Genomic DNA, 64,081 nt, shown 5'->3' on the forward strand with positions numbered 1-64,081 from the left:
TTACAGTGGGAGATACAGGTGGGGCAGTGTTAGTGTGTAAAATGGGCCAAGGCAGGGGTACGGTCTCAACCCTCTGCTACTCTCTCACTGGGACTGTCCTGCTGCAGGACTTCATGAACTACATTTCCCAGCAGGCCATGAGGACGATTGTGGCCAATAGGCTGCCTCCCCTGGGTTGATAAGGTGCAGGTGTTGTCAATTGAAGCCTGCAGCCAGTGTATATAATGAGGAGCTCAGGGCCTGGTTGAACTCCTGCAGAGGGCTGGAGCCTGGAGGTGCAAGTTCATACATTCGGTGGGTTTGTCACTGGGAAAGAAAAGGTTAAAAAGCAGGGAAACTGGCTGAAGGAATATATATTAATCAACAAACTAGGTTATTTTTGCTAAGATAGTTTTGTAACTCACTCTGCCCATTGTCAGTTTTGCTGCTTTCTGATACTCCAGCTCATAGTGTGACAAACTTCACTGTGACTCTACGATGGTCCTGGTCACAACTGCAGGACCCAGACTGCAGTCGAGCTCTGTCAGCTGACCAGCTGGAGAAACAGGATTGGTCAGGTGACAATTAAAAAGCAGGAAGTGGAGTCTCCCAGTGTTGCTGCAGCCAGAGCAGCGAGTGGAGGAAGGAGCTGCTGGAGAAGAAAGACCAGTTCACAGTTCTGTCTGTGTCCTTCCCAGCACAACCCCCTGCTCTCCTACAGTCAGGGCACGTGTTTCATCTCTCTCACTTCCACAGAGCTCAGCAGGACTGGTTTGCTTTAGACATCTTTCAAATAAGATCTTGGATATTGTGCATGTACTCTACTCTATAGTGCTCCTGTTTGTCATTGATGGACAGTGGAAGTTTGCTGGTGACCCTGTGGTAACTCACATATACTACCCTTAGGAGGATCAGTACTGGCCCAGGCTGACCAGAAGAAACAGTTGTTTTTCAGCTCAGAGGGGACAGGAGACCTGTCCTGTCCCAGTGTCGAGTTCACAGCTCCACTCCCCCTCCAGGTGAGAGACAGGTGGACAGCTCTCAGAACAAACACTTTCACAGCCACAAGGTAAGGAAACTGCTCTTTATTCACAGTCCAGAAACCACAGGACAAACCTCTAGTTCTTCTCTGAGCTCTAGGTAGACGTGCAGTCGGCTTCACAGCAGGTCTTTGTGAAGACAGGCAGACTCCCAGCTCCCAGGCTCAGCAGTCAGACCTCCTCCCCCAACTCAGCTCTGCAGCTCTTCCCTCCTGCTCTGCTCTGCTCAGCACAACTGCTCTCTGTCCCCAGCAGCACCAGACTGAAGGCCTCCCCTCCTGCCTTTTAACTGTCTCCCCACCAATCGTCTTCCACCAATTAGGCAGGTGATTATAGGCAGCAGGTTGTTCTCCTGGGCCTCGTTGGGGATGAAGGTCAGACCAGTGCCACTCTTGCCTGAACCTGCTGGGCTCTTAGTGTGGAAATCGAGTGGTTTGGGAAAGGCGTGTGACGGGAAGGTGAAGTGGTTTTTGTGGGTCTTTCTGATCCCATATTATAATCAGTGTTAAACCATTGCTGTAGTTTGTTTTGGGTCTCAGGATTAACCTTGCTGGATGTCCTACAGGCTCACCCTCCTCATCCTCTGTGTTGGGACTCAGTTGTTCCTGAAATCAATAAAAAATAAACCCAATTCAACTAGGAAAATTGTGTGATTAGTTTTCCAGGATGAGTAAAAGCATAAATGTTAAAATATGCAGAGAATTCAATGAAAATAAACAGCTTGTTTATCAGAGGCTTTGATCCCACAGCCCCAGAATTAGAAACCCAGAGCTCTTCCACTGAGCCACAGTGTCTCTGTGAGTCTGGGGCTCCTGTGTGCTCTTGGTTTTCCCGGCTCAGGGTTCAAGACTGAGGGATAAAAGACAGACCGAATAAACTCTCCATCAGGACAGGAGCCAGTGGAGGAGTGGAGATGGTGCAGAACTCCTGAGCCCAAGGTTGCAGGTTCAAGTCTTGGCTGAGAACTGAGGTGGGTTTGCAGTGTGGTTCTCCCCAGCAGTGAGTGGGGTGAGAAGTAAAAGCCCACAGCTCTCGTGTCTTTATTTATCACCGTGTTACTGTTCACAAGAATTAAATTAACAAAAGCTCCAGGTCCTTCCAGGATTTGAACCCACAACCTCCAGGCAGAAGTCCAGAGCTCTTCCCCTGAGCCACAGGGTGTCTTTGTAGGTCTGGGGCTCCTGTGGGCTCTTGGTCTTCTTCCCAGGTCAGGGCTGAAACGGAGGGATAAGAGCCGGACCGAATCCCTCTCCCCTTGGGCCTGGAGCAGGTGGAGGAGTGGAGACGGTGCTGCGCTCATGACCAGGAGGTTGTGGGTTCAAGTCCTGGCTGATCCCTGGTAAGTAAACCGAGGTGAGTATGTGGGCAGGATGATGGGGAGGGGCTATTACTGGGGGGTAGTGGGGGGGTGGAGGAGGCAGAGCAGGGCCAGGGGGAGGGGCAGCTAGTGGGGGGGTGGGCTAGGAAGGGTAGAGCAGGGTAGCTGCTAGGTTAGGCAGGGGGGTAGTGGGTGGGTAGAGTAGCAGTAGAGGGAGGGGTAGTGAGTGGGTAGAGTAGGGTAGGGCTAGGATAAGATAGACAGTTAGGTGGGTGGGGTAGCACTAGGGGGAGGGGTAGCTCCAGTGGGGTAGTGGGGGGTAGGATAGAGTAGGGCAGGGCTAGGGACAGAGGTGAGGTTAGACAGGGGGGTAGCAGGTAGAGTAGAGTAGGGCAGGACTAGGCTGGTGTAGGAAGAGGAGGAGGCAGGTTGTGGAGGGCCAGGCAGGCAAGGAGAGGTGAGGGAGGAGGAGTGGCAGGTGGCCTGGGCCTGAGGGGGCAGGAGGAGGAGGAGGAGGAGTTGGGAGGGGGGCCCAGGCCAGGGTAGGAGGGAGGGGTGACAGGAGGAGGCAGGTAGAGCAGGGAAGTGTAGGGGCAGGCAGGCAAGGAGAGGTGAGGGAGGAGGAGCTGGGAGGGTGAGGAGAGGAGAGGGAGGAGGCAGGCTGGGAGAGGTGGGGGGGGCAGGTGGAGGAGTGGGGGGGGGAGGTAGAGCAGGTGGGGGGTGGTGGAGATGGAAAAATCTGTGGAAAAAACTTTTCCCCCTGCCCCCTGCCCCTCCACTCCCAGCCTGCCCCCTCCCTCACCTCTCCTTGCCTGCCTGCCTGCCCCTACACTTCCCTGCTCTACCTGCCTCCACCTGTCACCCCTCCCTCCCACCCTGGCCTGGGCCCCCCTCCCAACTCCTCCTCCTGCCCCCTCAGGCCCAGGCCACCTGCCACTCCTCCTCCCTCACCTCTCCTTGCCTGCCTGGCCCTCCACAACCTGCCTCCTCCTCTTCCTACACCAGCCTAGTCCTGCCCTACTCTACTCTACCTGCTACCCCCCTGTCTAACCTCACCTCTGTCCCTAGCCCTGCCCTACTCTATCCTACCCCCCACTACCCCACTGGAGCTACCCCTCCCCCTAGTGCTACCCCACCCACCTAACTGTCTATCCTATCCTAGCCCTACCCTACCCTAACCACTCACTACCCCCCTGCCTAACCTAGCAGCTACCCTGCTCTACCCTTCCTAGCCCACCCCCCACTAGCTGCCCCTCCCCCCTGGCCCTGCTCTGCCTCCTCCAACCCCCCACTACCCCCCAGTAATAGCCCCTCCCCATCATCCTGCCCACATACTCACCTCTGATACTCACCTTGGTTTACTTACCAGGGATCAGCCAGGACTTGAACCCACAACCTCCTGGTCATGAGCGCAGCACTGTCTCCACTCCTCCACCTGCTCCAGGCCCAAGGGGAGAGGGATTCGGTCCGGCTCTTATCCCTCCGTTTCAGCCCTGAACTGGGAAGAAGACCAAGAGCCCACAGGAGCCCCACACCTACAAAGACACCCTGTGGCTCAGGGGAAGAGCTCTGGACTTCTGCCTGAAGGTTGTGGGTTCAAATCCTGGAAGGACCTGGAGCTTTTGTTAATTTAATTCTTGTGAACAGTAACACGGTGATAAATAAAGACACGAGAGCTGTGGGCTTTTACTTCTCACCCCAGTCACTGCTGGGGAGAACCACACTGCAAACCCACCTCAGTTCTCAGCCAGGACTTGAACCTGCAACCTTGGGCTCAGGAGCTCTGCACCATCTCCACTCCTCCACTGGCTCCTGTCCTGAAGGAGAGCTCATTTGGTCTGTCTTTTATCCCTTAGTCTCAAACCCTGAGCTGGGAAAACCAAGAGCACACAGGAGCCCCAGACTCACAGAGACACTGTGGCTCAGTGGAAGAGTTCTGGCTTTCTAACTCTGGGGCTGTGGGATCAAAGCCTCTGAAAAACAAGCTGTTTATTTTCATTGAATTCCCTGCATATTTTAACATTTATGCTTTTACTCATCATGGAAAACTAAGCACACAGTTTTCCTAGTTGAATTGGGTTTATTTTTTATTGATTTCAGGAACAACTGAGTCCCAACACAGAGGATGAGGAGGGTGAGCCTGTAGGACATCCAGCAAGGTTAATCCTGAGACCCAAAACAAACTACAGCAAAGGTTTAACACTGATTATAATATGGGATCAGAAAGACCCAAAAACCACTTCACCTTCCCATCACACGCCTCTCCCAAACCACTCGATTTCCACACTGTAAGAGCCCAGCAGGTTCAGGCAAGACAGTGGCACTGGTCTGACCTTCATCCCCAACGAGGCCCAGGAGAACAACCTGCTGCCTATAATCACCTGCCTAATTGGTGGAAGACAATTGGTGGGGAGACAGTTAAAAGGCAGGAGGGGAGGCCTTCAGTCTGGTGCTGCTGGGGAGAGAGAGCAGTTGTGCTGAGCAGAGCAGGAGGGAAGAGCTGCAGACCTGAGTCAGGGGGAGGTCTGACTGCTGAGCCTGGGAGCTGTGTCTGGATGCATGTCTAGCGACAGTTTGCAGAAGAACTAGAGGTTTGTCTTCTGGTTTCTGGACTGCTTTATCCCAAACTGTGAATAAAGAGCACCGTTTCCTTACCTTCCTTACCTGGCTGTGAAAGTGTTTGTTCTGAGAGCCGTCTGCCTGCGTCTCACTTGGACGGGGAGTGGGGCTGTCAACTGGACACTGGGTCAGGACAGGTCTCCTGTCCCCTCTGAGCTGGAAAAACAACTGGGTTTATCTTCTGGTCAGTCAGGGCCACTGCTGGGCTGGTGAGAAAGGTTGATCGGCATGAGGGGAGAATCTGTGAGTTGTCACAGGGTCACCAGCAAACTTCCACTCTAGATCAATGGAAAATAGGTAGTAGAGGACATGCACCATATCCCAGATCGTATGTGAACGATGCCTAAAGCAAACCCGTCCTGCTGAGCTCTGTGGAAGTGAAAGAGATGAAACACGTGCCCTGACTGTAGGAGAGCAGGGGGTTGTGCTGGGAAGGACACAGACAGAGCTGTGAACTGGTCTTTCTTCTCCAGCAGCTCCTTCCTCCACTCGCTGCTCTGGCTGCAGCAACACTGGGAGACTCCACTTCCTGCTTTTTAAGTGTCACCTGACCAATCCTGTTTCTCCAGCTGGTCAGCTGACAGAGCTCAACTGCAGTCTGGGTCCTGTAGTTGTGACAAGGACCATCGTGGAGTCACAGTGAAGTTTGTCACACTATGAGCTAGAGTGTTAGAAAGCAGCAAAATTGACAATGGGCAGAGTGAGTTACAAAACTATCTTATTAAAAATAACCCAGTTTGTTGATCAATATATATTCTTTCATCACAGCTTCAGCCAGTTTCCCTGCTCTTTAACCTCTTCCTTCCCAGTGAAACCCACAGAATGTATGACCTTGTACCTCCAGCCTCCAGCCCTCTGCAGGAGTTCAGCCGGTCTCTGAGCTCCTTATTATATACACTGGCTGCAGGCCTGAATTTACAACACCTGCACCTTATGAACCCAGGGGAGGAAGCCTATTGGCAATAATCCTTCTCATGGCCTGCTGGGAAATGTAGTTCATGAAGCAGGACAGTCCCAGTGAGAGAGTAACAGAGTTGAGACTGTACCCCCTACCCTGGCCCATTGTACACACACTCCAGCACTGTCCCACCTGTATCTCCCAGTATCCGATGAGTCCAGCCTGGAGCAGATGACTGCACCATGGAGCTGAGAGGAAGGAGGCGTATTAGATTGAAAGGAAACCTGACCATCTCTGTGCCCCCAGTGTCAGACACTAGCTGGTAGACAAAGGCTGTTACTGCACCTCAGTTCCCACACCTTGGGTAACACTTCTGCAGTATGAAGCAGAGCCAGGAGGAGATCACCCTGAGCACAGAGACAGCAGCCCTGCCCTCAGGACTGCCCCAGACTCTCACTCCTCTCCGCTCCTGGGGTTTGACTCCTGGGAGTGGGGTTCCTCGCCCTTGAGCAGTGAAGACGGCGTGGCCACAGGCAGTAGGTGCATCAGTCTTCGCTCACTCACCCTGCACGGTCACTATAGTGACCGGTCCATCAGCTCTCTTACGCATCCGACATGGGGGTACCCCCCCCAAGGCTACATTGACAAAACAAGACCTCCTTCTGCGAGGGGCACAGTAAAGGAATATAGGCTGAGAACAGACAATTCACACATCATGTCCACAATAACCTCAGCTCGGGGTGGTTACTGTAGAAGAGAAGGCAGATCTGATTAAGGGAGAGTAGAGTAGTGGAGCAGGACATAGCAAACTGTTGAGCAGCAAAATAACTCCAACTGTAAACACTGCTGCTCAACAGAGGGGAAACAGCAGTAGGCATGTTGTTCTACAACCATACCAGGGAAGAGATCAGGCCTGGAGATTTTACACTTCCTCTCCTAAGAGTTTAGGACAGAGGTCTGAGCTACAAGTCTTACAATAGACAGTACAGAGAGTGGAATACTACAACAGAGTACAGGTGACCGTGTACATGAGAGTACAATACAAAGATAAACACTACAACACAGTAGAAGAGACAGTGCATCTCCCTACCCTACAGGGAGTAAAATACTACCATGGAGTACAGGTGACAGTGTACATTAGAGTACAGGTGACAGTTCAAATCACCATACAATACAGAGACCTGAATATTACAATAGAGTACAGGTGACAATTGACATCAGACTACAGTCCAGACAGCTGAATACAGTAGTGAAGAAGTGACAGTCCAATACAGATCTGAATCTTAAAATAAAGTACAGGTGACAGTTCCATACAGAGTCCTGCATCTTACAATAGAGGAGAGGTGACTATGTTCATATGTACTAAGATCTGAATATGAAAATAGTATACAAGGGGACAATTCACTTCACATTAGAATAGAAATCAGAGTATGACAATAGAGTACAGGTGACAGTTCACTTCACAGTTCAATACAGAGAATTGAGTCTTACAGTAGAGTACAGGTGACAGTGTACATGACAATACAAAGATCTGAATAGGACAATAGAGTACAGAGGACAATTCACTTCACAGTACAATCCAGAGTCCTGCATATTACAATGGAATACAGGTAACAGAACAATACAGAGATGTGAGTCTTACAATATAGTAGAGAACAGTTCACATGACAATATAAAGATCTGAATATGACAGTACAGTACAGGGAACAATTCACTTCACAATACACTAGAGATCTGAATGATACAATAGAGTACAGGTGACCGTACACTACAGGGATCTGAGTCTTACAGTGCAGTACAGGTGACAGTTCACACGAGAGTACAACAAAGAGATCTGAACCTTACAATAAAGTACAGGTGGCATTTCACTTCACAGTACAATACAGAGTCCTGCATATGACAATAGAGTAGAGGTGACAATGCCCATAATACAAAGATCTGAATATGACAATAGAGGACAGAGGACAATTAACTTCACAGTACAATACAGATCTGAATCTTACAATGAAGTACAGGAGACAGTTCAGAATATGAGAGAGTACATGACAGTACAATAAAGACCTGGATATTACACTAAAGTACAGGTGACCATGCGCATAAGAGTACAATACAGAGATCTGAATCTTACAATAAAGTACAAGTGACACTTCACATCGCAGTACAATACAGAGACCTGAATACTACAGTAGAGTACAGAGAACCAGTTGGCACACTGGTCAACTGAATAGACTAAAGCACAGTCCACAAGGCAGGGTATTACAACACCATAGAGGTGACAGATCAGCACACAGAAGTACACTATTACAGCACAGGACCATGGACAGCTCCAAGTGCTACAATACAGCTCAACACCGCAGTCCAATTATTACACTGTCGTACAGCACACAGGTTTCAGTATTACAACAGGAGAGGGGACAGTTCACATCAGGGGACAGAGGGTCGAGCAATACAACAGGATCAAGGTGACATGTCAGCACATTATTACAGCAGAGTACAGTACACAGGCAGGAGTATGACAGGGGACAGTTTGGAACATGGGTCCAATTATTAGACTGCAACACTACATCGGTCTGGGTTTTACAACACACTATAGGCGATAGTTCAGATTACCACACACAGGGCTCAGTATTACAATCGATGACAGGGGACACTTTCAGCCTGAAGTCTGAGTATTAACACTGCAATACAGGACAGAGGCTGACTGTTACAACACTGTTCAAGTTCATTGTCATTACACTCACCTACAGGTATATAGGATAACGAAATGCTAGTTAGCTGGCTCTCAGATGCTAAGTAGTACAAAAAAAACAATACAATTGTATAATAAAAGAAAGACAACAGGCAGTGTGCAACAACATCAACACAATGAAATAAAGGATAGAAATGATGGGGAGTGAACTTTTTGACATGTGAGGTAGAGGTAGATTTCAATGCGTGTGTGAGTTTGTGGTTAGAGAAGGCGCTGTGAGGTTCAGATCGTAGGCGAGAGAGGCTGGGAGTTCAGTAGTTTGATAGTGCGGGGGTATAAACCATCTCCGAGTCTGGTACTCCGGGCCCGAAACCTCCGGTACTCTTGTTTTCCAGAGTTCAGGTGACGGTTCAGTACACCAGTCCATATATGACAACACAGAACAGTACACAGGTCTGTGGGTTACAAAACCCTACAGATGAGCGTTCAGCACACGACACAGGGCTGAGTATTATAATAGTCCAGATCAGCACACAGATTTGAGTATTAAAACACACCACAGGTGAAGGGTCAGCAGACTGGTCTAGTACTGAAGCTCAGTACAACTGAGAGCAGCACACTGGTTTAACTCGTATTGTACAGTACAGGTGAGAACCCAGTACACAGGGGTGCCGTTGTGGATTAAAGCTCAGTACTGGAGCCCGTTCAGGACACACGTCGGAGCACTGCACAAAAACAGTACAGGTTACAGTTCATCACGCAGGGCTGAGTATTATAAAACACTGCAGGTGAGGGTTCTACAAACGATTGTGTCACTGAGTATGACAGCTCAGTACAAGCAAGAGTTCAGCACACTGGGTGAAGTAGTTTAGTACAGTCAGGGTGAGAGAGAGATGTCCAAACCGATGAGAGGATTAAAGCACAGAAAAGACCAGAGTAAAGATGACCAGTCATTACAGACGACAAAGAAGCAAACAGGTTTTTGTATTAAAGCTCACTGCAGAGGAGAGTTCAGAACACAGGTTTCAGTATTAAGGCACAGAAAAAAGCACTAGGTTATGTGTTTTAGTACAGTCCGGGTGAGAGGTGACCACAACACTTTCAGGATTAAGGCACAGAAAGTTGAGAATCCAGCACACACACATCTGAGTATTACAATACACTGCAGGTGAAGGCTCAGCAAACTGATGTGTCACTGAGTACTAAAGGTCAGTACAAGCTAGAGTCCAGGTGAGAACTGACCACACAGGTGTGAGTATTAAACAGTCAAGGTGAGAGTAAAGCACACAGGTGTGTCATTGAGTATTACAACTCAGTAAAAGGTAAGAGTGTAGCACACTGATTCACGTATTAAAGAACACTGCAGGTGGAAGTTCAGCATACTGGTGTGTCACTGAGTATTGAAGCAAAGTACAATTGAGAGTTCAGCACGCTGGTTTAAGTTTTATAGTACAGTACAGGTGAAAATTCAACACAAACGTATCATTGTGCATGAAAGCTCAGTACTGGTGAGAGTCCAGAACACAGGTCTGAGTATTGTAAAATAGTACCAGTCAGAACCGTGAGTCCACTTATCTGAGGATTACAATACAGTACATATAGGGCTGAGTATCAGTATAGTACAGCTGAGAGCCCAGCACAGAGGTTTGAGAATTACAACAGTCAAGGCGAGAGTTTAGTTTCTAGTTTGGAGTATTACCACACCGCACAGACAGCAGTGCAGCCCTTTGGAGTTTGTATTAGACCACAGTGGAGATGAGAGTTCAGCACACAGGTTCGAGTGTGAAAGCACAGTATAGGTGACAGTTTAGCACACACGTGCATCACTGAATATTAAAGCTCAGTTCAAGCTTGAGTTCAGCAAACTGGTTTAAGTATTATAGTCCAGTCCACGTGAAGGTTCAGTATACATTTTTGAGTATGAAAGCACAGTAAAAGGTGAGAGTTCAGCACTCGTGTGTCAATGTGAGAATTAAATTAAGTACAAGTTCAGCACCCTGGTTTCAGTATTACAGCACAGTCCGCAGGATAGCTCAGCACACAGGTCTGTCATTGAGAATTAAAGCTCAGGACAGGAGAGAGTTTAGTATACACGATTTAGTATCACCAGTATTATTTTGTATTAACACTCAGTGGAGATGAGAATATAATACACAGGTGAGGGTATTAAATTATAATATAGGAAAGAATTCAGCACACTGGTGTATCATTCAGTACCAAAGTTCAGCTTAGGTGAAAGATCAACTCACAGATGTTGAAGTGTATCAAGATACAATACTCTTGAGAATGGAGTACACCATTGTCAGCACTCCACTCCCTACAGTACAGCCACTGATAATGATCAGAACAGTCCATCTGAGCAAAGTACCTCACTCTGGGGTACAAGACTGTGTCCCCCTCTGGAATCAAACCTGCAATCCACAGTCATAAAGCCCTGTTTAATACTGCAGCAGTGTAGTGTTTTACAGAGCACAAGCAGCTGGACTGAGAGAAAGACACCCAGCTCAAGAGACAGGCAGAGACACGTCACAGAGACCGACAAGGAGGAAGAGAAAGACAGGAAAGAGCTTCTCACCTCCATCCCAACTCTCAGCCATTCCCATCTTCCCACTGGCCGCCTCTGGACAACCTGGAAAAAGACAGGAGAGACCATCAACCCCCAGTCTATATTCCCATCCATACCCGTCTCTCCACCAGCAGCCTCTGGCCAGCCTGGAAAATTAGGGAAAAGAGAGACAGGAGAGGGTTCAATCTTCATACATACCTGTCTTCCCACTGTCAGCCTCTGGCCAGCCTGGAAAATTAAGGAAAATACAGTCCAATGTCAACTCCAACACCTCATCCATACCCATCTTCCCACTGGCAGCCTCCGGCCTCTGGAAAATAAGAGAAAAGAGACAGGAGTGAGCATCCTACCTCCATACCGTTCTTCCCACTGTCAATTTTGAGTACATCCTGGAAAACTGGGGAAAAGATCACAGAGAAAGAATCCAACTTCTATCCCAACTCCCAACCATACCTGTCTCTCCACTGTCTGCCTCTGGACATCCTGGGAAACTTGAGAAGATTACAGAGAAAACATCCAACTCCTATCCCAAACATACTCATCTCTCCATTGTCTGCCTCTGGACATACTGGAAAATTAGGAGAAAGTGGGGCAGGAAAGAGTATCCCACCTCCATTCCAACTCCCAACCATACCCGTCTTCCCACTGTCTGCCTCTGGACAACCTGGAAAAATACAGTCCAATGTCAATCCCAACACCTCATCCATACCCATCTTCCCACTGGAAGCCTCTGGACTCTGGGAAAATTAGGGAAAAGAAAGACAGGAGAGAGTATCTAACCTCCATTCCAACTCCTCATCCATACCTGTCTTCCCACTGTCTGTCTCTGGACAGCCCGTCACCTTCCCACCGTCTGTCTCGGGACATTCTGGAAAACTACAGAAATGAACACAGGACAGAGCATCAACCTCCATCCCAACACTTCATCCACACTGGTGTTCCCACTGACTTTTCTGGACACCCTGGAAAACTAGGGAAAAGCAAGGAGAGAGCACCCAACCCCCACCCCATCTTCACATCCATACCCGTCTCTCCACCGTCTTCCTCAGAACATCCTGGAAAATTAGGAAAGAATACAGGAACAGGTTCAATCTTCATACATACCCATCTTCCCACTGTCAATTTTGAGTATGTCCTGGAAAATTAGGGAAAAGACTACAGAGAAAGCATCCAACTTCTATCCCAACTATACCTGTCTCTCCATTGTCTGCCTCTGGACATCCAGGAAAATTAGGATTAAGATGGACAGGAGAGAGTATCCCACCTCCATCTTCTCACTGTCTGCCTCTGGACATCCTGGAGAATTAAGGAAATTCAGCAGAGAGAGTCCAGCCTATACCCAATCTCTCCACCCATACGTGTTGTGAACCGACGTGCCCACTGACCTCAGACCTGGACAGCTCCCGGGCTCGGTAACCCGCTCTGTAGAGTGTAGAGGAGAAGGGCAGCTCTCTGCAGACCACAGTGGCCCTGAAAGCAAGGAAACGGCACCTGTGTGCTCTGGATGTGGACAGAAGGGACACTGAAAGTCCCCCAGTGTGTCTCCCGTCCCCCCCAGTGAAAGGTACTCCGATACTGTACGTCCCACACCTGACTCACCCAGGTGACACCAGCGATCCTCTAACTCCAGGGAGGGTCTCCTCCCAGTGACGACTGTGGGAAGATCCGACAGCACACAGCCGCTGGGAAGACCTGCGCTGCGGTCATGGAGATCAGGAGGAAGACCCTGAAGCAGACGGGACCGTCAGAACCGAGGGACACAGCTCGAGGCTCGCCGTGGGTAGTACTGAGGAGTCACCGAACCCATCCTGGTGGACTCCTCACAAGATCCCGATACGAGCTCCCAGGAGTCGGGATGAGAGGAGTCCCAGCACAGTCCCATGAGGGTTCGAGATGAGGTCGACTGGAACGACAACGGCGGAGAACAGAGGAGACGCACACGAGGTGCACTTCCCACAGAGCCCTGAACTGGAACAGCTTTCCAGAGGTTTATATCGCCTGAGTCCAGCCATGTTCGTACCCTGAAGGGGGTCTGAAGAGTCTGCTTGGGGCCCGGGGGCTGTTCTTGATGTTGTCCAGGGCTCTCAGCTGTTTCTCTGGGGTCCAGTTCAGAACCCTCCCAGGCCAGGAGACCAGGTCAGTGACCCCCAGACCGGAGCCCGATATCCACACCGAGCGAGCGTTACCCCCAGGTCTCGTGCCCAGCTGGGGGTCCGGCGCAGTGAGAGAGTGGTCCGAGGCGAACTCCGTCCCTCTGCTGCGGGCGATCGAGACCCCGGAGACAGGACAAGGTGCAGAGAGAGGAGAGCGGAGCGACTGGGCCGGAGGAGACCAGTACCGTGCCCACGCCCAGGGGAGCAGAGCGACTGGGCCGGAGGAGACCAGTACCGTGCCCGCGCCCAGGGGAGCGGAGCGCCTCTCCCGCGGAGACATACTGGGAGCAGGGGCTGTGGAGGCCGAGGAAGACTCCGTGGTGAAGGGCGACTGGCTTCATCACACAGAAAACGAACACAACAGCTTGTTTCAAGATGAACTACAGTCCCAATTTCTCAACCCAGTTGTTAAATCTCCCCCCAAAAAATTTGACAGTTTTGCAAAAGCTGACACGTTCCAAATTTAGCACCGAATCGTGAATTTCCTGACAGTACTGAATTGTCGCCACTTCGTTGCAAACCCCTGCTCTGGCCGCGGGCGAGAGTGAGAGTTCCCAGGCATCGCAATGTGGAGCTGCCCTTCCTGCTCACTAGTCACAGTGATGAGCGAATGAGCACCGATCGTGCAGCAGATACTTCACCGCAGAGACGTGATCTACGTGCAGAGTTCACAAGGAGTATTTGTGGGCAAAACCCATCTTGAAACGGAGAGTCATCTTTCTATTGAATTAAAGCAGGCCTGCTTGTTCACAGTGTCATAGGGTCACTTCTCCTCTGCCTCGTCCTGAACTACAGAACACAGCGCCGCACGTACCTGGAAATTCGGTCTATTCTGCGACGTCAACAGGAGGTTTCCCAAGTCCAAGTGCACATTTGACTCGTGTCGTGGTTTGAAACGCCCTGATCAATGCTGATTCTCTCTCACCCTGAAATTAAAACAGCGCTGTAGCTCCCCTCTAACCCAGGTGTGTGTGTGAAGACAGGACACGCACTGGACCAGCCAGAACCAGGGCCAGACACGAACCCAGGGCCCGAACCGATGGACGCCGTCACTGGCCTGGCCGCTCCAGGGGTACCAGTCAGAGCCGCAGGTCCTGTCCAGTGTGCCAGCTCACCGGTGGCACCGAGCAGCAGGGGGACAGGGGGGACAGGGAGAGGAGCAGGACAGGGATCCGTCCGCGAACACGCCACTCAGGGTCCTGAAGTCTTCCCCTGGAAGAAACACAAAGACCCGTCTGACCATGAACACACTGTCCACCTGACACTGGAACAGACCAGGGAACTGGTCCCACTCCCAGATCACCGGGGCCAGTACAGACCCCGCTGGGAATCCGTCTCCTTCCCACCCGGAGACCGGCGGCCTGGTCGGACGGGTCAGTCGGACCCTGAAAAGCCGGCTTCGGAAGCGCGTGTCCGAGAAGGGGATCCGATCGGGACCCCCGGCTGCCGGGGTCGACGTTCGCCCCTGGAGGAGTCCTTCGGGGATCCCCAGGCTTCACCCCCGTCTGCAGGAAGAGAGGCAGGAGAGGAGGAACAGCTGAGCGTCCCCCAGTGACATCTTGAAGACGAGGGACGAGCCGTGCCCGAGCAGCGCACCCTCACTCCCGGACAGGGGGTCCCTCTGAGGCACAGAGCCACTGCACTGCCCCATCTCTGAACTGGGTTCATCCCTCTGCTCTCCTCCCCACTGGGAGCTGCTGTGTGGGGAGAGTACTGGTGGGGGTGGAGGGGATCCCCATGACCTGGGAAGAGCTCCGAGTGGAGGGTCCAGCAAGGCGCTATATAAAAGAGTTACATGCCGACAGACCACCTTCCTAAGGACGTAGCCAAGGACCGACCAACGACCGGACCTGACCAGCGTCTCCTCTCCCGCTCCGTTCTGGGACCGGTCAGGAGGGAGGGCGGCGAGACCACAGCGTTATCGAGCCGACGGAGACGGGGCCGGCCCGAAACCCGACTCAAGGGGCGCCGGCCCGTCCAGACCAGGCAGCTGAAAGAAGAACGAGACGCCCTGGTGAAACTGGACCGAACCGAGCCCCACCGGTGAGCCAGCGGGGCAGAACCCGGAGCTCTGGACCCGACGAAGGCGAGACTGAGGTTCGAGACTCTGTGGGGACTTGACCTCCGACACCTGCAGGCGCCCCGGGCGGATGACATACTGGGGAGGCGAGGAACAGTCACACAGATCAGCCCACCAGACCTCTGGCAAGAACACTGTGACACGAACTGACCTTCTGAACACTCAGCTGCTCTCCAAACGCCCGGACGTCTGCTTCCAGTTAACTCTCTGCCTTCTGGACCCCAGGGGGCCGCGGAGACTTCCTCCCAGGGGCGCATGGTGATGATGTCATCATCTACCGCCCCCTCCTGGACCGAGCGCCTGCAACGACCGAGACGTCCCTCAAGGGGGGGACCCACCGAGCGGGACCGGGCGGGAAGGGAGCGGTTCGGTCCACCTGGAGCACGGCGCCGGCCACTGGGCTGTCCAAGCACCGGGCCAACGAGATCCCGGCCTCGCTCCCAGACAAGTCCGCTCAGTCCTGGGACTGCTGGGTGGGTACCGCAGGATTATTCCTGGATTCGCAGACAGAGCCTCAGTCCTCCAGGACCTGACTGGAGAGACAGCTGAGTAACAAAGCACACCGGACCAGAGAGCACAGCAGACAGGCGTTACCGACTGGAGAGACGCCGTTGTGCTCAGAACCTGTGCTGCAGTGTTCAGGCTCCGTCTCCCTCACCCTCGGCTAGGAACAGCCCCCTCCTACCCGTCTTCCCAACGTCAGCCTCTGGACATGCTGGAAAATTAAGGAAAACAGGAAATCTGCCGTGTACCGGAGTCGCTCCTGACCCTTGACCCCTGACCCCGTGGTTTGTGGGTGTTGACATCAGAGAGCAGGAGGCGGGGGTGTAGGCTGAGCAGCTGTGTCAGGAGTCTGAAGGCTCTGCCATCTCAGACAGAGCCCAACCTTCACTCGTCTCTCAAGACGAGCTCGCAGGAGAAACAGACCATAATGACAACTGTACAATAATATTACACCTGAGAATCACAGAGGAGCCAGTTAGTTAATGAATCAGAGACGTCTGAACTCTCCTCTGCTCCTGATGGTGGTGTAGTGCATAATTAGCACCGATAATTAGATTCTAATGCTGGTGCTGCTAGTGAATTAATTTGACTAATATAAATGGTAATAAAATTAACAATATTTCATCATGTACCAATATCAATACTGGTGGAGCATTAACAGTTCTCCTCTCACTAGTAGGGTTGTGTGTTCCAGCCCTGGGTGTGACAGGACTAACCTGACCTTGTGCTCGAGCTGGACTCGGGTTCGAGAGTGTAGTGTCAACAGCACACTGACCAGGTCCTTGTGGGCGAGAGACAGCAGGAGGTCAGGACACAGCCCTGAGGGTCACCCCCTGGCACCCCGACAGGAGGAGTCCAGCTCTCCACCTGGACCAGGGGCATCTGCAGCTCTTCAGCATCGTCACCCTCACAGGCTTAAGCGGGCAGGGAGCGACCTGTCTGGCACCTTGTACCCTTCTGTGCTGATGGGGGTACCCTGTCCCATCTTGTACAACCAGTCACACACCCCCTTGTCCTGTGCAGGTCTGGGGGTGCCCTCTCCTGCCTGGTACAGGGTCTGACCTGGCTCCTGGTGGGAATAAACATGCCTGAAGGCAGCCTGTGCTCCACCGAGTCCCGACTGCTCCGGTCCAGAGCTGCTGTTCTGGTGACCCGTCCTGGAGAAACACAGGCGTGTTGTCCACAGGCTCTCTCTCCCCTTCCTCACCTCGTTAGGAGGTTCTGACAATCCTGGGCTCCTCTTCATTACTGTGGCAACACTGGACTCCTCCTCCTCATTCTGACACCCCTGGGTTCCTCCTCCTCCTCCTGGTCAGCCAGAGTCTCCAGGGGGGTCCAGGCACTGGGCTCCTCCCAGAGTTGAGGTCCAGGAGGAGTTTCTTCCCGTTTTCTTCTCCCAGATCTTCCAGACTCCTCAGGCCCGAGCCGGGCTGGGAGGAGGGAACCTTCCCCGAGATCCTGGAGCCCGACGTCCAGACGAGACGACCGGAGAGATGGAGCCGATGGGGGAGGATGAGGGCGTCGGGGCTCCTGGTGTCCGACTGGGAGAGAGCTCCGATGTTGGGGCGGCTGTCCTTCCTTTTGACTTTTTCTCCTTCAGGATTCCAGTGGTACCCCCAGTCCTCCTGCTCTCGCCAGACTGGGACCACCAGTGGAGTGAATATTCAGGAAAAACACTGGTTTAGTGTTGAACTACTAACAGTGAAAATGCAAGTCAGTAATTATTGAGGTAAGAAACTTACTAGTTTGTGAATGTGCAGTACAGAGGTGATTTCTTAGTGAATCTGTCAAAGTGACTAACCACTACAGTGAGTTTCCAGTAAATATTCAAGAGACTGTAGAAGTGACTGACCATTAAGGTGAATCTGTAGTAAAACTATTAACAAAAAACGCTGTCTGATAGAGAAAATTTCTCCAAATAAACAGCACAAAATTATTAATTAAAAAAAACAGATGACTGAATTGCAGTTTCTATCCAAGAAAAGGGCTCCATGTCGTTTCTCTGCCTGTTTGTACAGAATATTGAGTCAGGTGCTCCAGCAGGAGTTTCTGACTTCCTCTGCTCTGTGAGCTCCACACTTCTGTCCTGTGAATCACACACAGAGCTGCAGCAGGGATGAGTGAGAGGTACCTCATGGGGACAACACTGAGCTCTTCCCCCCCAGTGTCCCCCTGCACCACAGCCCCCCAGTGTCTCCCTGCGCCACAGCCCCCCCAGTGTCCCCCTGCCCCACAGCCCCTGACAGCCTCACACAGGAGATTTAAACAGCTCCCCTCACCTGTCCCTCCTCTCTAATCACACTCCTGCTTCTGGGCTCAGCAGTCTTTTCAGGAGCCCACCTACAACTGAAAAACAGGACTGATCTGTACAGTAACAGACAGCACTCTGAACACCCAGTACAGTGACTATTAATACCCAGTGCAGTGATGATTAACACCCAGTGCAGTGATGATTAACACCCAGTGCAGTGATGATTACAGTGAATACCAAGCACAGTGATTGCCTGTCATAGTGAACACCCACTACAGTTTTTATTATACTGAACACCTGGTACAGTGATTTTTACAGTATTTTACAGTAAATACCCAGTACAGCAACTATCTGTCAGTGTAAATGGAGTAGTGACTATAACATCAATTACCCAATAAAGCAATTATACTGAATACCCAGTATGGTGATTACAGTAAAATCCCAGTACAGTGATTGTCCCTCACAATGAAAACAGAGTTCAGTGATTATTACAGTGAACACAGTACAGTGATTATATTAAATTAACAGTGCAGTGATTATTATACTGAATACCCAGTATGGTGATTACAGTAAACCCCCAGTACAGTGATTGTCCCTCACAATGAAAACAGAGTTCAGTGATTACAGTGAACACACATTACAGTGAGTGTCCCTCATTATGAAAACGGAGATCAGTGATTATTATATTAACAGTGCAGTGATGTTTATGGTGAACACCCAGTGCAGTGATTATTAATACCCAGTGCAGCGATTATTAAAGTGAACACCAAGTAGTTATTATACTGAACGCCCAGCACAGTGATTATTATACTGAATACCCAGTATGGTGATTACAGTAAAAACCCAGTACAGTGATTGTCCCTCACAATAAAAACAGAGTTCAGTGATTATTAGTGAACACACAGTACAGTGGTTATTATTTAAATAAACTGTGGTGATTATTACAGTGAACACACAGTACAGTAACTGTCCTTCATCATGAAAACAGTGCAGTGACGATTATATTAAATACCCAGTGCAGTGACTATGATGTTTCATGAGTCTAGAGGCAGCAGTCTGACCAGGATCTTGAGGGAGAGACAGCAGGTCAGGACACCACCCTGAGGGTCACCCTCCGCCACCCCAACAAAAGGAAGGAGATCCCCTCTCCACCTGGACCAGGGTCATCAGTAGCTCTTCGGCATCCTCCTCTTCCTCCAGCAGGCAGGGAGGAGGAGGAAGGCAGTCGGGACAGCCTGTCCGTCTCCCCGAGACGACTCCTGCTCTGCCCCCTCGGAGTGTGTCAATCCCAGATTGGACCGATCATATCCCTGCAGGATCGATGAAGACCAGCATCACCTGTGAGGGAAACCCAGTGAAGGAGAGACTCACCTGCTGATATCTTGCTAGCAAACATACTCCACTATATTGCAAATGATGAGATTTTCCTATAAAGTATTAAGAAACAACACACATCTACAGCCTAGGTGTTAATTTATAAGAGAAGCCTGTAAAACAAACCAGCAGGACTCAGTTTTCAGGGAGAAGCTGTGGAGTGAAAATGACTCAAGACAGAAACAGAACTGAGAACAGTCCCTCTGTCTCAGCTACACTCTCTCTGACTCACTCATGTTAATGTGCATCAGAAAAACCTGTTTTTTTGAGAGGGTGTAATGTAGCTGCCTCTGAATACATGTTTTTTCTTTAACAGTGAAGGGATTTACAAACACAACACAAAGTAAAACTATCTACTGCTTTCGTCTTCCGGTTGTTTTTATATCATGAACTATTCGCATTATGCCAGCACGGATAACACCAATACGGTCTTTGAAAGAAATAGTCACAGACCTGTTTTATTAATGACTTTAAGAGCAGCTGTGTGCATCTTCCGCTATTTAATGTTTTGTTTGTTTTTCCAGCAGTGAAACTACTTTGTAATAAACGAGTCAACAATGCAACGTTAACAAAAACACTTCAGATAGAAACTGCACAACGGGTGAATAATATATATACATATATACACACACACACACACCAGCTAAACCACAACACAACCTAAACTTTCCAGAACTGTGCTTTGTAACCAATCAGCAAAAAGCAAATGATCCTTTTTTCCCCATTACAAATATTCACCTCTCGTTTAGAACAGTTTAAAAGACGACGAAGCACGGTGATAAATTATCGTTTTTCCAGCAAAACGCAGACAAAAGCAAATGTTTGTGAAGTTACATAGCTTTTTCCCCTTACCTTGGAGAAAAACGCTTTTTATTGCAGTAAAAGTGAAGCACCCGGTCAAGTTCAGGCCTTTTTTAAATGATGACTTTAAGAGCAGCTGGGGGCATCTGTTGCCAATTAATGCTGCAAACAAATAGTTTCTATTATAAGGGCATTGCGTGGTTTTTGTGGGTCGGTGTTGTTATATCCAGGGTTGAAAATGTCATTTTACATAATAATACTTTACTTGTAGCATGTAATTATCTTTGAACGGTAATATTAAAGCCCTAGTTTATCCAAGACATACAAATTTAAACTGAACCAAAAAAACGGATGTTGTTTATAACACGGACCCAAGCTCAAACATCAGAAAGTGCCCATCCCTTTGTCAAGAAGTACAGACACACACTGCACAGCACATAGTACACACATCCGACAACACGTGTGTATTTGCTAACAACGCTTCACTTCTCAGTTTCCAAATAAATTAACTGTTTTGCAAACTATGGCAGGCGCAGGTGAGGTCCGATAACTCACTAAAGACGAACATAATGTTTGTTTTCACCGCAGTGCAACTATTGTATAATAAACGAGTCAACAGCGCAACGTTTGCCAAAACACTTCAGATACAAAGTGCACAACGGAAAGATAAATATTTTACCGGCAAAAACCACAAAAAGCCACACCACGGACTACACATCACAAAACACCAGACGAGCCCAACTCCTCAGAACTGTGTTCTGTAACCAGATGCATCAACACACAGCAAACGAACATTTCTTTCCCATTAAAAATATTCACCTCTCGTTTAGAACAGTTTAAAAGACGACAAAGCACGTCGATAATCTATCGGCTTTCCGGCGAAAGCAAATGTTTGCTGAGCTACATAAAAACGCCTTTGATTGCAGTACAAGTGAAGCACCTGTCTGCTTGAACACAAGTTGCAGCCAAAATGACGACTCACCCCTCCCACCGGTTCAAATAGCCCGGCTGTGGGAACAGCTCCTCTGATAGGTTGAGGTCTCTGTCATTCCCAGCGACTTCTGACCAATCATAACCTTAAACCCGCCCCCCCATAGCGCGCATGCCTGGTTTATGTTTTGAAACCCTTCTCTCGTAAGAACTTAGGTAACTTGTGAGGAAACACAGAAAAGTAAAAAAAAAAGTGTCAAATCGCCCCTTTTCAAACTGTAAACATTCAAATCAGCCTCTGTAGGAGCTGCCGTAGTGAGAAACAACAATAAAATAATAAATACGTGCATAGTGCTTATTTTCTCCACCACACGGTATTCAAACCTGTATAAATACTGAATAATATTCATAGTGGAAAAACAATCAATCATTCAAAGTTTATTTCTCAAAGGCACAGCAAGACAGCGTGCCGCAGTGGTTGCTGGCAATGAAATGTCTTTTCTACGAGCTCCCAAAATGAAAACATCACACAGTTAAAGTTACGAAATAAGGTGACATAATAGTAGAGAACAGTGCGATAGAAACGGAACAAGAGAAGCTCAGACAGGGGTCAGTCTACACAGAGCTGCGATGTGTCCAGGCTGTGTGCAGTCCATGGTGTCCCAGTGGTCCAGTTGTGCCCAATACAGTGACAGCTGTGTCCGTGTAGCCCGGGCGGGGGATGAGCTGAAGGAGCCGCAGTCTGACTGCAGTCTGGCTGTGTCTCTCTTCTGCTACAGGCAGTATGGAAATAGATCAATGAACTGCAGCAGCAGGAGTCACAGTTGCACTGCAGGGGTTGCTGGGTCGCTGGGTCCAATCCCGGACCCGGGGTGCTGTCTGTGTGGAGTCTGCATGTTCTCGCTGCATGTTCGAGTGGGCTCCTTCCAGGGGGGAAGTCTTCAGTCCCAAAGGGGCAGAGGACAATAACATTAAAGAACTACACTTCTCAGCATACACTGGGCCTCAAGTCTTCAGTCCCAAAGGGGCAGAGCTCAGTAGAATTAAAGAACTACACTTCCCAGTATTCACTGGGCCTCACAAGTCTTCAGTCCCAAAGGGACTCAGTAGCATTGAAGAACTACAATTCCCAGTATTCTGTGCCCCTTGACTTGAAAAGCATGCTCCCTTTAAACTCAATCAAGTGCACAGTGATGTACAGAAATGTTGACTCATTTACCTTTTTTTCTCGGTATGTTTGAGCGAGTGGGGTATCGCAAAATCAGAACGGAAAATCATTTTATTTCTGTCTCGAGTGAGTGAAGGAAATGATTGGGGGTTTTACATTTCCTTGGGCGTTAGGTTCTGTGTTTCAGTTGGAAGTGATTTTTTTTACCTACTTTTCTATGAAACCGCAGCTGTTCGTATCTGATCATTATCATCAACCAGGAGTTACCTTAAAGTGTTAGTTTTCGGCTTCTAGGATGGACGACTCGAATCACTAATTACCAGGAGCCGAGACAGAACAGTTTAGTCATTAAGCGCGTTTCTAATTGACTAGTAGCAGCTTTTTTATGGTTCATTTTCAGTTTTGCTGAGGTTTCTAAAAGCACTGTTTGGTACTGTGGTTTGCTGTAAGTTTTTATCTACTACAATGTTGCATTTTTTTATACACCGTTTTTATACTACAACCGTGTGTGACTTTGTTTGCAAATGACGGCTTTGACTTGTTTTTTTGATAATTAATAAATGAAGTTGGTCAGTGTGGACTGTTCCTTTGATATTCCTCCTCGATAAAGAGAGTAAAGCAGACCCACTGGACTCAAGACCCTCTGCAACACGGACACAAGCCTGCAGGAGTTATCGGAAACCTCATTTTAGGGAAAACACATTAGGCAGCCTGCTTACTTGTGGACCAGACTCAGCCCAGACCTGTCACTTCTGTCTACTGCATGCATAACGCGCAGTACCGAGTGTCTTACTGTAAAACACTGATGTTTGCACATGTAATGGCTTGAAACCATGAGGAAGTGACGATAGGTGTACTCCGAGTCCTGCTGCGATTAACGCCGTTTCTCGACAATTAGATCAGAACGGCTTCTTTCTTTTCTTTTATTTTTTTGCATTGAGTTCATATTCCCTATAAACAAAAGACCCGCGCACACACACACACTCTTGGGGGGGGAGAGGCGTAATTGTATTGATCATGTCGTCTGCCTCCGCAGAAACATGCAATATACTCGCGTCCGGGGGGGTTGGCTGACAGTAGCACTGGTGAATGTGTTGGGGTTTTTAAAAATACATTTCGGGCTGGCCGGAGAGAAGGGAGACGAGAGAGAGAGAGAGATCTAATTCCAAAGTTCCCACACCTGCCAGAATCCCAACGGGTCCTGATCCTACTGGGAGAGGGAGGAGGGAACTCAGCTGAACTGTCAGCCCAGTGTGTGATCTCCTGTCCCAGCCTGAGGAACAGACAGTGAGCCCGTCTCTCAATAATAATAATACAGTGTGTGATCTCCTGTCCCAGCCTGAGGAACAGACAGTGAGCCTGTCTCTCAATAATAATAATACAGTGTGTGATCTCCTGTCCCAGCCTGAGGAGCAGTGAGCCTGTCTCTCAATAATAATAATACAGTGTGTGATCTCCTGTCCCAGCCTGAGGAACAGACAGTGAGCCTGTCTCTCAATAATAATAATACAGTGTGTGATCTCCTGTCCCAGCCTGAGGAACAGTGAGCCTGTCTCTCAATAATAATAATACAGTGTGTGATCTCCTGTCCCAGCCTGAGGAACAGACAGTGAGCCCGTCTCTCAATAATAATAATACAGTGTGTGATCTCCTGTCCCAGCCTGAGGAACAGACAGTGAGCCTGTCTCTCAATAATAATAATAATACAGTGTGTGATCTCCTGTCCCAGCCTGAGGAACAGACAGTGAGCCTGTCTCTCAATAATAATAATACAGTGTGCGATCTCCTGTCCCAGCCTGAGGAACAGTGAGCCCGTCTCTCAATAATAATAATACAGTGTGTGATCTCCTGTCCCAGCCTGAGGAACAGACAGTGAGCCTGTCTCTCAATAATAATAATACAGTGTGTGATCTCCTGTCCCAGCCTGAGGAACAGACAGTGAGCCCGTCTCTCAATAATAGAGAGAGATGCACTCCCTTTCGGATGCACTCGCGTCTCTTGAACGCCGCCTCAACAAAGTCAAGGTTTTATTTTCCACGAAATACGAGGGGTGGAGAATAAAACTTTGACTTTGTTTTCGTCGACAGAAACGAGCGGCGCACCGATGCCACACGTGTCACAAGAGGCCAACAAGGTCCTAGGGACCGCAGAGTGCTGCTCTGAACCGAAAGAGTTAAACCGAAAGTAAAAGGGCAGTCACGTGGGAGTAGGAGAAGGGGACAGACGCGAAAGGCGCCAGTGTTTGAAAATGTTGGCGGTCCTGAACCTTGTTCACTTTGTCTCGGCTCTTTCTCCCGAGACGGAAGATCCCGCAGAAATCTCCGTCCAGGGCTGACGAGGAGCGCACTAGGTGAGTAGAGCCTCTCGGCGGCCAGCTTAGCTTGCAATGACATTATAAGGCTGCACATCCTCTCTTCAGCACAGGGATAAACACCTTCACTCGTCCCTGTGCCTCCTGACGCAGCCCGCCCTGCTGGAACTGCTTTAATCGCACGGATCCCGCCCTGCAACGGGGTCGAGAAGCCGTGCAAACGCCGTCATCGGGGCTAGGAAAAAAAAAAGCTGTTTTATGAAGGCACCCACCACCCCACCAACACAAAAGAGTTAGCAACCGGACGCCGAGGGAGAACGTGCAGGATTAGCGCTGTCGCTTGTGCTGGTAGGGAACGGCTTTCAATCGGGTTCCGGTGCGAGTTTTGAACGGCACAGACTAAAACAGAACTGCTGTGTGTGTTTGTGTGTGCGGTGGGTACACAGAGGGGGGTGGGGGTGGGGAACAGGCTGCCCAGCCCTGTGGTTGAAGCCGATACCCCGGCTTCTCTCCAGACACAGCTGGGTGAGCTCCTCCAGTCAGGACAGGAGGCTCTGCTGTACACAGAGGGGGGTGGGGGTGGGGAACAGGCTGCCCAGCCCTGTGGTTGAAGCCGATACCCCGGCTTCTCTCCAGACACAGCTGGGTGAGCTCCTCCAGTCAGGACACGAGGCTCTGCTGTACACAGTGGGGGGTGGGGGTGGGGAACAGGCTGCCCAGCCCTGTGGTTGAAGCCGATACCCCGGCTTCTCTCCAGACACAGCTGGGTGAGCTCCTCCAGTCAGGACACGAGGCTCTGCTGTACACAGTGGGGGGTGGGGGTGGGGAACAGGCTGCCCAGCCCTGTGGTTGAAGCCGATACCCTGGCTTCTCTCCAGACACAGCTTGATGAGCTCCTCCAGTCTCCTCTTCACGGTTTCCTTGTGCAACATGAACACTTCGGCGGTTGTGCACGCAGGAAACGGGCTGAAACTGCTCGTTTCGGGGGGGGGGGGGGGGCGTAATTGTATTGATCATGTCGTCTGCCTCCGCAGAAACATGCAATATACTCGCGTCCGGGGGGGTTGGCTGACAGTAGCACTGGTGAATGTGTTGGGGGTTTTAAAAATACATTTTGGGCTGGGGGAGCGAGAGAGAGAGAGAGCGAGCGAGAGAGAGAGAGAGCGAGCGAGAGAGAGAGCGAGCGAGAGAGAATGTTGGAGCAGTCTGCAGCCCCTGGTCTCACACTACACGACACAGAAATCAAGTTCCTGCTCTACGCAGATGACCTGGTCCTGCTGTCGCCCACAGAACAGGGGCTGCAGCAGAACCTGGCACTGCTGGAGCAGGACTGTCAGACCTGGGCACTGACAGTCAATCTGGACAAGAACAGAGTTATGGTTTTCCAGAAGAAAGCCAGACCTCAGGGAAACAGGTACAAATTCACACTGAACAACAACACATTGGAGCACACATCCAGCTACACATATCTCGGTCTCACCATCAGCTCTTCCGGGAGTTTTGACCTGGCAGTGAAGGCACTGAGGGAGAAGGCACTCGGCTTTCTACGCAATAAGAAGGAGGCTCTTCAACATCAACCCACCAACAAGAATCTGGCTCCAAATATTTGAAAGTGTAAAACAACCCATTGCCCTATACGGCAGTGAAGTGTGGGGTCCCCTCACAGACCAGGATTACACCCAATGGGACAAACACCCCACAGAAACTCTGCACATGGAGATCTGTAGAATCATCCTCCGTGTGCAGAGAAAAACCCCTAACAACGGGTGCAGGGCCAAATTAGGCCAGTACCCACTATTGATAAACATACAGAAAAGAATATTAAAGTATTGGCTACACCTAAAAAACTGTGACCAAAATTCCTACCACCACAAAGCCCTGCTGAGCCAAGAGCTGAGCCCAGAACAGAGCCCCCTGAGCCAGCTGGTCCTGAGGCTCACTGACCTGAGCCACACCAACACTAACCAGCATCAGGACAACACTGCTAGAGCACCACAACCCAGACTCAACCACATCACAGCACAGATCAAACAGCAATATCTCACATACTGGGACACACACACACACAAACACAACATAAACTGGAATGCTACAGAACCTTAACCAGACAATACACACTAGCTGAATATTTGACCAAAATAAAAAATAACAAACAGAAACAGACCCTGACGAAGTACAGGCTCAGTGACCACAACCTGGCCATAGAAACTGGGCGACACAGGCAGACCTGGCTGCCCAGAGAGGACAGGCTGTGCTCCCACTGCCAGCGGGGAGAAATAGAGACAGAGGTGCACTTCCTACTGCACTGGGACAGATACTCTGGGATTAGAGAAACATTCTTCCCGAAATTCAGAAATCTAATCCCAGAGTTCCCACACCTGCCAAAACCACAACAGGTCCCAATCCTACTGGGAGAGGGAGGAGGGAACTCAGTTGATCTGGCAGCCCAGTATGTGATCTCCTGTCCCAGCCTGAGGAACAGACAGTGAGCCTGTCTCTCAATAATAATAATACAGTGTGTGATCTCCTGTCCCAGCCTGAGGAACAGACAGTGAGCCTGCCTGTCAATAATAATAATACAGTGTGTGATCTCCTGTCCCAGCCTGAGGAACAGACAGTGAGCCCGTCTCTCAATAATAATAATACAGTGTGTGATCTCCTGTCCCAGCCTGAGGAACAGTGAGCCTGTCTCTCAATAATAATAATACAGTGTGTGACCTCCTGTCCCAGCCTGAGGAACAGACAGTGAGCCCGTCTCTCAATAATAATAATACAGTGTGTGATCTCCTGTCCCAGCCTGAGGAACAGACAGTGAGCCCGTCTCTCAATAATAATAATACAGTGTGTGATCTCCTGTCCCAGCCTGAGGAACAGACAGTGAGCCCGTCTCTCAATAATAATAATACAGTGTGTGATCTCCTGTCCCAGCCTGAGGAACAGACAGTGAGCCCGTCTCTCAATAATAATAATACAGTGTGTGATCTCCTGTCCCAGCCTGAGGAACAGACAGTGAGCCCGTCTCTCAATAATAATAATACAGTGTGTGATCTCCTGTCCCAGCCTGAGGAACAGACAGTGAGCCCGTCTCTCAATAATAATAATACAGTGTGTGATCTCCTGTCCCAGCCTGAGGAACAGACAGTGAGCCCGTCTCTCAATAATAATAATACAGTGTGTGATCTCCTGTCCCAGCCTGAGGAACAGACAGTGAGCCCGTCTCTCAATAATAATAATACAGTGTGTGATCTCCTGTCCCAGCCTGAGGAACAGACAGTGAGCCCGTCTCTCAATAATAATAATACAGTGTGTGATCTCCTGTCCCAGCCTGAGAACCAGTGAGGCTGTCTCTCAATAATAATAATACAGTGTGTTATCTCCTGTCCCAGCCTGAGGAACAGACAGTGAGCCTGTCTCTCAATAATAATAATACAGTGTGTGATCTCCTGTCCCAGCCTGAGGAACAGTGAGCCCGTCTCTCAATAATAATAATAATAATACAGTGTGTGATCTCCTGTCCCAGCCTGAGGAACAGACAGTGAGCCTGTCTCTCAATAATAATAATACAGTGTGTGATCTCCTGTCCCAGCCTGAGGAACAGACAGTGAGCCCGTCTCTCAATAATAATAATACAGTGTGTGATCTCCTGTCCCAGCCTGAGGAACAGACAGTGAGCCTGTCTCTCAATAATAATAATACAGTGTGTGATCTCCTGTCCCAGCCTGAGGAACAGACAGTTAGTCTGTCTCTCAATAATAATAATACAGTGTGTGATCTCCTGTCCCAGCCTGAGAACCAGTGAGGCTGTCTCTCAGTAATGCTCCTTCTGTCTACAGTATATGTCAATATTTTAGGATATGTCTTTATTGTAAATGTCTGTAGTTTTTATTGTATTTCTAGTTTCGTTTCATGTTCATTTTATTTTTTGTATTTGCTGTGGCAACACTGATTGTACCCATCGGTCATACTAATGAAGCACCTTGAACTGAACTGAATTCAATTCAATTCAATTGGAAAAAAAAACGCGTGAAAGTGGGTGCGTTTCCTCGGGGCCCCTGGGACACGCCTGAAGCTGCGGCCACCCAGTGCCCACGGCGGCGACCCCCGGTTGCAATTCCACGCGATTTCATTGCGGGACAAAGATAAAGAGCTTTTTCAACCCGCCCAAATTTGAAATCAAAACTCACATGTTAATACCATTTACAGCCACTGGGGGGCATCGTGTGACAGACCACGTGCTGGCGAGCCTGACTTCCGTGTTCTTATAGAGGCGTTTCTCTCTGACGTTTGACATGTGAAAATATCAGGAGCGTCAGTTATTGCTGCCTCGGTCCCGTCCTTCATCGAGACCTGTTTGTTTTCGTCTCCGGCAGAGACCGCGGCAGGTGTCTCGTTTACAAAATCCGGGATTTAGATTTCTGATGTAACGAGTTCAGGCAGATTCTAGTTACAGTTTAACAGCTTCTCCCAGGTCTTCTAGTGCTGCAGACACACACACTGACCCCTCCAGGACCAGGACTGGACAGCCCTGCTTTAAAGACCCCTGGAGACTCTGCAGACACACACACACTGACCCCTCCAGGACCAGGACTGGACAGCCCTGCTTTAAAGACCCCTGGAGACTCTGCAGACACACACACACACTGACCCCTCCAGGACCAGGACTGGACAGCCCTGCTTTAGAGACCCCTGGAGACTCTGCAGACACACACACACACTGACCCCTCCAGGACCAGGACTGGACAGCCCTGCTTTAAAGACCCCTGGAGACTCTGCAGACACACACACTGACCCCTCCAGGACCAGGACTGGACAGCCCTGCTTTAAAGACCCCTGGAGACTCTACAGACACACACACACTGACCCCTCCAGGACCAGGACTGGACAGCCCTGCTTTAAAGACCCCTGGAGACTGTGCAGACACACACACACTGACCCCTCCAGGACCAGGACTGGACAGCCCTGCTTTAAATACCCCTGGAGACTCTGCAGACACACACACACTGACCCCTCCAGGACCAGGACTGGACAGCCCTGCTTTAAAGACCCCTGGAGACTCTGCAGACACACACACACTGACCCCTCCAGGACCAGGACTGGACAGCCCTGCTTTAAAGACCCCTGGAGACTCTGCAGACACACACACACACACTGACCCCTCCAGGACCAGGACTGGACAGCCCTGCTTTAAAGACCCCTGGAGACTCTGCAGACACACACACACACTGACCCCTCCAGGACCAGGACTGGACAGCCCTGCTTTAAAGACCCCTGGAGACTCTGCAGACACACACACACACTGACCCCTCCAGGACCAGGACTGGACAGCCCTGCTGTTTCTGAAATGCCTGATCTATGATTGAGCCTGTTCTAAAAGTCAGTGAGTCTTATTCATGTGTTCCTTGTTATAGTGACTGTTTCTGTATTTGCTGTGCTGTGTCTCTCTGCAGAGTCCCAGTATGAAGCTCTGGATTGTCTTCACTGGGATCTTCTTCAATGGAGGTGAGAGCTGAAAACATTTTTTGATAATTCCATTCTTTTTAGAGAGGTGAAAGTAAAAAGAACTACAGTAAATATTCAACATGCAGATAACAACCAACATTTTCTTCATTTAACGTCTAATGCCTGCGTTTAATCCTTATACCCGATTGAGGTGTCATTTTCCGTCTTTTTAGTTTCTAAACTCTTGAGTTGTGTTGTTCACTATGAACTGTGCTCCTGCCAAAATAGATCAGTATTTCTCACATAAATCGGTATTTGTTCTTATTGGAAATCCGGCAACTTTCTCAGTAAGGAAAAGTTTGATCACAGTAATATTAACATCCGGTACATGTTTGTTTCACTGTGTTGTGGAGCTTGGTGAAGATTGAATATCCTGTGTTCATCATGCAAAGAAAGTGCTCAGGGCACAGTGCAGTTTGTTCTTCCTTTAATCTTCTGCAAGAAATCTTCACCTGTCTCTGCTGCTTCAATCTGTGACCAGATCTATTGATTACAGTCGGGGTGTCGTAGACTGATGCTCGCTGCGGCTGAGTTTCTCCTGCGTGTGTCTGTAAGGGTGCTGTCCTGCGTCTCTTTCTCGGTGTCGCTGGGAGGCAGTGGCTGATTGGGTAGAAAAACCTGTATCTTTGTGTGTCTGTGACGGCGCTGCTGTCTCCCCCAGTCTGCCCAGGTCCTGTCTCGGTGTCGGTGAGGTTTGGGGACTCGGTCTCTCTGCCCTGCGACGGATCAGCCTACAGGGAGACCCCAGAAGATCGGATCTACCTGAGGTGGAAGACTCCACAGCTCCTCGTCTATGAGTTGAGCAGAGGACACCTCTACACTGGCCCGGGGTTCGAGAACAGAGCTGAGGTGTCCCGAGAGAAGATCAGAGAAGGAAACTTCTCCCTGACTCTTCATCACCCTTCCTTCTCTGATGAAGATGTCTATGAGTGCGCGTTCAAGAAGGAAATCAACAACCTGATGATTTTGGGAAGCATCAGGCTGAATGTCACAGGTACAAACTGTATTTCTTTTGTCACAGGTGTCAGAAACACGATGAAAACACAAGGTGTGGAGATCCAGTTCTCCTCTTTCATCTTGTGAAGAATATTCTTGTGTGTCATGTTGCTGTACCCTGTGATCTAGCCTGACAACACAAACAGTAGAGATATTGACCAGTGTGTAAAGGTCTGTACAATCATGTCCTTACCCTTCTGTTTCTCTCAGCTCATTCAGAAGTCCTCACCCTGCTGTCCGGAGACAGTCTGACTCTCTCTCTCCACACTGCTGAGCCAGTGGAGGTGCTGTTTGATCCTGCAGGATCTACTAGGTCTCTCAGGGTTTTCCTGAGCAGCGCAGGGCTCCCTGGCCCCGGGTACGAGCAGAGAGTGTGGGTGCAGGACGGCTCTCTGACACTGCGCTCCCTCACACCAGCTGATCAGGGGAGCTACACAGTGAGGGACCTCCAGGGAAACACCATCAGCACTGCGATCGTCACTGTGGAGGGTGAGCAGGTCTACAGTAGGGGGACTAGAGGGGTCTCCACTCCTGACAGAGGGGGGTTCTTATATCGCTCTCTGTCCTGATTGTCTTCCAGCTCGCAGAGACACTGTCACCCTGCAGGCTGGAGCCTCTCTGTCTGTCCCCCTGTTCACTGGAGACCCAGTGGAGGTGCTGTTTGACCCTGCAGGAGGTGGAAACTGGACCTCAGTGTGTTCTGTCCAGAACAGCACAGCCAGCTGTGTCCCCCAGTACAGAGACAGAGTGTCAGTGGACAATCAGGAGCTGAGGCTGCAGGAGCTGAGGGCGTCTGATCAGGGGAGCTACACAGTGAGGGACCTTCAGGGAAACACCATCAGTGCTCTGATCGTCTCTGTGGAGGGTGAGGATCTTCAGTTCTTCCCATCAGGTCATGTTTTTTATCTAAGGGTTGTGTTAATGCAGCCTGTGGAAGATGTTGAGTCCAAGACATGTTGGGGTGCAGTCTGTAGGATTCCAGATTTTGTGCCCCAGGAGTATTGGGGTGCAGTCTGTAGGATTCCAGGTGTTGTACCTCATGGGTATTGGGGTGCAGTCTGTAGGATTCCAGATGTTGTGCCCCAGGAGTATTGGGGTGCAGTCTGTAGGATTGTAGGTGTTGAGCCCCAGGAGTGTGGGGGTGCAGTCTGTAGGATTGTAGGTGTCGTGCCCCAGGAGTGTGGGGGTGCAGTCTGTAGGATTGTAGGTGTCGTGCCCCAGGAGTGTGGGGGTGCAGTCTGTAGGATTGTAGGTGTCGTGCCCCAGTAGTGTGGGGGTGCAGTCTGTAGGATTGTAGGTGTCGTGCCCCAGTAATGTGGGGGTGCAGTCTGTAGGATTGTAGGTGTCGTGCCCCAGTGACGCTGTGTCTGTCTCTCCCTCACAACAGCCCCTCGTACCCGGAGCCGTGTGGTCAGTGCTGTGGCCACTGGCCTCGCTGGCGCCTGTGTCCTGGCCGTGGTGGCTGTGATCTGGGGTAAGTGGGGGAGACTCGGGGGCAGTGGGCAGTACCGGGCAGCACCAGAGGGCCTGGCGCCTGGAGAGGAGAGGGAGGACGAGACGCTGACCGGCCCTCCTCACCAGCACTGTCCCACAGCCTGGCCGGACCACCGGGGGGCCCCACTGAGAGCGGGGGTGCAGGGAGATCATGCCATTCCCAATGGACACCCTGCTGTTCCCAGTGAAGATCCAGCCATTCCCAATGGACACCCTGCTGTTCCCAGTGAAGATCCAGCCATTCCCAATGGACACCCTGCTGTTCCCAGTGAAGATCCAGTCATTCCCAGCGGTGATCCTACATCCTGACTCGAGGATCTTGTCTGGTCTTCTCAAGGGGAACTGTAGTCACACCACTGTAGTCAGCTCTTTACATATCGGGTGAGACCACTGTAGGTGCGTTTTTTATTCTTTTTTTGTATTGTTCTGCACTGAGTTTGTTTAATGAACAAATGTTTGTTTGTTTTTTAACAAAGGAACAAGTGAGAGGTTTCTTCCCTGCTTGAAAGAGAAGAGAGAAAACGCAACGTTTCGGCTGTGATCTTCACACCCGAAGGAGGCTTCAGAGCCGAAACGGTGCGGTTTTTCTCTCTCCTCTTTCCGGCAGGGAAGAAACCTCTCACTTGGCATGCTGACGCAGCTGCCCGCCTGAAATGTGTTTTTACTGTGTTTGTAACTGATTTAACCTTGACCGTTTAATTGCTCTGAACTGCCGCAAGGTGCTCTTGCTCAGAACAAATGTCTAACGTACTGGAGACTGAGTGGTGCTCATGGGGTTGGGGTTTTGTATGGGGGATTTTTTTATTTTATTTTTGGCTACCTTTCTTACTATGTTTTTATACAAGACTATTTATTGTAGAGGTCCGTAGCGCTGCTGGGCAGCTCTAAAAACCCACAACCGGCAGCTCTTATTCCGCCGTCACGTTGTCAGTGTCAGTGCCAGCAATGCGACTATATCAAGTTTTCAGTCCCATTTGGGCCAAGGTTAGTAGCATTAAAGAACTACAATTCCCAGCATTCACTGGGCCTCACAGTCTTCAGTCCCAAAGGGGCAGAGATCAGTAGAATTAAAGAACTACACTTCCCAGTATTCACTGGGCCTCACAAGTCTTCAGTCCCAAAGGGGCAGAGGTCAGTAGAATTAAAGAACTACACTTCCTATTTACAATTAACTACAATTAAATTTACTTTTTTTCTGAGTATGTGTGAGCGAGTTGGGGTATCGCAAAATCAGAACAGCAAATCATTTTATTTCTGTCTCGAGTGAGTCAAGGAAATGATTGGGGGTTTTACATTTCCTTGGGCGTTAGGTCATCCCCACCAGTGTGCCAATACCTGTGTTGGTGAACGTCTACCGCTGCACCAACGGGATCACCGTGTGGTATGGCAACACCTCTTCTCGAGAGAGAAAGGCACTGCAGAGAATGGTCAATATGGCCCAGAAGATCATCGGCTGCGGTCTCACCGAGATTAAACAGCTCTATGAGGACCGCTGCCGTGGTAGAATTCTGGCCATCACAGAGGACAGTCACCACCCAGGGCATGAGCTCTTCACCCCACTGCCCTCAGGCAAGAGATATAAGAGCAAACGGACACTGACCACCAGATTCCTCAATAGCTTCTACCCACAAGCAGTGAGACTGGCGAACACATTTGGCCATCCCCCTCGGACCACACCTACACCATCACCATCTACCTCATTGTAATTTATTTATTGTACGTCTCCAGTCATTGTTTACACGTCTGTATTGTTTACATTCCAACTGTCTGCATGTTTACTTGCACATTGTCTACTGTTTGTTTGTATATTATTCTTGATGCACTGTTTGCACTTTGTCTTGTTTTTTTACACTTGTTTTACAATCGAGACACTTTCTGTAAGTAAGAATTCCATTGTACCAGTACCGGTTACATATGACAATAAAGTTCAAGTTCAAGTGTGCAGCCCCCTCCTGGATGATGCTCCAGTCCTCTCACACACAGCAGCTCAGTGGGGAGGAGAGCAGAGGGATGGAGCCAGTTCAAGGCAATGTTTATTTATATAGATTTGCATTCTCGTTATACAGGCATGTCTGTTCTGCAGTATTGGGCTCAGGTGTGAAAGCAGTGTTGTCTGTTTCACCTGCCTGCAAAGCACAATCCCAATCTGGGCCCATGAAGTTAGAAAGTCTCAGGGCAGAGCTGTCCTGACCACAAGGGGGCAGCAGAGAGCCAGGGCTCAGTGGAGCTGAGAGAGTTTATTTCTGTTTTTTTTCCATGTTAACTTAATTATTTTATGTGCTTTGGCAACACTGATCATTCCCATCGGTCAGGTTAATAAAGTAACTTGAATTGAACTGAGTCAGACTGCTGGACAGTTCAGGTGTCAGAATTTTTTTTGCAATATTAGGCTTCAACCGGGTTTTTGTGTCTTAGAAGAAAAAGCAGTCACTCCCCTCGAATCTGTGACCATCTGAACACAAACTGTACATCGCTTGAAATGCTATATCATGTTTGTGATGAATAAATTAACGTGAGATTTTTTTTTGCCAGTGGAGTGGATGCTCGGATTTAGTGAACGAGAATGTGAACAATCTGAAGTGTTTTCGATTCTTTATAAACATTTTCCCTGTGGTATGTTTCTGCTCGTGTTTAGTGGCTGTGAAGCGCAGATCGTTCAGTTTGTCACGTGAGAAATTTCCAGTATAGTCTTCACAAAAAAACAATACAGAATTATTTTTTTTTTTTTTTTTTAAGATTAATCGATTTGTCCCAGATTTTTATGCAAGCTAGTCGACACCTAGGACGAGGCCTACCCCTACAGGCACTTTGGGCCAACTGATAGGACTAAAAAATGAAAAAGAATGATCTGTGAAAACAGGAAAAAAACACCTGCTGTTTTTTTTCTTACATTTGTCTGCTGAGTGGACACATTGAGAGACAAGAAACATGACTGTTCACTCTCGATGGGGTGAGCTGCTATCTGCTATGTCCTGTAGCAGAGATAGAACGATATTTAACCCAGATCCTAAACCCTCTTACTCTGTAGAGCCACTCTTAACCCTTAAATCTTCGCTTATTAGTGTTAGGAATAGTAATTCAAGCGAAAACAAATCACAGGGGCACAGCCCGGGTTTGAACTCGTGAGTCTACAGTTTTTACCCTCCACACTATAGAGCCACACCCCTTCGCTTCCCACTCCTATTAACTTCTCAATGTGTTACTGTCGATAAGACTTAAACCAAAAGACACGCAGAGCGTTTCGGCAAGATTCAAACCCGCAGCCACCCAGCTCTGGGTCCACAGCCATACCCCAGGTCTCACACCGAAATGGATCTCACATTTGATCCATTTATTAATATTTTTAAAAGTAAAAATTCCATCGAAAGAGCGCACAGGGGCAGCATGGGGAAAAACACCGTCTCAGACACACGAGTACAACAAGAAAAACAGCTTTATTTCTCCTCCAATCCCACGAGCACAGTCGGAGGTGGGGTGGACACAGCCCAGGCCTGTCCTGTCCTGTCCTCCCGGTTAACGGTTGGACTTGGCCACTCTCTCCAGCTCGTCCTTCTTCTTGATGGCGTAGGAGTTGGACGACCCCTGGGGAGACAAGAGAGGGGGACACGATGAGGACGACCGCCAGCTGGGTAAAAAAAAAAACAAGGACACGGCGCTATCCTTCCGGGTAAATTACCGAACAGCTTAAAGATGAACCAGTCGGTGTGTCTCACTGTGAATCGGGAGGCAGGAGGGATCTGCCAATATTTACAATCTGTACTGTGGGAGGTTCTCTCACTCGCAGCCTGCAGTAACCAGATGTTGCCACAAGAGGGCATCATCCACAACACCTGTTAAGTTCGAGTCCCCTGGGGCGTGTTTGCTGCTGGGCTGCCAGAGAAGAGAGAATCTTCTAATTTGCTTCTAAGGGAAGCTTCACTGTGAATCAGTCTGACTACTGCACTGTCACACCTGGAGTGGATCAGACTGCTGCACTGTCACACCTGGAGTGGATCAGACTGCTGCGCACTGGGAGTCTGACTGACAGCACTGTCACACCTGGAGCGGATCAGACTGCTGCGCACTGGGAGTCTGACAGCACTGTCACACCTGGAGCGGATCAGACTGCTGCGCACTGGGAGTCTGACTGACAGCACTGTCACACCTGGAGCGGATCAGACTGCTGCGCACTGGGAGTCTGACTGACAGCACTGTCACACCTGGAGCGGATCAGACTGCTGCGCACTGGGAGTCTGACTGACAGCACTGTCACACCTGGAGCGGATCAGACTGCTGCGCACTAGGAGTCTGACTGACAGCACTGTCACACCTGGAGCGGATCAGACTGCTGCACACTGGGAGTCTGACTGACAGCACTGTCACACCTGGAGCGGATCAGACTGCTGCGCACTGGGAGTCTGACTGACAGCACTGTCACACCTGGAGCGGATCAGACTGCTGCGCACTGGGAGTCTGACTGACAGCACTGTCACACCTGGAGCGGATCAGACTGCTGCGCACTGGGAGTCTGACAGCACTGTCACACCTGGAGCGGATCAGACTGCTGCGCACTGGGAGTCTGACTGACAGCACTGTCACACCTGGAGCGGATCAGACTGCTGCGCACTGGGAGTCTGACAGCACTGTCACACCTGGAGTGGATCAGACTGCTGCGCACTAGGAGTCTGACTGACTGCACTGTCACACCTGGAGCGGATCAGACTGCTGCGCACTGGGATTCTGACAGCACTGTCACACCTGGAGCGGATCAGACTGCTGCGCACTGGGAGTCTGACTGACAGCACTGTCACACCTGGAGCGGATCAGACTGCTGCGCACTGGGAGTCTGACTGACAGCACTGTCACACCTGGAGCGGATCAGACTGCTGCGCACTGGGAGTCTGACTGACAGCACTGTCACACCTGGAGCGGATCAGACTGCTGCGCACTGGGAGTCTGACTGACAGCACTGTCACACCTGGAGCGGATCAGACTGCTGCGCACTGGGAGTCTGACTGACAGCACTGTCACGCCTGGAGCGGATCAGACTGCTGCGCACTGGGAGTCTGACAGCACTGTCACGCCTGGAGCGGATCAGACTGCTGCGCACTGGGAGTCTGATAGAAAGTCAGGCCATTATCAATGGGTAAAGGTCACAGCCCTACAAAGCTGTAGGGAGAGACTCCCAAAGTTGTCCTGTTCACCGCAAAGCATACTGGGACACGAGTTTGGATCTGCGGTGCATGAGAACTGACCGCACAGCCAGACTGAGGGCAGTCACTCCAGACTCGGACCAGCCCTGAGTCCCCCCCCGGCTGACCGCCGGCTAGCCCAGCTCCTGCCTCACCTTGGCTGCGTTGATGAGCTCGTCGGCCAGACACTCCGCGATGGTCTTGATGTTCCTGAAGGCAGCTTCTCTGGCACCAGTACACAGCAACCAGATCGCCTGCAGGAGAGAGAGAGAGAGGGGTTCATACACACACACTGACTGGACACTCCAGGACATGAACACTGCACTGAGAGAGAGAGGGGTTCACACACACACACTGACTGGACACTCCAGTACATGAACACTGCACTGAGAGAGAGAGGGGTTCATACAGACACACTGACTGGACACTCCAGGACATGAACACTGCACTGAGAGAGAGAGGGGTTCACACACACACACTGACTGGACACTCCAGTACATGAACACTGCACTGAGAGAGAGAGGGGTTCATACACACACACTGACTGGACACTCCAGTACATGAACACTGCACTGAGAGAGAGAGGGGTTCATACACACACACTGACTGGACACTCCAGTACATGAACACTGCACTGAGAGAGAGAGGGGTTCATACACACACACTGACTGGACACTCCAGTACATGAACACTGCACTGAGAGAGAGAGAGGTTCATACACACACACTGACTGGACACTCCAGTACATGAACACTGCACTGAGAGAGAGAGGGGTTCATACACACACACTGACTGGACACTCCAGTACATGAACACTGCACTGAGAGAGAGAGGGGTTCATACACACACACTGACTGGACACTCCAGTACATGAACACTGCACTGAGAGAGAGAGGGGTTCATACACACACACTGACTGGACACTCCAGTACATGAACACTGCACTGAGAGAGAGAGGGGTTCACACAGACTGGACACTCCAGTACATGAACACCGCACTGAGAGAGAGAGGGGTTCATACACACACACTGACTGGACACTCCAGTACATGAACACTGCACTGAGAGAGAGAGGGGTTCATACAGACACACTGACTGGACACTCCAGGACATGAACACTGCACTGAGAGAGAGAGAGGGGTTCATACACACACACTGACTGGACACTCCAGTACATGAACACTGCACTGAGAGAGAGAGGGGTTCATACACACACACTGACTGGACACTCCAGTACATGAACACTGCACTGAGAGAGAGAGAGAGGGGTTCACACAGACACACTGACTGGACACTCCAGGACATGAACACTGCACTGAGAGAGAGAGGGGTTCACACAGACACCCTGACTGGACACTTTTGCTCATGGTGGTCCTGACCTGGTTGACCCGGCGCAGGGGGGACACATCAACAGCCTGTCTTCTCACAGTTCCAGCTCTGCCGATACGGGTGGAGTCTTCCCTGGGACCACTGTTGATGATCGCGTTGACCAGAACCTGGAGTGGGTTCTGACCGAGAAAGAAAGGGGGTTAATACAAACTGGACACTCCAGTACATCGACAAGGCACTGAGTTTATCGGACAAGTGTCTCTGAGCCGGTGATCAGCTGAGCCCTGAGTTGCTGCAGCCAATGAATAAGCAGAGAAGTTTGATCTGCGAGGACTCTAGCACACCAGGACAATGAGGAGGGTGTCGGGGTGTGACTCTAGTCTCGCTCATTTTTCTGTATTAGGTGGGAGCTCCAGTCCCAGTCCAGTAGAACAGTCTGTTACAATAGGAGCTCCAGTCCCAGTCCAGTAGAACAGTCCTGTTACAACAGGAGCTCCAGTCCCAGTCCAGTAGAACAGTCCTGTTACAATAGGAGCTCCAGTCCCAGTGCAGTAGAACAGTCTGTTACAATAGGAGCTCCAGTCCCAGTCCAGTAGAACAGTCCTGTTACAATAGGAGCTCCAGTCCCAGTCCAGTAGAACAGTCTGTTACAATAGGAGCTCCAGTCCCAGTCCAGTAGAACAGTCTGTTACAATAGGAGCTCCAGTCCCAGTGCAGTAGAACAGTCTGTTACAATAGGAGCTCCAGTCCCAGTGCAGTAGAACAGTCTGTTACAATAGGAGCTCCAGTCCCAGTCCAGTAGAACAGTCTGTTACAATAGGAGCTCCAGTCCCAGTCCAGTAGAACAGTCTGTTACAATAGGAGCTCCAGTCCCAGTGCAGTAGAACAGTCTGTTACAATAGGAGCTCCAGTCCCAGTCCAGTAGAACAGTCCTGTTACAATAGGAGCTCCAGTCCCAGTGCAGTAGGACAGGTCTCCACAGCGTGTATGTATAGTGTCCAATAAGACTCTACAGGTGTGACAGAGCAGAAGGGGTCAGTACCTCTCCGGTCAGCAGGTGGATGATCTCGAAGGCGTGCTTGACGATCCTGACCGTCATGAGCTTCTTGCCGTTGTTGCGCCCGTGCATCATCATGGAGTTGGTGAGACGCTCCACGATGGGACACTGCGCCTTGCGGAAACGCTTGGCTGCATAGCGCCCCCCAGAGTGAGGAAGGTACTTGGCATACTTCTCTTTAACTGCGATGTAGTCCTGAGACACAGAGAGAGAGGGGTTCACACACACACCCTGACTGGACACTCCAGTACATGAACACTGCACTGAGAGAGAGAGGGGTTCACACACACACCCTGACTGGACACTCCAGTACATGAACACTGCACTGAGAGAGAGAGGGGTTCACACACACACACTGACTGGACACTCCAGTACATGAACACTGCACTGAGAGAGAGAGGGGTTCACACACACACACGGACTGGACACTCCAGTACATGAACACTGCCCTGAGAGAGAGAGGGGTTCACACAGACACTGACTGGACACTCCAGTACATGAACACTGCACTGAGAGAGAGAGGGGTTCATACACACACTGACTGGACACTCCAGTACATGAACACTGCACTGAGAGAGAGAGGGGTTCATACACACACTGACTGGACACTCCAGTACATGAACACTGCACTGAGAGAGAGAGGGGTTCACACACACACACTGACTGGACACTCCAGTACATGAACACTGCACTGAGAGAGAGAGGGGTTCACACAGACACACTGACTGGACACTCCAGTACATGAACACTGCACTGAGAGAGAGAGGGGTTCATACAGACACACTGACTGGACACTCCAGTACATGAACACTGCCCTGAGAGAGAGAGGGGTTCACACAGACACACTGACTGGACACTCCAGTACATGAACACTGCACTGAGAGAGAGAGGGGTTCACACAGACACACTGACTGGACACTCCAGTACATGAACACTGCACTGAGAGAGAGAGGGGTTCACACACACACACTGACTGGACACTCCAGTACATGAACACTGCACTGAGAGAGAGAGGGGTTCATACACACACACTGACTGGACACTCCAGTACATGAACACTGCACTGAGAGAGAGAGGGGTTCACACACACACACTGACTGGACACTCCAGTACATGAACACTGCACTGAGAGAGAGAGGGGTTCATACAGACACACTGACTGGACACTCCAGTACATGAACACTGCACTGAGAGAGAGAGGGGTTCACACACACACACTGACTGGACACTCCAGTACATGAACACTGCACTGAGAGAGAGAGGGGTTCATACAGACACACTGACTGGACACTCCAGTACATGAACACTGCCCTGAGAGAGAGAGGGGTTCACACAGACACACTGACTGGACACTCCAGTACATGAACACTGCACTGAGAGAGAGAGGGGTTCACACAGACACACTGACTGGACACTCCAGTACATGAACACTGCACTGAGAGAGAGAGGGGTTCACACACACACACACTGACTGGACACTCCAGTACATGAACACTGCACTGAGAGAGAGAGGGGTTCATACAGACACACTGACTGGACACTCCAATACATGAACACTGCACTGAGAGAGAGAGGGGTTCATACACACACACTGACTGGACACTCCAGTACGTGAACACTGCACTGAGAGAGAGAGGGGTTCATACACACACACTGACTGGACACTCCAGTACATGAACACTGCACTGAGAGAGAGAGGGGTTCATACAGACACACTGACTGGACACTCCAGTACATGAACACTGCACTGAGAGAGAGAGGGGTTCATACAGACACACTGACTGGACACTCCAGTACATGAACACTGCACTGAGAGAGAGGGGTTCATACAGACACACTGACTGGACACTCCAGTACATGAACACTGCACTGAGAGAGAGAGGGGTTCACACGGACACACTGACTGGACACTCCAGTACATGAACACTGCACTGAGAGAGAGAGGGGTTCATACACACACACTGATTGGACACTCCAGTACATGAACACTGCACTGAGAGAGAGAGAGGGGTTCATACAGACACACTGACTGGACACTCCAGTACATGAACACTGCACTGAGAGAGAGAGGGGTTCATACACACACACTGACTGGACACTCCAGTACATGAACACTGCACTGAGAGAGAGAGGGGTTCATACACACACCCTGACTGGACACTCCAGTACATGAACACTGCACTGAGAGAGAGAGAGGGGTTCATACAGACACACTGACTGGACACTCCAGTACATGAACACTGCACTGAGAGAGAGAGGGGTTCATACAGACACACTGACTGGACACTCCTGCACATCAACACAGCACTGAGTTTATCGGACAAGTGTCTCTGAGCCGGTGATCAGCTGAGCCCTGAGATGCTGCAGCCAATGAATAAGCAGAGAAGTTTGATCTGCGAGGACTCTAGCACACCAGGACAACGAGGAGGGTGTCGGGGTGTGACTCTAGTCTCGCTCCAGGAGACAGAGAGAGAGAGAAAACGAGAGACCCTGCACACTGGCCCCAGAGCGCAGCAGGACAAACGCACAACACGGGCAGTTCAGGCAGGAAATGAGGTGGGACACTCTCTCAACACAGTGGGAGTCTTTCATTAAAACACCCTCCGTGAAAAGAGATGCCCACTATTACATAAACTCACATTCACACGAAAAGGCAGTTAAGAGTTAACAGGGACCAGGGTGCTGCCCATCTGTCACCACGCTCATCAATAAATCTAATCCATATTAAGAGAAAGCCCCCAGGACGACACCTTGTCCCCTTGCCAACGCCGACGCGTGGGTGGGGAGACCAACCCTTTTGAAGAAACAATTTCTCCACGCCTGGACCGCGATTAAAAACAGCGATCTTTTAAAAGCAGACTGAGAGAAAGGAGCCAGGAGCTCGCCCGAGCCGGGCCGGGAATACCTGCAGGGAGATGTCGTTGATCTGCACGTCGTCCGTGCTCCACTTCCCGAACAGCTTGATCTCCGGGGTCTCGGCGACAGCGGGTGCGGCTTCCCAATCGGTCATCCTGGCGGGAGAGGAACGGGGGATGAGCACAGCCGCGGGGACCGGGATCGATCCCGCTCCCCAGAACGGCCGGGGAAAAGAAACTCCTCTTCCACCGTGAGGGAGGGAGAGAGAGAGCCGGTCTCCCACGTCTTGATCAATATGAATAATCAGAATCCCCCCACTTCCACAGCGCTCCTCTGGACCCCCCCCACTCCGAGCTCTTTACATGACAGGTCAGGGGGCTCCCCTCCACCCCCACCCCAGTGTGTACCCCCACCTGGATGAAGCTGCAGTCCGCTCAGCACACAGCAGGGGAGTCAGTGTGCGATTCCTTGCTCTTATATAGCGCCTTTCTGGACCCTCCACTCAGAGCTCTTCCCAGGTCAGGGGGATCCCCTCCAGCCCCCCCCAGTGTGCAGCCCCCACCTGGATGATGCTCCAGTCCGCTCAGCACACAGCAGCTCTCAGTGGGGAGGAGAGCAGAGGGATGGAGCCAGTTCAGAGAGGGGGGGTGATTAGGAGGCCATGATGGGTCAAGACCAGGGGGGGTATTTGACCAGGACACTGGGGGTGACACCCCTACTCTTCTCCAGAGACACCCCGGGATTGTCAATGACCCCAGAGAGTCAGGACTTCGGTTTGACGTCTCATCCGAAGGACGGCGCCTGTTTACGATTGCAACCCGCGAGTATCCAGACGGTGGAAAAAAAGAGCTCCGATCATCGATAGCTGCAGTTTTCAGTTACGACGCGTCGATCTGGGCTCAGGTCCGAAGTAACCGGACCGCAGGAGACGAAGCGATGAAAACGGGAGAAATACCCCCACCACCACCCACATCCCCAGCTAGAGGTGCAAGGCGTGGACGCGACCCGACACGGGGGAGATACCCCCCCTTTACAGGCGCACACAGACACGCGTGTTTCGACCCACGAGTCCCTAACTGCGCCCCTCGGGGACCACACGTGGAACGGAAACGGCATCTCGTTACATCGGACCCGGGGGTCTGGTCCACCGCAGCCGGTAAACGCAGGACTCCCCCACTAGGCCCCACCGCGGATCCCCGGCCTCGCCGTAGAGCGCGCAGCCGGCGGGCCCGCACCCTTGCCCGGGTGAGGCGCGGGAGAGAGGTCCGCCGACCCCCCAACGCGAATATACACACACGCACAGACCCGAGGCGCCGGCCCCGGCCCAAAAAACACCCAACGTCCACCCACAAAGCCCGCTCTACTGAATATATTTTATTTATCTCCCCCCCAATAAGACAAAAACCCTCTTTAAGACTCTTAGAAACCACGGACGGCCGAGGTGACCCCGGGACTCGGCTTCTGCGTGCATTTCCCGTCTCGTAGCTTATGAAAAGGGTTTAATGAGAGGGGGGGGGTCCCCGTCCTGGAGCGCAGCTCTCCTCCGCCTGCGAGCGGAGCCACATGGCTGCCGCACACGGGGCGCATCGGGGAGCCCGAAACAGGACCGAAAACACCCCCGAACCCCACACGCTCCCCGGCCCGGCCCGGCCCGGCGCACTCCCGTCCCCGACCACCTCCGTGCCGCCCGGGAGCGCCTGGCGGGGGTATTTTCGGCGGAAAAGCCGGGTTGCGGGCACTCACTTCGACTCGGGCCCGTCCGGCTGGGGCGCAGTGTGGCGGCGAAAAGAGGAGGCGCAGCGCGCAGGCGCGGCTGATATCCGTGCAGAGGGGAGGGGACTATGGAGGGGGGGACCGGAAGGAGCTCGCTACCCATAGGGCTCGGCGGCTTGACGTCACTTCCTTGGTGATGGTTGCCCGTGTCTGAGACGCGTTCCTCTTTCCACGCGGCGTATACCCCGTTAAATATTAAGACACTTGCTGTCCATCGATTTAAAAATTAATATATATAGATGATAAATGTGTGTTTTTTTGTGTGACTTTGGACTGAGTTGCACATTTATATTAAAAAAGAGACCATATTTGCTTTTGAAGAAAAAAGATGTTGTGTTAAGTTTCAGCCCCCTCGAAAACAATACTAAAATATAATTGGCAATACATTTAATTATTATGATGGCACGTTATTATATACACGAAATGAAGTGGCCTGGGAAGAAACCTATCTCTGAGCGTTTTAAAATGGATGTAAAGGAGTTATCTCCAGGCTATTTCAAATGGTCAAAAACATGAAAGCGCTGCGGACGTTATCTTTATAATTTGAATTTATTTTGTACCCCTGGCGATGTTTTTGTCTTGATATTGTTATATGTACTCTTGCTTGTATTGTAATTATTGTGATTGTTTATGCATAAAAAAACTAAAAAAACGCGACCTAGACACCTTTATACTTCTCTCTTTCTTTAACTTTTTTTTATTTGAACAACAAAAGTAAATACAATACAAACAAGATAACACATAACATATCAATATTAATAACACCGTCACCATAATACCGGACAAACACACTTTACGTAAGAAGTTTGAACGGCGTAAATTAAGATCAGGTCCTTCTCCCTGAATAAGTAAAATAACCCCGAAAACGATAACAAAATAGGATCTAATTTGCATCGTGGAAACGGTAGTGCTTTACATCACATTAATTCTCAGCCCCCTGTTGTGAACGTTTTTAAAAGCCGTTTTTACATTCGGTAATATGTGAGAGAACAGCTCAGCTCAGCTCTCTCGGGCAGAAACTAGGCTAGTCGCATTTCATTGTAATTAAAAACGTTTTAGGACGGGGGTGTTTTTTTGCTCCCGGTCCAGGAAAAACGAAACACAAAGGCACCCCAAAAAAGAGAAAGAGAACGATTTCCCTGTGATCAAACAGGGTCGTTCTTCAAAACTGAGACGGAGACGGAGACCCCGGTTCGTTTAAAAAGCGAAATATATATATATAAATGTATTTATTTTATTTTTTTTGGGGGGTGGGGAGAGAAGCACTTTGCTGCTATCTTTTCCCGCTCGGGAAGAGGAAGCTACACACGGGTGTCTTTCCCTCTTTCGGCTGGAGTTTTTTGGTTTTTTTTCCCCTTGACCAAATGGTCCTTTTTTTAAAAATAAAAATTCTCCTCTCTCTCAGTTGCAGCTGGCGTGACTGGGATGTTTTGAAGCAGGCAGACTGTAGCCTGATAACCAGGGGTAAAAGCTCTCGGGAGCCGCAGGAGCTGGTGAAGTTCACCGAAACTGATGTGTCGCAGCCGGACAGCTGTAGAAACAGCTGGTAAAACCTCAAAATACCCCCCCCCCCCCCCCCCCCACACACACACACACACCTGGGTAGAAAACGAGAAGGCCTCGGGGTCAGGTTGGAAACTTTCATGTTTATTAAATTCGGGTAAGTATCGTAACATTTCCACGTAAAAACACCCACACGCACACACACAAACCACCTGAATCAAAACCTAAGATTAAGCACAGGGACTTTTTATCTGAAGACTACCACGCCACGACATCAACTCAGCCTGGCTGGTCTGTACAGGTCTCTACAGCCTCTGGAAGAAGGAAAAGGACGCCCTTTCACGGCTTCAAATGGACCAGAACCTGTTTAGCTCATTTCTGCAAGAGTGGTACTGAAGGTTATCGGTTTAGCTCATCGACTTCAGATCAGCACACAGGCTTTCAGCAGAACTCGAAATTCAAAAGATTTTCTGTCAACATTTTATCGTCATCGGATTACTCGCTCAACTGCAAAATAACACTCTGTCACTCCACCGACTGGACTGGTCTCAGTGTCCACTGTGTCCAGTTCTGTAACCTCACTGACTGGGCTGGTCTCAGTGTCCACTGTGTCCAGTTCTGTACATTGACTGGACTGGTCTCAGTGTCCACTGTGTCCAGTGATGGACTGGTGTCAGTGTCCACTATGTCCAGTTCTGTAACCCCAGTGACTGGACTGGTCTCAGTGTCCACTGTGTCCAGGCCAGCAGCCTCAGTGATTGGACTGGTCTCAGTGTCCACTATGTCCAGTTCTGTAACCCCAGTGACTGGACTGGTCTCAGTGTCCACTGTGTCCAGGCCTGTCCAGTGACTGGACTGGTCTCAGTGTCCACTGTGTCCAGGCCAGCAGCCCCAGTGCCTGGACTGGTCTCAGTGTCCACTGTGTCCAGGTCAGCAGCCCCAGTGACTGGACTGGTCTCAGTGTCCACTGTGTCCAGGCCAGTAGCCTCAGTGACTGGACTGGTCTCAGGGTCCACTGTGTCCAGGCCAGTAGCCCCAGTGACTGGACTGGTCTCTCAGTGTCCACTGTGTCCAGGGCTGTAACCTCACTGACTTAACTGGTGTCAGTGTCCACTGTGTCCAGTGCCTGGACTGGTCTCAGTGTCCACTGTGTCCAGGCCAGCAGCCCCAGTGACTGGACTGGTCTCAGTGTCCACTGTGTCCAGGCCAGCAGCCCCAGTGACTGGACTGGTCTCAGTGTCCACTGTGTCCAGTGACTGGACTGGTCTCTCAGTGTCCACTGTGTCCAGTGCCTGGACTGGTCTCAGTGTCCACGGGCGTACCGAGCTGGGCGGCGGCGGCTCCTAGCACACGCTCGGCGGGAGGCGGGGGGGGGCGCGGGGACACTCGGCGTGGCGCCGGCGCATCCTGAGCACGGCGGAGTCCACCCGGGCGGCGGCCCGCTTGCTGCGCAGGTCCTCGTCCAGCCGCAGGCGGGCCAGCTGCAGCAGGGCCAGGTCGCGGGCCGAGGAGCCCAGGGCGCGCCGCAGGACAGCGCCCCCCTGTGGCCGGGAGAGGAAACGACACCTGGCTACTCCTGCGGTCATTCACACATCCACCACAGGACACACCCTGGACAGGACACACACACACACCCTGGACAGGACACCAGTCCATCACAGGACACACACACACACACACACACACACACACACACACACACACACCCTGGACAGGACACACACACCCTGGACAGGACACACACACACACCCTGGACAGGACACCAGTCCATCACAGGACACACACACACACTCACACACCCTGGACAGGACACCAGTCCATCACAGGACACACACACTCACACACCCTGGACAGGACACCCGTCCATCACAGGACACACACACACCCTGGACAGGACACACACACACACCCTGGACAGGACACACACACCCTGGACAGGACACCCGTCCACCACAGGACACACACACTCACACACCCTGGACAGGACACCCGTCCACCACAGGACACACACACTCACACACCCTGGACAGGACACCAGTCCATCACAGGACACAGACACCCCCCCGCCTGCGTCTCCTGCAGACCCCTGCATCACCTGGATGAGGGCGCCGGCCTCCGGCAGCTGCGTCCCGGGGTGCCGCTGGTAGACTCTGACCACAGGCCTGTCCAGCCTCTCGCGGGTCAGCAGGTCGGCGCTGGACACGGGGCCCTGCGGACGAGAGGGCCCGGTCAGGACGCCGCGGGGGAGGGGCGCGCTCGCAGGGCGTCCGGCGGCGGGGGGCACTGACCAGGGCCGAGTCCCGGCTGTGCTGAATCCAGTCCAGCTGCCTCTGCTGCCGGTGCACGGCCTGTCGGGTGGCGGCGGAGCTCAGGGCCAGGCGTTGCTGAAAGGGGGGGGGGGAGACACGCTGACTTGCTGGACCCTTGACCCCCGACCCTTGACCCCCCACCCCCCACCCCCGCCGAGGTCCCTTACCGACAGGGTCACGGTCTCCGCAATCTTCCGGACCAGCCCCTCGCTCACGGATTGGTGGGTGGCCCGTTGCCGGGCGACGGCCTGGCCAATCGCCTGCCGGATCTCCTGCCTCAGCTGCTGTGATTGGCTGAAAGCCGCCTGGGACGATTCCATGACCTCCTTGCACTCTGAGGGCCGGAAAGACGTGGAAACAGAGACAGAGATGGCTACACGTCCTCCTGCACTGCGACACATATGCTGGGATTAGAGAAACAGCCTTCCCCGAATTCAGAAACCTCATCCCAGAGTTCCCACCGCTGCCAGAATCCCAACGGGTCCCGATCCTACTGGGAGAGGGAGGAGGGAACTCCGCTGAACTGGCAGCCCAGTGTGTGATCTCCTGTCCCAGCCTGAGGAACAGACAGTGAGCCTGTCTCTCAATAATAATAATACAGTGTGTGATCTCCTGTCCCAGCCCGAGGAACAGACAGTGAGCCTGTCTCTCAATAATAATAATACAGTGTGTGATCTCCTGTCCCAGCCTGAGGAACAGACAGTGAGCCTGTCTCTCAATAATAATAATACAGTGTGTGATCTCCTGTCCCAGCCTGAGGAACAGTGAGCCTGTCTCTCAATAATAATAATACAGTGTGTGATCTCCTGTCCCAGCCTGAGGAACAGACAGTGAGCCTGTCTCTCAATAATAATAATACAGTGTGTGATCTCCTGTCCCAGCCTGAGGAACAGACAGTGAGCCTGTCTCTCAATAATAATAATACAGTGTGTGATCTCCTGTCCCAGCCTGAGGAACAGACAGTGAGCCTGTCTCTCAATAATAATAATACAGTGTGTGATCTCCTGTCCCAGCCTGAGGAACAGACAGTGAGCCTGTCTCTCAATAATAATAATACAGTGTGTGATCTCCTGTCCCAGCCTGAGGAACAGACAGTGAGCCTGTCTCTCAATAATAATAATACAGTGTGTGATCTCCTGTCCCAGCCTGAGGAACAGACAGTGAGCCCGTCTCTCAATAATAATAATCCAGTGTGTGATCTCCTGTCCCAGCCTGAGGAACAGACAGTGAGCCTGTCTCTCAATAATAATAATACAGTGTGTGATCTCCTGTCCCAGCCTGAGGAACAGTGAGCCTGTCTCTCAATAATAATAATACAGTGTGTGATCTCCTGTCCCAGCCTGAGGAACAGACAGTGAGCCTGTCTCTCAATAATAATAATCCAGTGTGTGATCTCCTGTCCCAGCCTGAGGAACAGACAGTGAGCCTGTCTCTCAATAATAATAATACAGTGTGTGATCTCCTGTCCCAGCCTGAGGAACAGACAGTGAGCCTGTCTCTCAATAATAATAATACAGTGTGTGACCTCCTGTCCCAGCCTGAGGAACAGTGAGTCTGTCTCCCAGTAATGCTCCATCTGTCTACAGTATAAGTCAATAATTTAGGATATGTCTTTGTTGTAAATGTCTGTAATATGTCTGTAGATTTTATTTTACTTTTATTTTTGGTTTTGTCTCATGTGATTTTTCTTATTTTTATTGGCTTTGGCAACACTGATTGTACCCATCGGTCGTGCTCATGAAGCACCTTGAAAGGAATTGAATTGACTCTTGCTGTAACTTCAGGAGATCCTGCACTGCCCTTTTCCTGTGGTTTTCCAAGGCAGAGAGCACAGAGAGGACGCACCGGGACGGAATGAGGGAGACAGGCGAGGAGAGGTCACGCACGGGGCTTTCTGCTCACATCGTATTTGCAAATGAGCCACATAATATCCGGGCTCTGAGACGGGGTGATAAACTCCCCGATTTGCCTTTTTCGGAGATTAAGTCACCATCTGAACTCCCGAGCGTCTGAGCCGGAGCTCGGGGCGGGACAGAACCTGGAGTGACGGGTCCGGTGGGACTGGTTCCGCAGGGGGACGGCGTGGCGGCGCGGCCGGCCCCGTCAGACCCGGTGTGTGGGATCAGATCCAGGACTCGGGACCTCTCCGCTGCACAGTCCAGCAGCCTCCTACTGCACACACTGAGGGCCTGAACACAGAGGGAGAGAGGGCTGGATACACACACACTGAGGGCCTGAACACAGAGGGAAAGAGGGGTGGATACACACACACTGAGGGCCTGAACACAGAGGGAGAGAGGGGTTCATACAGACACACTGACTGGACACTCCAGTACATGAACACTGCACTGAGAGAGAGAGGGGTTCATACACACACACTGACTGGACACTCCAGGACATGAACACTGCACTGAGAGAGAGAGGGGTTCACACAGACACACTGACTGGACACTCCAGTACATGAACACTGCACTGAGAGAGAGGGGGGTTCATACAGACACACTGACTGGACACTCCAGTACATGAACACTGCACTGAGAGAGAGGGGTTCACACAGACACACTGACTGGACACTCCAGGACATGAACACTGCACTGAGAGAGAGAGGGGTTCACACAGACACACTGACTGGACACTCCAGTACATGAACACTGCACTGAGAGAGAGGGGGGTTCATACAGACACACTGACTGGACACTCCAGTACATGAACACTGCACTGAGAGAGAGAGGGGTTCACACAGACACACTGACTGGACACTCCAGTACATGAACACTGCACTGAGAGAGAGAGGGGTTCATACAGACACACTGACTGGACACTCCAGTACATGAACACTGCACTGAGAGAGAGAGGGGTTCATACACACACACTGACTGGACACTCCAGGACATGAACACTGCACTGAGAGAGAGAGGGGTTCACACAGACACACTGACTGGACACTCCAGTACATGAACACTGCATTGAGAGAGAGGGGGGTTCACACAGACACACTGACTGGACACTCCAGTACAGGTTGGTCAGGCTCTCCTGTACAGTACACACACACACCTGGAGCTGGGTGACGGTGGCCCTCAGCCTGCCCTCCAGCTGGGCCTTCAGCGCGGTCAGCTCTGCCCGCTCCCTGTCCAGCAGCTGGTCCGCTCCGTCTCGGCCCTGCGAGGCACGGCGCCCACTGAGGGGGGTGGTTTCGAGAAGTGATTGACGTTTCGGCGGCGTGCCACTGGACAGTGCCCAACTGTATCGTAGCGAATTGCGCTGCGCTAATGGTACAATATTCCAAACGACATTACTGTAGTGTACGGAAGTATAATACATTCTACTCTCAAGTCCTGCAGTACACTGTACTGTATTTTAGTCCTGTACTGTAGTCCTACTACAATGTACTGTATTTTAGTCCTGTACTGTAGTCCTACTACACTGTACTGTGCTTTAGTCCTGTACTGTAGTCCTACTACACTGTACTGTGCTTTAGTCCTGTACTGTAGTCCTACTACACTGTTCTGTACTTTAGTCCTGTACTGTAGTCCTACTACACTGTACTGTGCTTTAGTCCTGTACTGTAGTCCTACTACACTGTACTGTATTTTACTGTACAATAACGTAGTGTAATGTGCTGCACTGTACTATATTTTTACGTACAGTAATGTAGTTTAGGGTACTATACTATATTCTACTCTACATTACAGTAGTGTACGTTACTGCAGTGTACTGTATTGCTGTATAGTACTGGAGTGTACTGTACTGTATTACTGTATTCTACTGTAGTATTGTATTACTGTATGACTGTAGTTCTGTATTACCGTGTTATTGTAGTACTGTATTACTCTAGTACTGTAGTACTGTATTCATTACTGTATCAGTGTACACCCATGTCCTGAACCTCAGCGCAAGTGTGTCCCCTGTGTGTCCTGCTTCTGTATAGTAGTGTAGTGTAGTACTGTATTACTGTAGTACTGAGTGACTATATTACTGTATCACTGCAGTACTGTGTTACTGTATGACTATAGTACTGTATGACTGAAGTACTGTATCACTGTGTTACTGTATGACTGCAGTACTGTATCACCGCAGTACTTTATGACTATAGTACTGTATGACTGTGTTACTGTATGACTATATTACTGTATGACTGCAGTACTGTATGACTATATTACTGTATCACTGCAGTACTGTATCACTGCAGTACTATATCACTGCAGTCCTGGATCCCTGTGGTACTGTGTGACTGCAGTACTGTATGACTATATTACTGTATGACTGCAGTACTGGATCCCTGTGTTACTGTATGACTGCAGTACTGTATGACTATATTACTGTATGACTGCAGTACTGTAGTACTGTGTTACTGTATCACTATAGTACTGTATGACTGCAGTCCTGGATCCCTGTGGTACTGTATGACTGCAGTACTGTATGACTATAGTACTGTATCACTGCAGTCCTGGATCCCTGTGTTACTGTATCACCGCAGTACTGTATGACTATATTACTGTATGACTGCAGTCCTGGATCCCTGTGGTACTGTGTCACTGCAGTACTGTATGACTATATTACTGTATGACTGCAGTCCTGGATCCCTGTGTTACTGTATCACTGCAGTACTGTATGACTATAGTACTGTATGACTGCAGTCCTGGATCCCTGTGTTACTGTATCACTGCAGTACTGTATGACTATATTACTGTATCACTGCGGTCCTGGATCCCTGTGGTACTGTATCACTGCAGTACTGTATGACTATATTACTGTATGACTGCAGTACTGGATCCCTGTGTTACTGTATCACTGCAGTACTGTATGACTATATTACTGTATCACTGCGGTCCTGGATCCCTGTGTTACTGTATCACTGCAGTACTGTATGACTATATTACTGTATCACTGCGGTCCTGGATCCCTGTGGTACTGTATCACTGCAGTACTGTATGACTGCAGTCCTGGATCCCTGTGGTACTGTATGACTGCAGTACTGTATGACTATATTACTGTATGACTGCAGTCCTGGATCCCTGTGTTACTGTATCACTGCAGTACTGTATGACTATATTACTGTATCACTGCGGTCCTGGATCCCTGTGGTACTGTATCACTGCAGTACTGTATGACTATATTACTGTATGACTGCAGTACTGGATCCCTGTGTTACTGTATCACTGCAGTACTGTATGACTATATTACTGTATGACTGCAGTCCTGGATCCCTGTGGTACTGTATCACTGCAGTACTGTATGACTATATTACTGTATGACTGCAGTACTGAATCCCTGTGTTACTGTATCACTGCAGTACTGTATGACTATATTACTGTATGACTGCAGTCCTGGATCCCTGTGGTACTGTATGACTGCAGTCCTGTATGACTATAGTACTGTATGACTGTGGTACTGGATCCCTGTGGTACTGTATCACTGCAGTCCAGGATCCCTGTCCGCCCGTGTGCTGGACGCAGTGCGATGTGTCTCCTGTGTGTCCGGGGTCCAGCTGACCCCACACTCACGGTCTCCGCGCCGGTGGGCCTCAGGCCCCGCCCCTCCACGCAGCGCCGGTTCAGCAGCAGCTCCCGCCGCAGGGAGGACAGCGCCCCCTCCAGGGCCTGCCGGCCGCGCCCCAGCCTCCGCGCCTCGGCCCCCAGCCTGGCCGCCTCGCCCCGCAGCGCCGCCTCCGCCGCCCGCACGCCGCGCATGTGCTCCAGAGCCACGCCCACGCTCCGGCCCGCGCAGCGCTCCCGCAGACAGGCAGGGGGCAGCTGGGGAGAGGGAGAGACTGGACCCTGAGAGAGAGAGAGAGAGGGGTTCATACACACACACTGACTGGACACTCCAGTACATGAACACTGCACTGAGAGAGAGAGGGGTTCATACAGACACACTGACTGGACACTCCAGTACATGAACACTGCACTGAGAGAGAGAGGGGTTCATACACACACACTGACTGGACACTCCAGTACATGAACACTGCACTGAGAGAGAGAGGGGTTCATACACACACACTGACTGGACACTCCAGTACATGAACACTGCACTGAGAGAGAGAGGGGTTCATACAGACACACTGACTGGACACTCCAGTACATGAACACTGCACTGAGAGAGAGAGGGGTTCATACACACACACTGACTGGACACTCCAGTACATGAACACTGCACTGAGAGAGAGAGGGGTTCACACACACACTGACTGGACACTCCAGTACATGAACACTGCACTGAGAGAGAGAGGGGTTCATACAGACACCCTGACTGGACACTCCAGTACATGAACACTGCACTGAGAGAGAGAGGGGTTCATACACACACACTGACTGGACACTCCAGTACATGAACACTGCACTGAGAGAGAGAGGGGTTCACACACACACACTGACTGGACACTCCAGTACATGAACACTGCACTGAGAGAGAGAGGGGTTCATACAGACACCCTGACTGGACACTCCAGTACATGAACACTGCACTGAGAGAGAGAGGGGTTCATACACACACACTGACTGGACACTCCAGTACATGAACACTGCACTGAGAGAGAGAGGGGTTCACACAGACACACTGACTGGACACTCCAGTACATGAACACTGCACTGAGAGAGAGAGGGGTTCATACAGACACACTGACTGGACACTCCAGTACATGAACACTGCACTGAGAGAGAGAGGGGTTCATACACACACTGACTGGACACTCCAGGACATGAACACTGCACTGAGAGAGAGAGGAGTCCATACACACACACTGACTGGACACTCCAGTACATGAACACTGCACTGAGAGAGAGAGGGGTTCACACAGACACACTGACTGGACACTCCAGTACATGAACACTGCACTGAGAGAGAGAGGGGTTCATACACACACACACTGACTGGACACTCCAGTACATGAACACTGCACTGAGAGAGAGAGGGGTTCATAAAGACACCCTGACTGGACACTCCAGTACATGAACACTGCACTGAGAGAGAGAGGGGTTCATACAGACACACTGACTGGACACTCCAGTACATGAACACTGCACTGAGAGAGAGAGAGGGGTTCACACAGACACACTGACTGGACACTCCAGTACATGAACACTGCACTGAGAGAGAGAGGGGTTCACACACACACACTGACTGGACACTCCAGTACATGAACACTGCACTGAGAGAGAGAGGGGTTCACACACACACACTGACTGGACACTCCAGTACATGAACACTGCACTGAGAGAGAGAGGGGTTCACACACACACACTGACTGGACACTCCAGGAGTTGAGAGACTCACCAGGGTGTCCGCGGACACAGGCCTGACTTTCTTCACATCCTGCTGATCCACGGACCCCGCCGCCTCCTCGCCCGGACCGGGACCGGCCTCTCTGGACCCGGCGGTCCGGGGCGGCGGCGTGCCGGGCTGGGCGGCACCGCGGGACCGGGCCGAGCCGGCTCTGTCGGGCCCCCGGGAGAGACGCACCAAGCGCTCGGCCAGGCGGATGGACCGGACCGTGCTCTCCCGCCAGGACTCCGGCCCGATGGTCTCCGTGGCCGGAGGGGCGGACTGGACTCGCATGCCTTTCTGATCAGTAATCGATAATCGATAATCAAGATCGATCTGGACGGAACAATTAGGGCAATGTACTGAAGGAGCAGCGGCTGCACAAGCCGAAACGGTGCAGTTGATTAACAGGAGTGTCGTCTCCCACGAGTGACCGCGGAACAGCCGCGGAAAACAATTTAACAATTTTAATTCGCAATCCCGTTAAGCCCTCTGACTTAAAAAGCCGGGAGGGCCGTCCGTACTTAAAAAAAATAACCCAAAACAAACCAACACAAAATACCTGTGGATAATTATCACCAGAAAATAATTTAAAAAAAAAGGGTTTACGGGCGTATAAAGTTCGTGTTTATAAATGCGCTCCTCTCCCCCTCGCGCGGTGTTCGCCGCCGTCGCCCGAGCAACCGTTGCCGGGCAACAAGGGGAGAGAGGGAAGGGGGCAAACACGGAAGAGGCTCCTATTGGCCGGTTTGCGGTCATGTGACGAGGGCGAAGCCGAACCGCGGGACTTGTTTTCCGTCCCGACAGTCTTTGAGCATCAAGTAACACAAAGGAGAACTTATCCACGGAGGTGAACAACAACAACAACAACAACAACAACAACAAAAGGCACAAAACAATATGCAGTGCAGTAAGGTACAGCACAGACAAGTTCAGTACAGTAGAGTGCCGTTTGGTCCAGTACAATGTAGTACGGTACAGTTCAGAAAAGTGCGGTACAGTACAGAACTGTTCAGTACAGTAAAGTTCAGTATAGTATATGTAGTACAGGACACAGTGCAGTACTGCAGTGTTCAGTACAGTATTTTACAGTAGGATTCAGTATAACACATGGTATAGTAGTACCCAGTGCAGTACAGTAGTGTTCAGTACAGTAAGGTTCAGTACAGTGCAGCATAGCGCAGTACATTTCAGTATAGTATGTACTGTAGTACACAGTGCAGTACAGTACTGTTCAGCACAGTAAAGTTCAGTACAGTGCAGTATAGTGCAGTACAGTTCAGTATAGTATGTACTGTAGTACCCAGTGCAGTACAGTACTGTTCAGTACAGTAAAGTTCAGTACAGTGCAGCATAGTACAGTACAGTTCAGTAAAGTATGTACTATAGTACACAGTGCAGTACAGTACTGTTCAGCACAGTAAAGTTCAGTACAGTGCAGTATAGTGCAGTACATTTCAGTATAGTATGTACTGTAGTACACAGTGCAGTACAGTACTGTTCAGCACAGTAAAGTTCAGTACAGTGCAGTATAGTGCAGTACAGTTCAGTATAGTATGTACTGTAGTACACAGTGCAGTACAGTACTGTTCAGCACAGTAAAGTTCAGTACAGTGCAGTATAGTGCAGTACAGTTCAGTATAGTATGTACTGTAGTACACAGTGCAGTACAGTACTGTTCAGCACAGTAAAGTTCAGTACAGTGCAGTATAGTGCAGTACAGTTCAGTATAGTATGTACTGTAGTACACAGTGCAGTACAGTACTGTTCAGCACAGTAAAGTTCAGTACAGTGCAGTATAGTGCAGTACAGTTCAGTATAGTATGTACTGTAGTACACAGTGCAGTACAGTACTGTTCAGCACAGTAAAGTTCAGTATAGTGCAGTACAGTTCAGTATAGTATGTACTGTAGTACACAGTGCAGTACAGTACTGTTCAGCACAGTAAAGTTCAGTACAGTGCAGTATAGTGCAGTACAGTTCAGTATAGTATGTACTGTAGTACACAGTGCAGTACAGTACTGTTCAGCACAGTAAAGTTCAGTACAGTGCAGTATAGCGCAGTACAGTTCAGTATAGTATGTACTGTAGTACCCAGTGCAATACAGTACTGTTCAGCACAGTAAAGTTCAGTACAGTGCAGTATAGCGCAGTACAGTTCAGTATAGTATGTACTGTAGTACCCAGTGCAGTACAGTACTGTTCAGCACAGTAAAGTTCAGTACAGTGCAGTATAGTGCAGTACAGTTCAGTATAGTATGTACTGTAGTACACAGTGCAGTACAGTACTGTTCAGCACAGTAAAGTTCAGTACAGTGCAGTATAGTGCAGTACAGTTCAGTATAGTATGTACTGTAGTACACAGTGCAGTACAGTACTGTTCAGCACAGTAAAGTTCAGTACAGTGCAGTATAGTGCAGTACAGTTCAGTATAGTATGTACTGTAGTACACAGTGCAGTACAGTACTGTTCAGCACAGTAAAGTTCAGTATAGTGCAGTACAGTTCAGTATAGTATGTACTGTAGTACACAGTGCAGTACAGTACTGTTCAGCACAGTAAAGTTCAGTACAGTGCAGTATAGCGCAGTACAGTTCAGTATAGTATGTACTGTAGTACCCAGTGCAGTACAGTACTGTTAAGCACAGTAAAGTTCAGTACAGTGCAGTATAGCGCAGTACAGTTCAGTATAGTATGTACTGTAGTACCCAGTGCAATACAGTACTGTTCAGCACAGTAAAGTTCAGTACAGTGCAGTATAGCGCAGTACAGTTCAGTATAGTATGTACTGTAGTACCCAGTGCAGTACAGTACTGTTCAGCACAGTAAAGTTCAGTATAGCGCAGTACAGTTTACTGTAGTACCCAGTGCAGTACAGTACTGTTCAGCACAGTAAAGTTCAGTACAGTGCAGTATAGTGCAGTACAGTTCAGTATAGTATGTACTGTAGTACCCAGTGCAGTACAGTACTGTTCAGCACAGTACAGTGCAGTATAGCGCAGTACAGTTCAGTATAGTATGTACTGTAGTACACAGTGCAGTACAGTACTGTTCAGCACAGTAAAGTTCAGTACAGTGCAGTATAGTGCAGTACAGTTCAGTATAGTATGTACTGTAGTACCCAGTGCAGTACAGTACTGTTCAGCACAGTACAGTGCAGTATAGCGCAGTACAGTTCAGTATAGTATGTACTGTAGTACCCAGTGCAGTACAGTACTGTTCAGCACAGTACAGTGCAGTATAGCGCAGTACAGTTCAGTATAGTATGTACTGTAGTACCCAGTGCAGTACGTTCACTGCTATTCCAGCGACTGGTATTGAAAGAAGTATTCGTCCCCTCTGCAGAGCGTCCCGGGGCTGCCGAGTGCGGATCACATCGATCTTCCCTCCTCTGTGAAAGTCGCTGTCTCAAGGGGAGGGCTGGGGGAGACGCAGTGAGCCGAGCAGAGTATGTATACGCTGTCATAGACTGCGTGTTGTAGAGTATGTGTAACAGGCGTGCTGTTTTGAGGGGTGTTCACACGCATAGGAGCCAAGTGTGGCCGTAAAAATACATAATAATAATAATAATAATAATAATAGATCCTCGCCGTTTCCGCGTGTTAAAATAGTCGGGGGTTAGTGAGATTAACCGTTTTTTTCATTAAAAAAAACGATACATGTTTTGTTCATGTATCATCTCTTTGTCTTGGGATTCCTGTGCTCCTTGGGCTGGATTGCTTGATCTTCAATAGAAGTCCGGTGGACGAATACGGGGGCGCACTGTCGTGGAGACCTGAACCGAACCGTGAAACGGGCGCGTTTTTCTTCTCTGGATTCGGCAGAGCTAACTCTCTCTCAATTCAAGGTGCTTCATGAGCCTGACCGATGGGAACAACCAGTGTTGCCAAAGCCAATAAAAATAATAAAATTAACACGGAACAGAACAAAAAATAAAAGTAAAATAAAATCTACAGACATATTAGAGACGTTTAAAACACAGACATGTCATACAATATTGACATGTACTGTAGACAGATGGAGCATTATTGGGAGACAGGCTCACTGTTCCTCAGGCTGGGACAGGAGATCACACACTGTATTATTATTATTGAGAGACGGGCTCACTGTCTGTTCCTCAGGCTGGGACAGGAGGTCACACACTGTATTATTATTATTGAGAGACAGGCTCACTGTCTGTTCCTCAGGCTGGGACAGGAGATCACACACTGTATTATTATTATTGAGAGACAGGCTCACTGTTCCTCAGGCTGGGACAGGAGATCACACACTGTATTATTATTATTGAGAGACGGGCTCACTGTCTGTTCCTCAGGCTGGGACAGGAGATCACACACTGTATTATTATTATTGAGAGACGGGCTCACTGTCTGTTCCTCAGGCTGGGACAGGAGATCACACACTGTATTATTATTATTGAAAGACAGACTCACTGTCTGTTCCTCAGGCTGGGACAGGAGATCACACACTGTATTATTATTATTGAAAGACAGACTCACTGTCTGTTCCTCAGGCTGGGACAGGAGATGACACACTGTATTATTATTATTGAGAGACGGGCTCACTGTTCCTCAGGCTGGGACAGGAGATCACACACTGTATTATTATTATTGAGAGACGGGCTCACTGTTCCTCAGGCTGGGACGGGAGATCACACACTGTATTATTATTATTGAGAGACGGGCTCACTGTCTGTTCCTCAGGCTGGGACAGGAGATCACACACTGTATTATTATTATTGAGAGACAGGCTCACTGTCTGTTCCTCGGGCTGGGACAGGAGGTCACACACTGTATTATTATTATTGAGAGACGGGCTCACTGTCTGTTCCTCAGGCTGGGACAGGAGATCACACACTGTATTATTATTATTGAGAGACAGGCTCACTGTCTGTTCCTCAGGCTGGGACAGGAGATCACACACTATTATTATTATTGAGAGACAGGCTCACTGTTCCTCAGGCTGGGACGGGAGATCACACACTGTATTATTATTATTGAGAGACGGGCTCACTGTCTGTTCCTCAGGCTGGGACAGGAGATCACACACTGTATTATTATTATTGAGAGACAGGCTCACTGTCTGTTCCTCAGGCTGGGACAGGAGATCACACACTGTATTATTATTATTGAGAGACAGACTCACTGTCTGTTCCTCAGGCTGGGACAGGAGATCACACACTGTATTATTATTACTGAGAGACAGGCTCACTGTCTGTTCCTCAGACTGGGACAGGAGATCACACACTGTATTATTATTATTGAGAGACAGGCTCACTGTCTGTTCCTCAGGCTGGGACAGGAGATCACACACTGTATTGTTATTATTGAGAGACAGGCTCACTGTCTGTTCCTCAGGCTGGGACAGGAGATCACACACTGTATTATCATTATTATTGAGAGACAGGCTCACTGTCTGTTCCTCAGGCTGGGACAGGAGATCACACACTGTATTATTATTATTGAGAGACAGGCTCACTGTCTGTTCCTCAGGCTGGGACAGGAGATCACACACTGTATTATTATTATTGAGAGACGGGCTCACTGTCTGTTCCTAAGCTGGGACAGGAGATCACACACTGTATTATTATTATTGAGAGACAGGCTCACTGTCTGTTCCTCAGGCTGGGACAGGAGATCACACACTGTATTATTATTATTGAGAGACAGGCTCACTGTCTGTTCCTCAGGCTGGGACAGGAGATCACACACTGTATTATTATTATTGAGAGACAGGCTCACTGTCTGTTCCTCAGGCTGGGACAGGAGATCACACACTGTATTATTATTATTGAGAGACGGGCTCACTGTCTGTTCCTCAGGCTGGGACAGGAGATCACACACTGTATTATTATTATTGAGAGACAGGCTCACTGTCTGTTCCTCAGGCTGGGACAGGAGATCACACACTGTATTATTATTATTGAGAGACGGGCTCACTGTCTGTTCCTCAGGCTGGGACAGGAGATCACACACTGTATTATTATTATTGAGAGACGGGCTCACTGTCTGTTCCTCAGGCTGGGACAGGAGATCACACACTGTATTATTATTATTGAGAGACAGGCTCACTGTCTGTTCCTCAGGCTGGGACAGGAGATCACACACTGTATTATTATTATTGAGAGACAGGCTCACTGTCTGTTCCTCAGGCTGGGACAGGAGATCACACACTGTATTATTATTATTGAGAGACAGGCTCACTGTTCCTCAGGCTGGGACAGGAGGTCACACACTGTATTATTATTATTGAGAGACAGGCTCACTGTCTGTTCCTCAGGCTGGGACAGGAGATCACACACTGGGCTGCCAGTTCAGCTGAGTGCCCTCCTCCCTCTCCCAGTAGGATGGGGGCCCGTTGTGATTCTGGCAGGTGTGGGAGCTCTGGGAGAGAGGGGACTGCCGTTTGATCCGGCACACGCGGGTGTCCAGACCGCGATCAGCCCGTCCACGAACGTCACGGGACGAGCCTTCTGCTCTTCGACCGGGAAAAACAAAAAAACCCCGTTGAGGCGACGTTAAATTCCCATCGCAAAAAAAAAAACGCGTGAAATCCCTCCTCTTCGTCTCCCAACTGCTCGTAAGCGCAAGTACATCAGGAAAGCACCTCGACGCCGCTGGGATTTTGGGATGTCTGGGCACAGCGCGTCGAGACAGGGGAACCTGATTTGATTAAATGCTTTATGGGCCATAACTGAAATACTGAATGAAATAAATCAAATGCCTTATGGGCAATAACTGAAATAATGAATGAAATGCTTTATGGGCCATAACTGAAAGAATGAATGAACTATTGAATGAATAATGTTTTCAGATTCTCGTTCTTGGAGTTTTTTTCCTTTTGTTTTTTTTTTTGGGGGGGGTCCTGGTCTTGTGTGTGTGTGTGTTTGCGATGGGGAGGGGGGGTCCCCCATGTCCTTCCGAACCCTAAAAGGAAATCAGCACACGCATCCCTTTCCTAAATCCTGCTGTTGTCGGTTGTACTTTTTTTAAATGTTTTTTTTTTTAAATCTTTTGCCTTTGAACCGCGGCGTTCAGGTTTCATCTGCTACAGAACAACAGAATAAATCGCGTCGAAGGGCCCTCTCAGAGAGAGAGAGAGAGTCAGAGAGAGAGGGCTCCCCGAGAGATCAGGGAATGTAGGGGTTCCCCCCAGGTCCAGCGCTGCCCGGGCTGGGCCCCAGCGCCTGAGCTGAGGCCGGTTCTGGGAAGACGGACCCTGAAGGAGAAGTCGGTGGCCGGACAGAAGGACTGAGTCCCCCTCCTCGCCTCCTCTGTCCGTCAGTACCGGCCGAGAATTTCCCCGGTGAGCTGGGGTGGCCTGTGCGCGGAGGGGGGGTTGGTCAGTGGGTGTTCCAACAGCTGTTCTTCGCGGGGGGAGGGTGGGGGAGCTGCCGGCGTCTCGACGGCGGAGTGACGTCATGTCGAGTCATTTTGAAAGTTTTCTTTTTTTTTTTCCAGACGCCCTACGTGATTTGCAGGTTTTTCTATTTTTAACTCTTGTCGTGTCATGATAATGTTACTCGGATGTTATTCGGATGAGTCCCACAGCTGAGGAAACAGCAGAACTGTATTGTTGTAAGAGCTCCAGTCCCAGTCCAGTAGACCAGTCTGTTACAATAGGAGCTCCAGTCCCAGTCCAGTAGAACAGTCCTGTTACAATAGGAGCTCCAGTCCCAGTCCAGTAGAACAGTCTGTTACAATAGGAGCTCCAGTCCCAGTGCAGTAGAGCAGTCTGTTACAATAGGAGCTCCAGTCCCAGTCCAGTAGAACAGTCCTGTTACAATAGGAGCTCCAGTCCCAGTGCAGTAGAACAGTCTGTTACAATAGGAGCTCCAGTCCCAGTGCAGTAGACCAGTCTGTTACAATAGGAGCTCCAGTCCCAGTCCAGTAGAACAGTCTGTTACAATGGGAGCTCCAGTCCCAGTGCAGTAGAACAGTCTGTTACAATAGGAGCCCCAGTCCCAGTCCAGTAGAACAGTCTGTTACAATAGGAGCTCCAGTCCCAGTCCAGTAGAACAGTCTGTTACAATAGGAGCTCCAGTCCCAGTCCAGTAGACCAGTCTGTTACAATAGGAGCTCCAGTCCCAGTGCAGTAGACCAGTCTGTTACAATAGGAGCTCCAGTCCCAGTCCAGTAGACCAGTCTGTTACAA

At 50.2% G+C, this 64,081-nt stretch overlaps 3 protein-coding genes, 2 long non-coding RNA genes and 2 other non-coding genes across 10 annotated transcripts; 1 reads left to right on the plus strand and 6 right to left on the minus strand.

The window, feature by feature from the left end:
* Positions 1–11,961: 11,961 nt before the first annotated feature.
* Positions 11,962–16,752, minus strand: LOC148662437 (uncharacterized). The gene is made up of 3 exons (XR_015936822.1): positions 16,622–16,752; positions 12,709–13,012; positions 11,962–12,579 (listed from the first exon to the last, which is right to left on the minus strand). It is a non-coding gene; the product is annotated as an uncharacterized LOC148662437 (long non-coding RNA).
* A 1,590-nt stretch (positions 16,753–18,342) lies between these two features.
* LOC148662438 (uncharacterized) lies at positions 18,343–22,186 on the minus strand. 2 transcript variants are annotated; one of them, XR_015936824.1, is made up of 2 exons: positions 21,092–22,186; positions 18,343–19,435 (listed from the first exon to the last, which is right to left on the minus strand). It is a non-coding gene; the product is annotated as an uncharacterized LOC148662438 (long non-coding RNA). The 2 variants fall into 2 exon arrangements; XR_015936825.1 differs by having other exon boundaries at positions 20,210–22,186.
* Positions 22,187–24,579: 2,393 nt separating this feature from the next.
* Positions 24,580–35,191, plus strand: LOC148662439 (uncharacterized). Of its 2 annotated transcripts, XM_088632079.1 has the most exons (6): positions 24,580–24,720; positions 30,129–30,180; positions 30,842–31,174; positions 31,387–31,665; positions 31,757–32,041; positions 32,564–35,191. In XM_088632079.1, exons 2-6 carry the CDS (start codon positions 30,138–30,140, stop codon positions 32,977–32,979), a joined length of 1,356 nt encoding a protein of 451 aa, XP_088488205.1. In that variant the 5' UTR covers positions 24,580–24,720; positions 30,129–30,137; the 3' UTR covers positions 32,980–35,191. The 2 variants fall into 2 exon arrangements, with proteins under 2 accessions (XP_088488205.1, XP_088488204.1); XM_088632078.1 differs by lacking the exon at positions 24,580–24,720 and having other exon boundaries at positions 29,603–30,180.
* An 894-nt stretch (positions 35,192–36,085) lies between these two features.
* On the minus strand, positions 36,086–44,956 carry rps5 (ribosomal protein S5). Its single transcript, XM_088632138.1, has 6 exons — positions 44,826–44,956; positions 43,132–43,237; positions 40,212–40,421; positions 39,220–39,348; positions 37,997–38,095; positions 36,086–36,252 (listed from the first exon to the last, which is right to left on the minus strand). The coding sequence occupies exons 2-6, from the start codon at positions 43,234–43,236 to the stop codon at positions 36,184–36,186; spliced, it is 612 nt and encodes a 203-aa protein (XP_088488264.1). The 5' UTR covers position 43,237; positions 44,826–44,956; the 3' UTR covers positions 36,086–36,183.
* Positions 39,423–39,556, minus strand: LOC148662441 (small nucleolar RNA SNORA3/SNORA45 family). Its single transcript, XR_015939082.1, has one exon. It is a non-coding gene; the product is annotated as a small nucleolar RNA SNORA3/SNORA45 family (small nucleolar RNA).
* LOC148662442 (small nucleolar RNA SNORA3/SNORA45 family) lies at positions 42,549–42,682 on the minus strand. Its single transcript, XR_015939083.1, has one exon. It is a non-coding gene; the product is annotated as a small nucleolar RNA SNORA3/SNORA45 family (small nucleolar RNA).
* Positions 44,957–46,481: 1,525 nt separating the features above from the next.
* tektl1 (tektin like 1) lies at positions 46,482–56,693 on the minus strand. 2 transcript variants are annotated; one of them, XM_088632068.1, is made up of 8 exons: positions 55,941–56,693; positions 54,173–54,445; positions 51,723–51,827; positions 50,707–50,857; positions 48,836–49,002; positions 48,648–48,743; positions 48,455–48,568; positions 46,482–47,899 (listed from the first exon to the last, which is right to left on the minus strand). In XM_088632068.1, exons 1-8 carry the CDS (start codon positions 56,220–56,222, stop codon positions 47,702–47,704), a joined length of 1,386 nt encoding a protein of 461 aa, XP_088488194.1. In that variant the 5' UTR covers positions 56,223–56,693; the 3' UTR covers positions 46,482–47,701. The 2 variants fall into 2 exon arrangements, with proteins under 2 accessions (XP_088488194.1, XP_088488193.1); XM_088632067.1 differs by having other exon boundaries at positions 50,659–50,857.
* Between the last annotated feature and the right edge of the window lie 7,388 nt (positions 56,694–64,081).

Source organism: Lepisosteus platostomus, chromosome 5, assembly GCF_059453375.1.
Source record: "Lepisosteus platostomus isolate fLepPlt1 chromosome 5, fLepPlt1.hap1, whole genome shotgun sequence".
NCBI lineage: Eukaryota > Metazoa > Chordata > Actinopteri > Semionotiformes > Lepisosteidae > Lepisosteus > Lepisosteus platostomus.

What these genes read in the sequence shown, in the direction of transcription:
- LOC148662439 (XM_088632079.1), top strand. Translation starts at nt 30,138, where the DNA reads ATGAAGCTCTGGATTGTCTTCACTGGGATCTTCTTCAATGGAG. An exon ending in TGGGATCTTCTTCAATGGAG is followed by an intron (nt 30,181 to 30,841) that starts GTGAGAGCTGAA and finishes TGTCTCCCCCAG; the next exon opens with TCTGCCCAGGTCCTGTCTCG. An exon ending in TGCGATCGTCACTGTGGAGG is followed by an intron (nt 31,666 to 31,756) that starts GTGAGCAGGTCT and finishes ATTGTCTTCCAG; the next exon opens with CTCGCAGAGACACTGTCACC.
- rps5 (XM_088632138.1), bottom strand. Translation starts at nt 43,236, where the DNA reads ATGACCGATTGGGAAGCCGCACCCGCTGTCGCCGAGACCCCGGAGATC. An exon ending in TCAACGACATCTCCCTGCAG is followed by an intron (nt 40,422 to 43,131) that starts GTATTCCCGGCC and finishes TCTGTGTCTCAG; the next exon opens with GACTACATCGCAGTTAAAGA. An exon ending in CCCTGCGCCGGGTCAACCAG is followed by an intron (nt 38,096 to 39,219) that starts GTCAGGACCACC and finishes TCTCTCCTGCAG; the next exon opens with GCGATCTGGTTGCTGTGTAC.
- tektl1 (XM_088632067.1), bottom strand. Translation starts at nt 56,222, where the DNA reads ATGCGAGTCCAGTCCGCCCCTCCGGCCACGGAGACCATCGGGCCGGAG. An exon ending in GGCCCACCGGCGCGGAGACC is followed by an intron (nt 51,828 to 54,172) that starts GTGAGTGTGGGG and finishes CGTGCCTCGCAG; the next exon opens with GGCCGAGACGGAGCGGACCA. An exon ending in ACAGCCGGGACTCGGCCCTG is followed by an intron (nt 48,569 to 48,647) that starts GTCAGTGCCCCC and finishes TCTCGTCCGCAG; the next exon opens with GGCCCCGTGTCCAGCGCCGA.